This window comes from Drosophila navojoa, chromosome X (assembly GCF_054131105.1).
Source record: "Drosophila navojoa isolate 15081-1374.11 chromosome X, UAZ_NAV_1.0, whole genome shotgun sequence".
NCBI classification, from domain to species: Eukaryota; Metazoa; Arthropoda; class Insecta; order Diptera; family Drosophilidae; genus Drosophila; species Drosophila navojoa.
The window spans coordinates 16,228,046-16,300,134 of NC_142895.1; the positions used below are offsets into that span (position 1 = coordinate 16,228,046).

Genomic DNA, 72,089 nt, shown 5'->3' on the forward strand with positions numbered 1-72,089 from the left:
CTGTGTGTGTGTGTGTGTGTGTGTGCAAATAGTTTTTACTGTCGTCACATCCGCATGGCCCAAACGCTGCCAAATGGCAATAAAAGCAAAGCGCCAACTTTATTATTACGTTTTTATAACACCAACACCAACACACACACACACACACACACACACATATGGAGAGCATTTCTTTGAATAGATTTTACTTGATGGCACACCTGTTCGGCTTTCTCGCTGGCCCACACTCTGCTCGATCAGCAGCAGCCCCCACACTTGGCTTGGCCAAATTCCAGGCTGTTCATATGCATACCTTTGTATACATCAGCATATACATATACATATACATACTGTAGATATATGAATGTATGTGTATGTGTGTTGCTCGGCAGGGCGCAGGGGGCAGCGGCTGCGATTTGGGACTTTTGGCAGGAAATTGAATTGGATAATAAGACAAAAGAGCGCTGTTCATGCAAGCAGAACAAAAGCGAAAGCATTTTCCAAAGAATTTAATTAAATTGTCATTTTTTGGATAAAGCTAAACACAAAGCAGAAAAGCTGGCTACATTAGGCCAGTGAACGACTAGCTGATACACTGAGAGAGAGAGAGAGAGAGAGAGAGAGAGAGAGCTCCCTCTCACAAATGCTAATCGAAATGCTCAAAGCAAGCACAGATCTCTTCTCTGCACGAACTGTGACTCATGGGCTCCAGGAATCAATCAGCAAATTGGATTCGAATGCATATAGGCAGGAGGCCTTAAGCACATAGAAATACGCTAAGCTCACGCTAGTTTACATATCTAATATTTAGTTGGTTTCATTTCGTAAAAAAATAAATATTTTGTAAATATTTTAAAGGACTGCTCAAAAATGAGAGAATGGGAGTTGAAAAAAAAAATTAAATAATTACAAAAATTTCAAATATTTTAATAATAATTCTTTTTTTTTTAATGAAAAAAAAATGAATTAAGCTTAAATATATATGTAAAAATATTAAAATTATTATTACTGTTATTATAATTATTATTGATATATAAATAATATCTGTGTGTGTGAAAATATTACATGTAAACCGTAAAAATGATGAAATTATTATAATTAATATTAAATCATTTTTTATTTAACAAAAATTATTTTATATTAAAAAAATAATTTAAATAACAAAATCCATAGAATTTTGTAATTTTTATATATATGTATATTCATATATGTGTAAATTTTACATAGAAATTGTATAAAATTATTATTATTATTAAATAATTTTCTTTTTATAAAATTCTAATACAAAATATTTAAAAGAAAAAATAAACAAGATTCCTTATACTTTTGTGATTTTTTTTGTATACTCTATATATGAAAATATTACATATAAACTGTAAATTAATTATAAATTATTATTATTATTATTGAATAATTTGTTTTTATAAATACAAATATGTATGTACGTTAGAATAAGTAAATATTATATATGAACTGTAAAAAAAATATAAGAAATTATTATTATTTTAATTTTTTTATTTACAAAAATAAATAATACAAAAAAAAAATAATAAAAAAAAGAATTATATTACATATAAACTGTAAAAAAAAAACTTTTTTTTTAATAATTATTATTATTATTATTTTATTTTTTTTATATAAAAAAAATCGTAAAATAACAACAAAAATTTTTTATGATACAAAATAGGAAACCAACAATAATTCCATAGCTGCTTGTTATCGTCTATATGCAAGCTGCAATGAAAATGTATTTAATATTCATTAAAGACAATGAAATATTCTCTTTTCATCCAGTTTCACGTTCAGCAATCAAATGGCCATGTCTATACATCCGATATATGTGAGAAAATCTTATATTGCTCAGGCAAAAAAAAAAAAAAACTCACTTATAAAGTTAATTTCATCCGATTTAAACGATTGTTAGAGGAAACAAATATAAATTACTGCGAGCAAAGTTTGTTAACAAGAATGTGTGATTGATATATTGATGTACATGCTAACACTAAGCTAAGCTCTATTGAAGATGTGTTTTTATTTCTTTTCAGGCATTTATTGAGAATCGTTCACGTAGCTGTTGAAATAATATGAGGACAATAGAGATTGCTAAAAATACAGGAATTTGCCCCCATCTCTCTCCCTCTCTTTCTCTCCCTCTCGGGCCTCTTCGTTTACCGCTAATGTTTGTTGGCCAGCATTCAGTTATTGTTGGCCCAGCCACGCCCCCGTTGGGTGCGTCAAACAAAATGTGTCACTTAGGTGTCAAATGAGAAAATAAATAAATAAGCTGCAGGAGGCTCTGTGTGCTGTTAGGCAACTAACGATGCTGCCTGCTGTCGGCTGCTGCTGCTGTTGTTATCCTTGCTGATGTTATTATCATTGTTATTATTATTTTCTTAGTCGTGCCCGTCCACATCCACATCCTCATTCTGGTTGTTGTTGTTGTTGTCACGCGACTGCAGTGGCGCGTTTTCAATAATAATCTCTTGTCTTGGGCATAAATGTCGCATTAAAATGTCACGCACTTGTGGCTTAATCACGCCTAAAGGATAACGCCCGGGCCCCAGCTCAGGCCGGCTCAGGGTCTAGGCGCTGCAAGACAGACAGGCGACATCACTTCACAGTCCGTTTGGACCACAGCCATGAAGTCCATGTGAAGGTTACCTCAGCCTCAGCCTCAGCCTCAGCCTCAGCCCCAGAAACCCCGCCCGCAGTCCGATTCAGTTGAATGGGCGCTCTGGGCGGGTTGACATCACTTGTTTGCGGTTTTTATTATATTATGCTCGTGTCAAATGGGCTCAGCACTGTCACATCCTTGACTGCTGCCAGCTCAGCGTCCTGTCAGCCAACTCTCAGGCTCAACTACGGCTTTAGCACCGCCCAGTTATTACGCACTGCCGGCATCTTAATGTCGAGTGCTTCTGCTGCTTCGGCTGCGGCTGCGGTTAGCGAACGCTTGAGGAAAATCCGTCGGTTGCGGCCTTTGCTGCCTCACCCAGTTCTCGCCAACAGGTGGCGCCCCTTGACACCCCCCCTCATTCAGCCTGCGTCCCGGCAAATTCGTAGATCCAAACAGCAACCACTTGGCCAACAACAAGTGCCAACTCCTGCTGCTGCTGCTCGTACTTCAGTTCCTTCACTTGCTGCCTAAGCTCCAGTTCTCATTACTATGTCATGGGAATTGTAACGCAGCTACTGAGAGATGAAAGTGACTTAAACGGAGCTCTACATTAACAGTTATTGCGTAATACATATGTATATAAATATCCAATGTAGAGAAATGCCAAATTTCATTATATGTGAATTCTCATTTATTTATCAAATATTTAACTAATATTTAAAAAACTTGATTCATAATTTTTTAAATAATCGCTTTTGCAGTTAATAAAAATATTTAAAAATATATAAAATATTTCTAGGGATTCTTTATCATTGCATACTTCAAATAATTGCATTCTTAATATTCATATTATGAATTTTCATTATCATTATCTTAAGGTAGACTGAAGAAAGCACCGTCCTGGCACAAACTATTGTCAATGTTAAGGTAGTGACTATAGTATAAGAAGTCTGGCAGACAAAGATGCTTGAAAAACTGTCTGAAGTGGGTACTGTAGGCAGGAATACTTGGGACAAAGGTCAGCTAGAGCACTTCACTTTATAAGCTTCACTTTGTAGGCTCTTGTGGGTTTAAAATCTGATAGAGTGAGTTTCTCAATCGTTGAGCAGCTAAGAGTGAAGAACTGACTAACGCTACTTAAAGTAATTTTACCCACCTCCAAAAAAGAAATAATTTTCATCATTATTAGCATTAGCAATCGCAATTTTATTACCACTGATCATTATTATGTATGTTATCTCGTCAATATGTCAAAGTCAATATCATTGACAGATGATCATTAGCATAAGCATTATTATTATTAATATTGACATTTTCATTATCATTATCATTATCATTATCATTATCATTATCATTGTTATTATCATTATCATTATCATTATCATTATCATTATCATTATCATTATCATTATCATTATCATTATCATTATTATTATCATTATCATTATAATTATAATTATCATTATCATTAGCATTGGCATCATTCATTCATTATCATCGTCATAATTATTGTCATTATTATACTTATCCTATTATCATTATTATCCTTCATTATTATTATCATTATTGTCCTTATTTCCATACGCATTAGCGTATCATTGTCATGTTTATTATCACTTTCATAAATTATTAATACATTAACATTAGCATTAGCATTGGCATCTTCATTCTTTTAAATTGAACAATGCTCATTATTATTCTTATTATTCTTCTTTTTCTTCTTTTCATTTACATTAGCATAGCATTGGTATTTTCATTAACAATATTATTAGCACTGCCATTCGCATTGGCTTTCTCATTAGCAGCATCACTAATCAATATCATAATTCAGTAAGATTTTTCATAGACTTTCTCTATGCATATATTATCATATATTTTCACTCAAATACCTAGTTATACAATAATAGATCGACTTTTAATGAAGGACTGTAGGACGTAGAGTATTTCGGCTTCAGCCAAGAGGCAAATTGTTAGCATTGCGGTCCAGTGCAATTGGCAGCTGGCACTTGCCATATTTTATAAGTTAAGGCACGTTTCAGTGGTCAGGCCGCTCGTCGGGCAAGTGGTAATCCTGCTCCACTCATCCAATGACTGGTCCTCAGTTATTCTGTTCTGCAGTCAACTGCTTGGCCGCAATGAAATCGCAAAATTTATTTGCTGAGTGTTGCCAAAAAACAAAAAACAAAAAAAGGTAGAAGACGGAAGAACAAAAGGAAAATAATACAGAGAAAGCCAGAACTAAAGATATGAATGCGACTAGCTAATACCCTGTAAATAGTTAATTGACTCTACTTGTCTTTAATCCCAGATATTGAGAGCAGAAATCTCAGTTTAGAATTCACTTTAACTACTTTAATGCTTGCCAAGTTGTTGGCCAAGTCTGGAGCTAGCCTAGGGTATGCAATTGAACACATGGCCCGCAAATTGCCAGCTCCAAATTGAGAAGCTGCCAAACCTTTCAATCCGTAAGCCAAGCGCAAAATGAAGACTCAATCCTTGGCTGCTGCACAGACGCTAAGAAGCCTTTGTGGCCGGCAACAATTTAATTATAAGCCCAGTGACATCGTTGCTCCAGCACCAGCTCTGGCTTCCATTGGCCTAACCCGATTACAAGTTGCAAATGTTTATTCAATTTCCATTCTCAATTAAATGCGGACTCATTTTGTGAGTCATAATTGCATTTGCCTCACATTCATCCACAACTATTTGTCGCATGTGGATCAATTTACTAGACTCTGTGTGTCTGTGTGTGTGTGACCCTTTCATTTGTCCAAGACTTGCCGCAACGCCCACTTTCTCAACTCTCGGCATAATTTGTAATTTTGTTAGAGATTTCAGCCGAAATGGCCGCAAATGCGAATCGGAACTGTGTGTTGGGCTTTGCGGCTTTTGGCCATGGCTCTGGCTGATTGGCCGGCAAAAGTTTTAGTCGCCAAGGAGACGCCATCTGTGTGTGTGTGTGTGTGTGTGTGTGGCTGAACATTCGCTGAAAGGACACGTCACATGCTCGGCTGATTACATTGGCTAACCACCGGCCGCTCTCCTCTTGGAGAGACTCTCACAAAACTTTACGTATAATTTGCTTGGCCAAATTGCATTTTGCGGCCGTCTAGCCCCAACAAGAAGAGCAGAGCAGAACGAAGAAAAGAAAACGAAAACGAAACAGAATCAAAAATCAAATTCAACCCAAGTGCATTGCTCCCCAGCCCCACTCCCACAGCTGAGAGCTGAGCATTATTAGCTCCAAAATCAACATCCGCTTCAGCTTCAGCTTTTTGCTGTTGCTCCAACAATTTTCCATTTTCCATTTGCATTGCAATATCAATTAAATGGACCACAAATCTTGTTTGAAAAGGAAAACGAAAGTCAAGCGCTGTCTAAACAAAACCAAGCCACGGCCCACAATTTCCGAGCCAAGCCCAGCCTGAAGGCCTGCTCAACCCAGGCTGGGCTAAGACTTGCCAACGACTCGATTTGCTATAACTCATTGTAAAATGCATCTCAATAATTGTTGTTAAGCCTAAATAACAAACTGTAGAGCTATAGCTGGCTTGATAATATCCTTTACCATATGCAGAACTGCTAGAAGGATGTGGAAAACCATTGGGAATTCAAATAGTCCAAGAACTTGAATTTATTTTACAGCAGGCTTGAAGCTGGTTGATTTACATTCATGGAATCATATTATTCTTGATTTGCAAAAGTGATACATTAAGATTTGAACTGTGAAGAAGATCATCTAACTACTTTTGCGGACACTCTGAGAAAAGAGTCAGAGATTGAGAGAGAGATTATGCCGGCTCTTCAACGAGTTTGTTCTCCATCGGACAGAAATTTATTTCTTGGGTTCTTGGTACAGACTCTTCAGATGTTGATCTATATATACTGCAGAGTTGCCCATATTCGACGGACCCATCTGGCAGCCCTATAAAGTTGCCCATATTCGACAGACCCTTGCTTTTTTTTATCAAAACAAAAAATTTCTTTTTTATGTTGATTATAGTTACTTCACATGGATTTATTGACCTAAATTTTGAATATGATATCTCTCCAATGGTCGCCTACAGCCTGTACGGCGTATTGTGCGTGCCTCTGTGGAAAGATATAAGGCTACCAGATGGGTTCCTCGAATATGAACAGCCCTGTAACTCTTATTGAGCGAGCGTCAATCGCATCGCTGCCTAAGCTATGTTCGTTAAGAGGTCGTCACACGAATAGTCCAGCTCAAGGCGCTCAATGGATTACAGCTATAAAAGACCTGAAGTCTGATAAGATGTTTTCGATAGATCTCAAGTAAGGTATAAAACGTTTAACAATTAACTCAACGACTTCTGTTCCTTTATATTAAAAAAAAACTACAGAATATGCATATAAATAAACTCATACATATATGCACAAGTAAAAACAACCTCTTAATTTTATATTTATTCTCGAAATACTTTTCAGATTTATTAAAATATCAAACAAATGTTCTTTTGACATTCAAAAAAAAAAAAAAGAGAAAAACATAATAACATTTACAATGTTTAATTTTAGTATATACGACATATATATGTATATCATATATATACACATACACAACTAACTCATTTGTGAACTCAAAAAAAAAAAGCGAAAAAAAATAAGACATGACATTTATGATAAATACATATATCTTGATATATCGCTAAAGAATATTATGCATAGATAATGCCTAGAGTATGCTGCTTATCATTTGGCCACGTTCACAAGGCCAAATTCTATTACATATATATTAAAAAAAAAAAAAAAATGTATTAAAAAAAAATGATGTAGTATCTATAACATACATGCGTATGTATATGTATGTATCTGTGAGTTCTTGTTACATACATAATTAGCCATAGTTAGCGTTCACTGTACTACTAGTTCCACTTAGTCTACTGTCTTTTTGGTAAGTATTTCGCGTGTGTTTGCTCAATTCGACTACATGAAATGTTTGCTTGGGGTTCAAACACTTTGTTTTTAACAATAAATAAACATTAGGGGAAGGGGAGAAGGGGAGAGGAGAGGAGAATGTTAAAGCACAAATTGGGATGCGACTAAATCCAGCAATTGCAGGCAAATGTAAGAACAAGACAAGCATTATAATGATAATAATCATAATCATAATCATAATGATAATATTAATATTAATAATAATCGTAATCATAATTATTACAAAAAATGATGGAAAATTGTGATAAATTTCGGCATCTCTCGCACCACTAGCAAAGGCCACAAAATTTCTGTGATGTTGTTGTCCTCCTTTGTTGTTCTCCCTCCGCCTACGGCTCCTCTATATAAATATATATATGTATGTATCTGTGTATATGTGAATAAGCACATGCATACAACTATGTATGTGTGTATGTGTGTATGCATTTCTAGCACACAAGACGCTCATTTGCCGGACGAAAGATGCGTTCGTAGTTCTCAATGAGCACCTTGGCCAACATGTTCATGCGGCCAATATTGAAATTGATATTGTTGGCAGCCAGCAGACAGGGCCCCCAGACAATGGCCAGATTTGAGGCAGGCATGCGATTGTCGCTGCTGAATGCCGCAACGCTGCAAAGATAACAACAAAATGATTTCCATAAGTTAATACACATATTACTGACTTGGACTAATACCCATTGCATTTGCCAGCTCTTGGCTGCATGCAAAGCCTGTTTGAGCTCAACTGAGCTATTATCGTATTTAGATTTGCTAAAATAATACCAGTTGTTAAACTTGTTGACACGTTAAAGCTACGAGCGAAACTCCTCCTAGTTGTCCATGCCTAAATTTCGACTTGATATGTGGCTTAGCATTAGCTTTAATTATAGCATTTTATTGCTCCGAGTGCGAACTATTCATCAAACTAGCATTGACTATTCATTGCTTATCCCAGCAATTCACCAAGGTTTACCTTAGCAGAATAATACCTAATAGACCCACTCTCAATGAGCAGGCCTATTAAGCTACAGTGCCTACAGCTCGATTACTTAATTATTCAAATTTCACCTTGGACTGATTTAAGGCTTTATATAGCTAGTGCAACGTCAGCTAATTGCTAATGCGTGAGCAAATATAGTTTCTATTTAACATGCTCATGTAATTTAACATTGGCTTTACATAACAAATTTTATGCCATCAACTTGATGAATTCATTGGAAGGTGCATTAATATTTCTATGTGAACTATATATGGTCTATACATATATATATTAATTTATAGCACAACAACTATGTGAACTCTTAACAGTCAGATATCCGAATTATTGTTGGATCTCACAATTCATTGAGACTATCCTTAAAATGTAAACTAGATCTAAACTGTATAGCCACGCCTATTAAGCTATATCTATTACAGTTTGATAGCTTCAAAACTACACCAAAGATATGCAATGCATTTGCTACCACAATTCGTATTTAACATGAAACTTAACATTCGCTTTACATATCAAATCTTATATCAATTGTCAGCTATATGAATTGTTGCCTGATCTCACAATTCATTTCAACTATCATTAATATGTAAGCTAAAACTATATATAATCAATATTTTATAGCCACGCCCATCAGCTTCATAACTACACTTCAACATGAGTTTTAACATTGGCTCTACATATATCATTTGATATTCTATAATGCAAACTATTAGCCGACACTAGCTATTTCTATTAATGTCTTTCCTTACTATATAAGGCAGCGTGATGGCTTAAATTTCACTCCAGACTGACTTAGTTGTATGTGCGGCATGACTACTTTCTATATATACCATTTCTATAGCTCGAAAACTAATTTAACAAAGCTTTGGAGTCAAATCACAATTCTAGGCGACTCAAGAGATGCTTGTCTATAAATTATATTCTAATATCTATCTCTATAACAATTCTATTTCCCTCTGGAAATACAGGTCTATAAATTATACTCTGATATCCATAAAATGTATGCTTATATGCCAACATCTGACAACGAATAGGCTGTAGATAGTTGACTACATGTTACATGTCCATTCAACTATGGATGGCTACATATTTCAACAAATACTATATAATATATATAAAGTATAAAATTCTTGAAGACTAGCCTAACACAATATGTACTACATAATACTTATACAGGCTAAAATTCTTTATATCTAATGCTCTATAATCGAACTATCGACTAAGTTCATGACTAACCTAAGGCAATAGATACTATATAGAATATATAAAGTATAAAATTCTATGCTCTATAATCAAACTATCTAACATAGCTCCAGACATAGCCTAATAATCATAACATAATAATCTCAGCTGAACTGTTCTCTATAACTCAGCCTCCACATCTACACTCTACCGTAGATGATCCCAACTGATCTATTCTCAGCTCTCTGTGCTCTTTAAGCTCCCATCTCTCGTTGCAGTCCACTCACTTGGTCAGATGCTTGATTAGGAAACGCAGTGTCGAGCGATTCGGCTCGGGCATCTCATCGAATGACAAATGCATTAGCTCGATCGCCGCATCGTCGGTCAGGCAGGATCCCAGACGATCGTACGCCTCCTGGGTGATCAGCGGAGCTGGCAGCTCGCGAAAGAATTGCTTGTGCAGGCTGGTGAGCGTGTGGATGTCGTCCGTCTGCAGCAAGCGCGGATCATAGACATGGGTCAGCTTGCGCTTCAGCTCGTCGACGAGCAGCTTGTTGCCGCTGGCGCGATAGAGGCCATCCTGTTTGATGCAATCGGGCTGCTCGATGTGGGCGCAGACGTCGACGACAAAGCGCGGCACATACGGATGATCGGACATGTTCAGCTCCAGCAGATTCAGTCGCGCCCCAAACAGCGGATACTTGGACTGCTCATCCAGACAGAGGCTGTTCACCTGGCTGCGACGTGTACGCGATTTCTTCTCACTCTTGGGCGATCGATTGCTGCAAGGGCCCCGAGTTTCGGTTAATCAAGTGAATACAGAGACATGGGCATATTCTCTACTTACATATGAACTGTAGCACGGCGTCATCAGGTGGCGAGGGCATCATTCGAATCATGAAAAGAAAATCAAAGAATGTCATTTGAGTTAGTGCAAAGCTCATGCGCAGCTCTTCAAGCATTGGCCTACTCTCAGCTAGCAGTCTGTCCATGGAATTAGCTCGGTATTTCGATTTGTTATCCCACACCCAGTCAATCATCTGGCCGACCACCCGCTGCGACAACTAATTTAGCAACAACAACTCAGCTAGCTAAACGATTCTCTACTGAGCCTCGCGATGCGACTGCGTTTCGGCTCTCAACTTTATTGCCTGCAATCGATGGATGTGCCTTGTTTGGGCATGCGGGCGTTTTGCATGCGAAATCTCTGAGAAAAGCCGCTGACTGGAATAGTAAAGCTTACGCCATACAGCAACAACAACAACAGCAACAATAACGTATGCTAAGTGCCTTCCAAGATTCCCCACAGTGAATCATTTGTGATACTCACAATGAGACAAAAAAAAAAAAAAAAAGTGAAATCCCCTGCGACGTTCATTAACTAAAACTGAGCGTCAGACAGAGAGAGAAAGAGAGAGAGGGAGACCAATTGTAAAGAGAGAGACAGACACAGAGAGAGTATCCGAGTGTGAGAGCGCTCTCTGCACGATTGAAACCGCATTCCATGATTCGAATTCGCATTCGCATTTCCAAATTCCAATTCCATTCATAGCTGACTCTATATATATACATACATGTGTGGGCGTGTCAGTGTGTGGGCGCGTGTGAGGCCTTTTACGGCCAAGCCAAGTCAGGCAGCTATTTACCAGTTTTCTGAAGACCCAGCAGCTGGCCTATCGCCAACGGCACAGACATCAGGGCGTCCGGCCACATAGCGAACGAGCAGATCAGGGCGAGCCGGCTCGCCCAATCAAAGATAAATTTTCCAAAATTAATATAGACTAATGCATATAAATGTCTCACTAGATATTCTAAAATGTATCACTAAACTGACCTACTTTGACTAAAATAAAAGCTCAGTGACAGAACTGGGAGGGCGACTATGTTTTTTTCATTGCCAAAATGTCTTCAGTGGAATCCCGCATATGATATCTTATCGGACGAAATCTGAACACGGTTATTCCCCTTGGCCGAGAACAGTTTAGACGATGCGTAATCCGATTATCTTAAGATCATTTCTGTTGCCTCCTTTCAACTGTTGTTTTGTTCCTCTCTCTCTCTCTCTCCATATCTCTATCTCTGGATAGTTCCTCTACAGTACTTAGAGTATGTTTTCTTTTTTTTTAATTGGGGGCGTATAGGGCATGGTATCAAAAATCTTTAATTAACAAAATCTTCGTATTCATAAAATATCTATACACAGTAAATCTGAGGTCTCTGGGTCTAGTAGCATTCAAATTACGCTTAAAAACAAAATTAATTTATCGTTTATTCTCAATAAAAAAATAAATGGGATGAGTTATCGAAAAAAGGATATAAAGTCGTACTGAGTATTGTATACACGGGTATACATGTAAAATTGCAAGTCTCTAGCTCTTATATCTTCTGAGATCTCGGCGTTCAAACGGACAGGCCTATATCGATTCAGCTCGTCGTCCTGTTCGAAAAGGTGATGCCATCTGCCCATTGCCTATATTCTCACGGAAACACGAAATCCCCTTATTAATTGGCTCGGGGTATAATAAAAATCCCCCCCATAGTTGACCCATGTAAAAGTCCCATCAGAGGAGAGCCAACCCCCGGTGCGTATACTTAATGCGATTTGAATATTCACTTACATTTCATACGCATGCGATTCCTAATCGACTTCTTGTCCTCCTCGCCGGGCAGATCGTCGAGATTGGCAATGGAGGCGCTCTTGAAGCGCTGCAGGATGGTCGACTGCTGCGTCTGCTGCACCTCGTTGTCCTCCTTGATTTGCTGGGCGCGCAGAATATCGCTCACTGGCACAATCTGTGGAGCAAGCAGACAAAGCACGCAGCGCGCGCATAAATATCGTTGCAGATGCAGGCCAAACGTGAGAGATAGACATTATCAATGAGATTATGGCAATGTGGGGGGTAGAGGGACAGAGCAAGAGAGAGAGAGAGAGAGAGCTATGCTGGGAGTGATTGAGATACAATTTGTGAGCAGCGAGTGCAAATTAATTGCAGCATTTCGTGCTGATGTCGATGCGGCGATTTCCCTGATTTTTCACTAGTTTTACTATTTTTGCACAGAATTCGAGCGAACGCCTCACCGTTGTCAGTCTACGCTTGGGCTTGCCCTTCCCCGACATCTCTTATCTGCTGCTGCCGGCCCGGAGAAACGAGAGACGAGAAACGAACAACGAAAAACACAAAAATGAAAACGAAAGCGAAAAACGTAAAATCAAAAAAAAAAAATAATAATAATAATGGAAAAAAAAAAACAATAAATAATAAAAAGTACAAGAAATGAATTCAAAATGAAAATACAAACACAAATGAAGCACAGAAACAGAAAAATTGATAAGAAATTGAATTTCGATTTGCTGGGAAAGCAAGAGCGACGCGTGCAATGCCAAACGCGAACGGTTAATGCGCCCCAAGATAACGGAACGCTCCAGTAGAAAATAAGTGTTGCTCGATTCTAGCTTGTATTTATCGCCGTATCGTATCTATCGCAGCGCTGTTCCGTTACTGTCGTTCCGGCGTCGTCGACGTCGTCAGCGTCGTCGGCGTCGTCGTCCATCGGCTGGCCTCGAGTATTATATACGATTTCCCTTGTACACCTAGCCACCTAGCCATATGTATGCACTAATTCAGATATTTTCTTTCGGCTCTCGGCCACACATAAACAGAAAGGCGAGCGCCACGGGCTCGCACCCACCCCGCCACAGTCCGGGCCGGCTGGCTAGAAGCGAAACCAATAGGATAGCAGCTGTAAACACGCGCCGTGGCCAGCTTAGGTTACATATCCCAGGCGCTGTGGCGTCTGTGCCAGTCGCACATACACACACACACATATATATATATATATAGATCGCTCTTGCTCTCTTTCTATCCCCTCTCTCTCTCTCTCCCACTCATACTCTCTCATTCGCTCCCTCTGGTGTTGCCATAAGTTGCGCATTCCAGGAACTTGGCCAAACAGCTGCTGTTCCGCCAACAAATGTAAATAATTTCCATAGCGCAACTGTCACGAAATCAGTCGAAATCATAAAAAATAATTCACCAAAAAATACACAAAAAAATAAAATTAAAAAAAAAAAAAAACAAATACAAATACAAATTAAAATGAAAACGAAATTCAAACTCCAAGAAATACCCTAGGAAAATGCATTTGTTGCACCTGAAAAAGGTAACGCAAATATATATGCACATATATATATTTGTAATGCCTCCCCCCGATAAGGCTCTCAGATATCTCAGGCGGGCGTGCCACTCTTCAAATACCCATTAAGGTATTGTAATATCGCTATGTGAGTCATTCCATGTAAATGGAACTCTTTTGCTCTTACAGTTACAATAGCTATTGTCTTCTAATTGGAATCACAGCAATGCAATGAGTAGTTTGTGGCAGACCCAACTCTTGATGCTGATCGTTCATTAATAGGTATATCTTAGATACAATTGCAAAATTTATTCAATGACTATCGCCTATTGACTGTATCGAGTCTCCAGTAAGGGATACCTAAGTAGAGTGCTAATTATTTGTTCTTGTTTTCTTTCATTCACAAAAACTTTGCTTGCTTAGTCTTAACCAACATATAAAAACTCATTACTGAGCAATAATCAACTTGGAGATACCCAGTACTTGAGTGAAATGAAGTCAGAGTGCGAGCAAAATAAAGTGTTTTTTTTTTTAAATATTAAATGAATGGATTTATGGATGAGCTATAAATAATGAATTCCGGTAAATTTTTCTTGCTTGATACAAATTCTGTTAAAGTTCTATTCATCTAGGTAAATATTTATTTCAAGGTCACAGAGCTGATGAAATAAATCTATATACATATATATATATATTTATTTTTAATATACCTTTTTGTTGTTTTGTTTTTTAATATTTTTTTATTTTTGTATATTTTTTTATTATTTGTTTATGTTTTAATATTTTATATATTTTTTATTCGTTATATTTTTTTATTTTTTTTTTTTACATATTTTTGAATAATTTTTTAATATAAATATATTTTTTTAATTTATTTGTTTTGTGTTTTTATATTATATTTGTTTTTTATTCGTTATATATTTTTCTTTTTTTTACATATTTTTGAATAATTTTTTAATATTGTATTTATTAATATTTTGTTAAATTTATTTGTTTTATGTTTTTATATTATATATATTTTTTATTCGTTACATTTTTTCATTTTTCACATACTTTGTAATAATTTTTTAATAATTTTTTCAAATTTTTTTTGTTACATTTTTAAATATTTATTATCTATCAACACATAAAGGTCTTTATATTTATATTTATTTTTTTGTTATATATAGCTTTAATTTTTAAGTATCTATACTCCATCTACACAAAAAGGTTTTTACATACAGATTTATATTCACCTATCCTTACAACATACACCCATTCAAAATAAATTAGTTTGCGGGGTAGAAAAATGAAAAATATTTTTGATCATAATTGAATAAAAATTGCTATTAATTATAATTATAATCTAATTTTATTTATATATAAAAAATAGCATATTCATCAACGTATATAGACACGTGCAATATACCCCATTCAAGCAAGTCATGTTTACAGGGTGTAAGAAGCGGTAGATTAAACTCTAATTTTATTTAGCTTAATTTGTTATTGTTGCTTTTGTTTGTTGGAGCATAAACAAAAAGGCAAATATTGCGTAGTCGCTGCTGCTGCTGCTGCTGCTGCTGGCATTGTTGTTGCAATTAGCGTGGCAGCAGTCGCTGAGCACGGTTTTGGGCATGTTTAGAATATGCCTCGCATTAGTTGTTGCCATTGCTGGCCATCAGCGAATTTGCATACCCGCACAAATGTATCTATGGCTGCACTTGTATCTGTATCTGTAGCTGTAGCTGTAGCTGTAGCTGTCTATGTTGCTGTTGCTGTGCCGAAATTAAAATTGAATTTTTATATGCGCTGCACGAGCGACTTTGCACCGAGCCTCTGGCTGCCTTTGTTGTTTAATTTGTTTTTTTTTTTTTCTATTGCCTTTTCTTTGTTGATATATAAAAAATATATATACACATATAATATAATATATATGCATTTATAAAAAATTTAATTGATATCGCCTCGACATGTGGCAACACATGTTCGACTGTGCCTCAGCTTACTAGTTCATGTATCTGTATCCGTATCCGTATCCGTATCAGTAGCTGTACCTGTAAATGTAACTATCGCTATTTTTCATTGTATCTGCATCTGGAGATCTATATCTAGAACTAGAATTGTAAATGTATCTGTTGCTATATATGTATGTATTTGTATCTGGAGATCTATGTATGTAACTAGAATTGTAAATGTATCTGTAGTTGCATCTGGATCTATATAACTGTAACTAGAAATGTAAATGTATCTGTGTGTATATATGTGTTTGTATCGGGATCTCTAAATCTGTAACTATATAACTGTATGTTGAGCTCTATAGGTGTAACTAGAAATGTAAATGTATTTGTATCTGCACATCTGTATCTACATCTACATTTGTATCTGTGTATCTATGTATCTATGTATCTCTGTATCTATGTATCTCTGTATCTATGTATATCTGTATCTATATATCTATGTATCTATGTATCTTTGTATCTATGTACCTACATATCTATGTATCTTTGTATCTTTGTATCTATGTATCTTTGTATCTATGCATCTATGTATCTATGTATCTTTGTATCTATGTATCTTTGTATCTATGCATCTATGTATCTATGTATCTTTGTATCTATGTATCTTTATATCTATGTACCTACATATCTATGTATCTTTGTATCTTTGTATCTATGTATCTTTGTATCTATGTACCTACATATCTATGTATCTTTGTATCTTTGTATCTATGTATCTTTGTATCTATGTACCTACATATCTATGTATCTTTGTATCTATGTACCTACATATCTATGTATCTATATATCTATATATCTATGTATCTATGCATCCTGTACCTCTGTATTTATGTACCTATGTATCTGTGTACATAGATACAGTATCTATTTCGTATCTGTATCTTTGTATGTTACCGCGTCTAGCTATCTCTCGTTCATTGATTCACAGACAAAAACAAAAAAAAAAAACAAGAAAGAAAGCTCTAGTCGAGACTGCTCGACTACGAGATCCCCTGAACCCTACAAGCAACTGATATTTCAAACTGATATTTCAAACAAACACGCACACACACACACACACACACACGAATACAAACAAACAAACGCACACACATACACATAAAAATAAACACACGCATACACACACACTCACATATACAGGTGATTGCGCTTGGGTTGCGCTGCAGTGTTGGCAATAAATGAAAACTTATTTGTTCAATAATTTAATTTCTAGACGTACGATCGTAATGAAACTTTCAGAACGTAATCATAATGTTAAAATGTATGTGTATACCGAAGCACAAGTCTCTAGTATTTGATATACGACTTTTACAAAGATGAGGGTGAGGGGGTGGATTTAGGGGTGGGGGGTAAATTTCAACAAAAACCGAAATTGTATAAAATACAGCTTAATATACATTTTAAATTTGGAGACTCTAGCTTGAAAGATGTAGGAGATATAATTATTTAAGTGATCTTCGATAAGGTTTTTTATCGATAAAAAAGTATCGGAATGAGTTATCGTTTTTTAGTGATAAACTCGATATCCGCGTGATATATACGGACATTTTAAAAAAAAGTTGAAGTCTCTAGCTCTTATATCTTCTGAAATCGACGCGTTCATACATACGGACGGACGGACGGACGGACGGACGGACGGACGGACGGACGGACGGACGGACGGACGGACGGACGGACGGACAGACAGACGGACAGGGCCAAATCGACTCAGCTCGTCGCCCTGATCAAGAATATATATACTTTGTGGGGTCTGCCACGCCTCCTTCTGCCTGTTACATACATTTTAACAAAACCATTATACCCTGATTTCCCATTTTCAATGGGTTCAGGGTATAAAAAACCCGAAACAGACCAAACAAAGGCGGCACATTTGACCCGTTGAAATTGTGTTTTGACTGTTCACATACTGCTGAAGAGTTGTTTGCACTCTGTCGATGCCTGTACAGGCAATGCTATCGGCTTTCGGCTCTCCACCGTCCACCATGCAGTGGACCCCTATGCGCTGCCTCACGGACGCTCTGCCCATGGAACAGGCCACGAGACTGTCTGTAAGACACATATTCACACTTGTCTTGGCAAGTGTCGGGCGAGTGCTCTGTTGACTTGGCATTGCGTAGGCAAAGTCAATGCTACAATAGCCAAACATCCGTTCGACTCAATGATATTTTGCGCTAACCTTAGCCATATCCAAGCTTACATACATGCATATATGTATACAATGTATTGTATAAGATGACTTCAAAACACACATTCCAGCATTCAAATTGAGTACTCGCAGCCAACGCTCTCAGGGCCACAGCTATCAGCAGCAGCAGCAGCAGCTGTGTGTGTGACATAGTCTCAAATTAGGTTTATAGACTTGCAAAGCGATAAATATGTAATATATCGTAGTCCAGCGATAATGGGCTAAGTTTCAATTGTTGCTCGATTTCTTAATATATGCATATAGCAAATTATTCAAAATAATTTAATAAACAATTTGTACAGCCTTGAGATTTGATCAACTCTTCTTTTGCCATCTTATGACAACATCTAGAGATTTTTTCTTTAAATTAAATCATATTCAATTTGCATAACCATTATAATTCGTATCTGTCTGAAACTGCTGAAACTCTAGTTATATATATATAAATGTATATACTTTCTTATAGCCCTAAAAGCGCGTGACCAAATTTTAGATAGCTCTAGCTCAACTAACAAACTCAATTTCTATTTTCTATATATATATATATGGTTCCTAGAGCTACTTTTAGTTTGATTTTCGATTTTGATGTATTTATAGTTGGACATGAACAGAAAGCATTTGCCATAAAGAGCTAAGCCCAAGGTTGGCTACGTGACATTAGTTTTGCCATAAAAAAAAAAAAATAAGTCGAACTTTCATGCAATCTGCGATAAGTAATTTTTGTATTTTTTATTTTTGTAACAATTCTCCAAATGCTGCTCGTAATATCCGGCACTTTATTTGTATATGAGGCCCAAGCCCCGACTATTTTTTTTTTTTTGTATTTTTTTTTTTTTTGTATTTTTTGGTGCGATAAAAGCAAATTTAGAAAATGAGGGAAAAAGAAGGCGCTGGGCGCTTGGTGCTCAGCCGTTGGCTTTCAAGAGGCGCAGCCCACCTATAATTATGTGAAAAGGTGAGCAGCGAGCAGAGAACCCAGCTCGAACTCGAACACGAACATGAAAATGAACGCCAACCCGGGCGAGTTTACAAAAATATTTGACTAATGATTAACCAATTAAATGCTGATAAATGCTGCGCGACGCCGATGACGAGGCCCCCTGCCGGCGGGAGGCGAGGTCTAGCGGGGACTCAGGAAATTAACGACAGCACAAAAATCAGAAACCGGTTCTCCTTAAAAAAAAATAAAAATAAAAATAAAAAAAAAAACTCTGCCAACTTGTTTGTATGCAAAAATAATTGTTTCTCTGTGGGGAGATACTGTAGAACGAGAGATGGTGGTGCGGGGTGGGGCTGTAACAATATGTGAATCAACTTTTTTTTGGGGGATGGGGGTTCCTGCCAAGTCGAGCTGCCCAAAAAATAAATTCCATAGAATTTCTCATGCAGCGACAAATGCAATAAATGCAAAGAGGGAAATATTCAACACAAACAACAACAACAACAAATATTTACAACAAATACAACATCAGAACGTGAGAGGCAAATAAATACAAATACATTATGCAAAAAAAAAAATAATAATAATAATAATAAAATGAAAAAAAAAAAAAACAACATATGAAATAAACAAAGCGCAATAAAAATTACGACTACACACACGAAAAAATTCCAGAAGAGTTGAAGCCGACGCAGCAAATACACTAACTAGATTCACATATAAGCTAAATAAGCTAACTATTATTTTTTGGTCTCTTTTCTGCAACAGCCAAGAAAAAACAAAAAATCCAATTGGAAAACTTTTACAAATTCATTTCAATTGAAGGGAATTTATTGAAATATGAATCAAATCATTTTCCTTTCCTTCTGAAGAAAACTTCAACATTCAACTGAATGCCAAATAAATTATTACAATTAGAGCAATTATCAAGTTTTTATAGCTCGAACGCGTTCGAGCTTCGCGGTCTGCCAAATGGAATTCTTTTAAGATTTTATTAATGCGTTTCAAATTGAAATAAAGTAAAATTTTGAATACGCGAATGGAGGAATCTAGTTCTAAAATAAAAATAATTTAGCTATGTTTAATATACATGCATAGGTTAACATTTGATATATAAACGAATGGTTTAGTTTTTAGAAAAATAATTTTAAATATATGTATATTAAACAATCAATAAAACAAGTAAAAAAAAAGTCAAATTAGAATTAATAATTCCTAAACACGAAATAAAATTAAGCTTAAAAAATATAATAACAAAAAATTGTTAAATAAAATTTAAAAAAATATAAATTAAATATTAATTGTCTATTTTAAAATTAATTTATAAATATATAATAAACAATAATAAAAAAAAATTTTTATTAAAACAAAAACATAAAATTAATTAGTAAATAAAAAATATTTAAAAAAATTAAATAAAAAATATAAATAAATAATATTAAAATAAAAATGAAAAAATAAATGGAAATAAAAATATTATAAATACAAGGTTGAAGTTGAAGCTGAATAATATTAATAAATAAATATAATGTATTTATATATATTATCTAAGCTAGTTCTAAGCAGTAAAATAAGGCATAGAATTTACTTTTGCTTAAAAAATATATAAATAAATTGATAGAGAATATTAGATATTATTATATCGTAGTCATTTTCTATTATATAGAATAACCTGAGTTGTAAATTTACATCATAGTCGAGTAACACTGTAAAGAGCGGCAATTGGAGTTACAGATGTGAGAGCGGAGCTTTAGAGTATCGCTCTCCCTATGCTCGCTCTCTCTACGCTCGTTCTCAGGTGCGCTAGGTGCGCCCAATGATCGAAGTTGTCAAATTAAACAGTAGAAATTGGAACCTAATTGAGTGAACAAGCAGTTGCAGTTAAGATCCCAAGTTACACCATATTCTGAGCCCAGTCTGGACTGGAGTGGACAGATCATATAATTACTGCATAGATAAATGTAAATATAATTAACTATATTTATTATATATTTAGATAACATTTAAAAACGATCAAGAAGGCATTTTTGATAACGTTAGAGCATTGCCAAACGCTCATAGATCCATTTTTCGATTTGTCACACCCCATATAAATATACATATATATATATACGTATATATAGAGGATCTCCAGCCGAGATTTTGTGGTTAGATTTTAAGCTTCCCGCTTTTAAACTATAGAGAATATAGACAAACATTGTCCAAAATCCATATACACTTTTGGATTTTGTGAATGAGTATAGTTAAATTAGAAATATATATAAAAAAAATACAATAAATACATATACATATATATACATAAACAATATATATAATAAATATATATAAATATATACATATGTATATAATTTTAAAAATTATTTAAAAATTATTTAACACTGCATTTTCATACTCGAAAATTTGTGTATGTAAGTATTTAATTTAATAATCGCTTCGAGACAACAAAATGCATCAAATAATCAGAAATTCCCATTTTCTCTATATATTCGTTCCAGCTGATGGAGAGCATTTGAAATGCATTCGGCCCCCTTTTGGCGTTCGCTGCTGTTCGTAAAATTTTATGCAAACACAAAAACTGTAAAGTACCCGAGGCCTGCGGCTCAGACGTGCCATGGCAAACGGCGCAAAGTCAAAGCAAACAAAACAATCGGAACAACCGTTGCATACAGACACACACACACACATACGCATGCTCTCTTCGCCTCACTCTCTCGCTCTCTCGCTCACTCGCTCTTGCAATTTGCAGGGCTTAATTGATGAGGCCACGGCGAAAAACAATGCAATTGTAGTTCCCACTGAAATGCGGGCACTGTAATGGGCGAATGGGTGGGGGCGTGGGGCGTGGGGCGATGGTGCAACTGCCAGCTTACACTTACCATATCCTCCTCATCCTCACAGTAGTTGACATCTTGTAGCTGCTCGCGCCACGCCAGCACCGAGGTGGGTATGAGCAGACGTCCGCTGGAGCGTACGCGCAGCTTGCGGCCGGCGCGGGCAGCGACGCCGCGTTTGCTGCTCGCCGAGGCAGCGAGCAAGGCCAGGGCCCAATCCTCTTTGAGTGGATGCGGTATGTGATCGGGCAGCTCGTCGGCGTCCGCTTCGCAGCTGCAGCCGCTGTCATCGTTGCTGTTTAGATTTCCAATGGCCGGCGACGTCGTCGTCAGCTGCGCTGCCCACTTCGCTGGCGGCGGCGGCGGAGGCGGACATCGCCTGCGGGTCATAAAATGCTGATGTAGCTGCGCCCGCTCGTAGTCGTAGAAGATAACGTTATATTTCTGCGGCTCCTTGAGGCTGTAGCAAATGCATATGTTGCGCAGCAGCGGATGCGTCAGTGTTTGCGGCGCAGTCGCAGCGCTGCTGTCGAGGCTGCTGCTGCCAGCGCTACCCCTGCTGCTGATGGAGCCAAGCGTTGCCGTGCTGTTGGTCACCGTGCTGCCCACGCTAAGCGTCTCAGCGTTCTGTTGCTCTCGCAGTTGCTGCCGCTGTCGCTGCTGCTGCTGCTGCTGCTGCAGCTCCCGCTGCTGCTGCTCGTCAGCCTTGGCGAACATAAACTCGTCATCCGTCTCCCAGGCGCCTTGATCCATGGACGCCGTTGGCGACGGCAGCGGCGACAGCGGCGCCGGCGTCGTTTGCTTAGTCAGCCTGTGACGTGCGCCAGCCGCAAACGCTGCCGCCGCTTGCAGCGCCAATTCCTCAGCCTGAACATCATCGGCGTCGACGTAGACGTCTGCGTCGGTCTCGGCATCCGCATAAAATTCAGTGTCTGCATCGTCATCGCTGGCCGTCGCATCGGTCGCTGCGATGATCTCAAAGTCTTCCTCTTCTTCTTCATTGTCGACTGGCACTGGCTCCACGGTTTTAAACTGCCAGATGGTCTGATAAATGGATTCCTCTTCCTCCTCCTGCTGCTGTTGTTGTTGTTGCTCTTTCTCCTTCTCCTTCTCCTCCTGCTGCTGCTGCTGCTGCTGCTCTGTCGCTGTCTTAGCCGCTGCTTCCATCTCTGCCTCTGCTCGCAGCTCTTTCACTTGATTAATCGCAACGTTTGCTTCGCTGCTTTTGTTTTCGTTCTGTTTATTATTGTTGTTGTTGCTGTTGTTGCTTTTCTCATTTTGGTTCTTAGTAAGCGCCGTGGTTGGATTACGCACGGGCACCTGAGGCGCCGGTCGACGCACTTTTATCACACAATTCTACAATTAGTTAGAAAAGAAAACAAAAACAAAACAAAAACGAAAAAAAAAAACTTTTTGTTGTCATAATCACATTCCACAGAGACCGATTTTTGTGGAACAACAACAATTCGAACTAATTCTTGCACTGCTGCTTCTAATTGGAACGTTTGCCCAACTGCCAATTGGAATTCTTATGAAATAATTTGTTTATTATTTAATTTTTCAATTAATATACAAAGTTTTCAATTTTTATAGATTTTTTTTTTTTAATATATTAAAAATTTGAAAAACAAAATATTTACATTATTTTTTAGAAAAAACTCGCCGATTTCCAAATCCTATATTCCGTAACTGACTAATATTTTAGTTCTATCAATCGATTACTAATACTTATTTATTGTATATTGATTTAAAATTATCTCCACAGAAATCATAAAATGTTTGATAACCAATTTGCTACGATCGATCGTTAACTGTAATTTGCCATACAAAATCAAATGGGAATCAATTCAGCTATCTCGCTCTCTTTCTCTCCCTCTGTTTATACATATGTACATTCGCAAGAATCGATCGTTAAATTTTATTTGCATATGGAAAACGAATTGGTTATCGCTAATTGTCTCGTAATCGTTAAGAGTATTATTATGCTCGATCAGTCCCTACATGTGTTATGCATATTATTCGCATATATGTACATGTACATGTACATATGTATGTACATATATGTACATAGGTATTTTCTACAATACTTAAGTAATTAAATTATTCTTTAATCTGATTTATGCATATTTTTTATTGAACTATTTTACTGAGATCTGTTTTTATGCATACATATTATATAAATTTTTTTTATAATTTATTATATATTTCTATATACTAATGCCAATTATATAACATTCATTCCATACAATATTTGTATTATTATTCATTTACAAATATAATAATTTGCACACATGCCAAAGCAAGTCAAAACTCTCAAAGAAGCTTTCAATATAATATAAATACAACTGTTTTACGTTGTCTTTCCCCTCGCTCTCTCTCTCGCCATCACTCATTCCCTTTTGTTGTTTGTTCCTTTTCGCTACACATTTTGCAGCTCTGCTGCCCGCTAACTTGCTCTCTTTACGCTCACCTTTTGCTCTGCTCACACACACAGCGCTCTGCGCCCTCTATCTATACCCTTCTCTGTCACCCTCTCGCTCTCTCTCACTTGAGCGCGCTCATTTAGCGCAACTACCGTTGTATTGCTATATTAATTTACGCCTCAATTGCAGCTGGCAGTGAGCCCAAATTGTTGTTGTTCGTTATTTTAATTTATTTTTATAATTTGTAATTTGTTGTAAATCTGTTTGCTTGGAATGGCTATTGACCTGTGTTATTGTTGTTTGTTGCTGTTGTTGTTGTTGTTGCTGTTGGTTAACATTGTCACACTCCTTATTATTACTGTCGCTATTGTTACTGCTGTTGCTGCTGCTGTTGTTGTTGTTATTATTATTATTGCTATTGTTTTCACTGTCGTCACTGCTGGAGCGCTCAGTCACGGCGCTCTGCTTGGGTGCCGCCATCAGCGCTCTGCCAACAACGACGCCGTCGTCGCTGCTGGCGCACTCCGATCGCGTCTCTTGCTCGCTCTCACACACGCTTACGCTCACGATCGCGCTCACGCTCTCTCGCCCGCACGATTCTAGCGTATTGCTAATGCTGCCGACATGCCATGTGACCGCAGCAACGTCGTCACTCGGTGGCGTCGCTAACACAACTGCCAGCTCCAATGTCGGCGGCTCCAATAGGCGTCGCCGCTGTCGACGCCGTTGCTGTTGTCTCGACGCTGACTCACACTCAGCGATATTGTTGTTGTCGCTCTCACAGTAGCGGCGATAGCGACGTAGCCAACGCTCAATGCTATCGCTGCGCAGTCGCTGTCGTCGCTGCAAAAAGGCGCTCAGCAATTTGTCATAGCTGCAGTAGAAAATGACGCTGCGATGCAAGCTGGCCGCAAGTGCAGTCGTCTGCCACAGCTGAGGCAGCGACAAGCATCCAGTGAGCAGCGCTGCTGCTGCCGCTGCCACTGCATTGCACGTTGTCTGCGTTGTTGTAACACTTATTTCGAGCTCTGCCGCTGGCTTGGCGCTCTCAGTGACCGCCAAACCGCTGAGAAATTCACTAACAAAGGCCGCATCGTGCCGTTCATTGATGCCGCAGCGACGCCGACGTCGATCGTCTAGCTGCGCATCGTCATTCACCTGCCCGTTTTGCGCTAATTGGCTTCCCAATTGGGCGTCTAATTGGAAATATGGCTTTGCCAACAGTTTTCGCTTAAAATCGTTCACCAAACGCTGCTGCGCCGCCGGCTCTGCCTCGGCCTCTGCGGCTGCCGCTGCCTCGCTGCGCCGCAGCGTCACAAGCTCAGCCACTTGTTCGCGCTCTCGCTCTCTCTCATAGGCCGGCGGCACGCTTTTGGGCTGCTGGCAGCCAACGCCGCCGTTGGCATCCTCGTAGCTGTGCAGCTCGCGTCGCAGCGCGTTCATCCACTGGCAAATGCTTTCATTCAAAAATAGAGCTGCTGACGTCGACGGCGCTGCTGCTGCTGCTGCCTGGCAGTTTAACTGCTGCTGGTCTTGACGCAGCAGACGCATGCGCGATATGCGCGGCTTTTTGCGCGTCACCTCCGCTGCGCTTGCGCCCTCTGTCTGTCGTTCATGCTCTGGTTCCGGCTCCGGTTCCGGCTGCGACTGCGACGGCGACTGCGACTGCGATTGCGATTGAGGCAACGGCTCTGGTTCAGGCTCCCGGTCGCTGCGCAGCCTGCCGTAGATGTGCTGATCACTGCGACTGCACTGCAGCTGACGCTTCAGCTCACAGATGCGCTGCATATCGAACGTCTCCTGCGTGCGGAACACTTCGCCCACGTTGTGAATGATTTCCAATGAGCCGCCGGCGCCGCCACCGACTTTGCCACCGCCCACCGCCTCCTTTTGGAAGAGGCGTCGCTGCATGGAGCCCGATCGATTTAGCTGCTTCAGCGAGCCGAAGAGGCGCGTCAGCGTCGCTGCGCTGGACTTGGAGTAGCCGAGCAGAGTGCGTGATTTGCCGGCCTTGGCAGTCGCTGGCGTCGCAGCTGGCGGCGTCTTTTCAATCGGTGCTGCAGTTGCGCCAGTGGGCGTGGCACTTCTTAGACACGCGCATGGTTCGCTGTCGCTGTAGATGCCCCGACAGAGCTCGCAAATGTTCTCATAAATGTTGCATTCGCTGCCGCTCGACGCTGACTGCGACTGCGGCTGCGGCTGATGCTGGGGCTGTTGTTGCTGCAGCGCTGCGACGACGCTGCCGCTCACAATGCACTGGCAGAAGTGGCAATAGCGACCTTGTGCTGCAAAGACGCCGTAGCCGCAGCCGTGGCACAGATTTTCGTAGATCACCTCGCGGCGAAAGTATTTGCGCAGCTGCTGCGTCGACGCCGACGCTGGCAGATTCTCATAGATATGCTGCTGGGGCTGCAGTTGGCGATTGCGCTTGCTGCGCAGCTGCGACTGTGTCGCCTCGTTCTGATTGGAAATGTGCTGTTTATTATTGTTGTCGTTGATTTCGCTGCTGCTTCGCTTGCTGCTTTTCATATCCACTTGTTGCGGCATTTCTTTTGCTTTGTCAGTTCGCTGGTCGCTGTCTCTCTCTCTCTCTCTCTCTGTCTGTCACACACACTTTCGTCGCTGTAGTGTACTCCCATTCACTATCACACGCTTTTATCGCGTTGTTTGTTATTATTACTATATTGCTGCATCATCATTTATTTTAACGTTCTTTTTTTGTGTTTTCAACTACGTCGACAGAATCAAAGACACGAAAAATACACATAAACACGAGAAAGAAAAAAAAACAGTTTTCATTTCATTTCATTTCATTTTATCTGTTATGCACATTTAATTGATGCGAGTCAACTGTCAAATAGTCGCCCGTTCGTTTGCTCTCTTTCAATTGCTCTCTCTCACACACACACACATGCGCGCACGCGCTATTATCTGTGCAACCCCTTACTCCCGCGCACTTGCACACACACACGCAACAGAGACAGCGATCGTGTTTAGTGACGCTGCACTCGGCGGGCATACACACATACATACATGTGTAACTGTTGTTGTCGCTTGCGCTGCTTTACATTTCTAACTTCGGCTCTCAGCACTTAACCCTTAAGCTGTCGCAAAGAGTTCAAGCGACCCCGACGCGCACTCACATTGTGTGTGTTATCATTCTATTGTTTAAACAATATTTATTATAAAGATAATGTCAACTGGTAGGTAGGGCACACAAGAAAATATGTGTACATACGTTCATATATATATATATATATATATATATATATATGTATGCAAGTATGTAACAAGAATAATAAATAAAAGAAAACAAATATTCTTTTGGCAGCGAGCTCTTTTTGCTTCTGGCTTGCTTATTAAATAATTTTACAATTGATTTAACTGCAAGTTAAACAATTCAAGTTCCACTTGAGGTTACGCCAACCGCGCAACAGCCATTAATTTCACATACTCAAATGCGACTCGAGTGGCCCACATAAGTGTTAAGGGGTTAAGTTAAGCATGAGCAACTGCTTCTCGAGACTCTTGACGTTCGCTTCACAGGCAACGCCATGGATGAGTCAGACTCACAGTCGCAGCCGCAGCCAGAGTCAGAGTCAGAGTCGTCGTGGCGGCAGCAAAGCATGTCGAGATGTCGCCCCCGATGGCTCGGCCAACGGGTCCCTCGGTCAGGGGCCTGTCGAGGCGTCACTCAAATTAAATGCCCCGCCAGTGCGCAACAGTGCTGCGGCCCTTTTACACAAGCGGGAGAGAATGAGCAACTGACGAATTGATCAACTGAGCGACTGAGCAAATGCGAAGCTGTTTAGCTAGTGCTGCTGTTGCGTAAGCAGCTAATGGATTCTCACAGGTGGCGCTGCTCTTGGCCTTTGGAATGCCGTCTACCTGTTGTCAAAGCCTTTGATCAAGCGATGCAACTTCAACAATTGTTGCACACTGCTAAATAGTGTTGCACACGGCTAAATGAGTTGTATGAACTGTATTGCCATCTATTGAAGATTCTCCTAAACTAATCTAATCTAATATAGAGTTGAAGTGAAGATGAAAGTAGATGAAGACGAGATATGTAAAGCCAAAGACCTTGGCAGACAGTCCTTTATTATTTCTATCTACTTGAAAATAAATTCTACATACATATTCGAGTAAATTACTTTTTTTCCTGTTCAAGATTTATCTTAATCATATTTTCTGTTTTTATAGTATTTCAATTTTAACTGAATTCCCTCTATTTATCCTTGAGTTTACCAAGAAAACCTATAGAGTTAATTCCACTGAATACAGTTAACCAGATAAGTCCAACTTATTGATAGCTATATACATACATACATATATAATTTATATATGTATATCGACTTTGGCTGAGCTAATCGTCTCGCTCTTGGGCTTTCGATAAGAGAAGGAGTATGCATATACATATATTTTCACAGAACTTCGGTACGTGGAACGATTTTACAATCTGCAGCTGAGTTTGACTTTCTGCTTTGTGGGTTTGTGGTATACCCCATAAATAACAATTGCTGTGAGCGATATAAGAACTAAAAGGATTATAATTATATATTAATTTGATATAATGAAAGTAAAAATTTGAGGTAATACTATAACTCACAGCTCTAATATTTGAATGTATAAAGGAAGAAAGAGTAAGAGAAATTTGGGATTATAGGAAATGTGCTGGTTATGTTCTAAATGGCTTGTGATGGCTTGTTACTAGATTTCTCTTTGTCCATCTTTCTCTCGCTCTCTATCTAACTCTCTTTTTGGCTCTCTCTCTTCCTCTATCTCTGTCCCTTCCCCTCTCTGCTTCATACTCTAACACTATTCCTCCTGTTGGACACCTTATCTGTCACTCGCCCTATTTTAGTTTTTCTTTCTTCTCTTCTCTTTTCCTCTATGACTTTCCTCAAGCTTTCTTTCTCTTTCTCTAACTCTGTTCTTCAAAATGTCTGACTAACTCTCACAGACTTATTCTCTTTCTCCTCTCCTCTTCTCTCTCTCACTCTCTCTCTCTCAACCATTTTCCCTAATAACTTTCCTTCTATAACTCGGTTCCTGGCGGACTCTTCTCTCTGTCTCTCCGTCTCTCTCTCTCTATTGCTATCTCCTACACTGCCTATCTGCTCTCTCTCTCATTCTTTTGCTTTCTTTCGATTTCAGATTATCTTGTTATTTCCTAAGTGGTTCTTCTTGCAACCATCTCAAGTCTTGCATACTTTTAGGCATCAGCAGGTCAAGCGGGACTTGAACCTTTGAAAACCGAAAGTGGCTCAATGCAAGATGAGTATTAAATATATGTGTATATATAATATGTATATATGCATATATATACACATTTTTATATTAGATATCCCAGTCAAGGAGCTGGCAGGCAATCGCTTATCGCACAGAAGCCGCGCTCCAATTGACCTCGGCTGCTGGCTAAGTGGCTCGGCTCTGCGACGCTGGGGCAGACGCTCTATCGTGGCATGGAAATGGAAACAATTGAATTGACTATAACTGTGAATCATCCAGATGGCAAATATGAGTACGTGTTACAATGTGTTCACAATGTAATAAGCAGGGCTTGGCTTCGACTTATATGTATATACGCGCGTGTATATCTTTATATATAGTATAATCGCTTCCATGTTTGCAAATATTCTATATGCAAATAATGCACTTCAAACTATTGCGGCATAAGGCAGCGACTGCAACAGATTAATATTCATCATATCATGTGCATATATATATATATATGTATATACATATGTACATATATATATACGATTTACAGCAATTGAAAATGAAATGAAGACGCGCGCGTTTCATTCAGCGTGTCATTCATAAAATATTCACATATATATATACTTTTTATATCACATATAATTATTATTTATATACATTTGTTTCATTTCTTAGCACAAAACCTTATTCAGTTTAAAACAAAATGCACAATAGAACAGAAAAAAAAAAATACAAATTTTATAAATATAACAAAAACTTTGTTTTCGTTTTCGTTTTCGTCTGATAAGCCGCGTTTGCCCCCATGAAACCGAAACGGAATTCCAATTCGAGTAGGAGCGCTTCCAATTAGAATTTTCCCGTTTGCCGCGCGTCAAGTCGAGCTGGGAGCGCTGGGATCGACGCGTTCGCGAATTTAAAGCAATATCAACTGAAATGGAACTCAAGATGCCGCAGCGTATTTTCTTATGGGTGGCGCTCGCTGCCGCTGCCGCTGCCGCTGCCAACGCGAACGGCGCGTCGTCGACGTCGGCGTCGACATCAACGCCATAGCCGACCCGGTCACCCAGCGGACGACGCGGACGCTGCAAAAACAGTGCACAACAAAACAGAGAGCAAGAAACACAACAAAAAAAAAAAAAGAGTAGAAAAATAAATAGTAAAAAAAAATATATATAGAAATTTAAAAGTATTTAGAAACAAAAACAGGTGCAAAAACTAATTTATAAATTCGACTGCATTGTAAAATAAATATTTTAATCTTTTGTAGTATTTAAGAAAAAAAAAAACTTTTAATTAGTTTTTTTTTTAAAATTAATTTTTCTTGGGTTCAAATACAGTGGTATAAAAACAATTATTAATATCTATATATTTTTTATTTATTTATTTTTCTTTTCTTTTCATAAAAAAATATGTAACTAAATTATATTACGTGGTGCAATACTCGTACTATTCTCATGTTGATATAATATTAATAATTTTATATAAGACATTTAAAAATTAATTTCTTTAAATATTATTTATGAATCGTACTATTCTCATGTTGATATAATATTAATAATTTTTTATAAGACACTTAAGAATTAATTTTTTATTCTTATTTCTTAATATTATTTATGAATATTTCTTATTATTAATTTTATTAATAAAATGCCAAACTTGGCTGGAGCTTAAATTTGTTATACACTTTCCTCAAATAATATGAAAATCAAATTTAGCTTTAAGAACTAGAACTGAAGAAGAAGAAGAAGAAGAAGAAGAAGAAGAAGAAGAAGAAGAAGAAGAAGAAGAAGAAGAGAAAGTCTTTTATATACAGTTTTTATCTTATATACATATATAAATATCAGTATAGTGTAATAGAATATATGTCTATACATATCTACATCCATAACACAATATATAACAACAACAACAACAACAACAACAACAACACTTTCACGACCTCAACTCTTTGCTGCACAGTGTAAGAGCAACAGATCCACATGGGGAGGCGCAACTCGAAAGCCAAATGTGTGTAATGAACATGGACAACATGTGTCTGTTGGCATCTATGTATGCGTGTGCGTGTGTGTGTGTGTTTCTGTATATGACTGTGTGTGTGTGGGGGGTGGGGGCGTATATGGGGTGTGGCAGCGACAAAAAGACGCTTTTTATGCTCGACGCCCGTTTGCCTAATTAAGCATATCGCAACTGCGGGCATTTTGGGCGTGGACAGCAATTGATTAGGGGCGAGAGGGGGCGAAAGGTTGGCAGTCGATAGTTGGTTGGCAGCAGTAGCTGTTGTGGCATGCGGCATGCCACCCAGCCGCAGAATGGAGCACCTGCACGCTGCAATGAAATTGTGGATCGTAGGTCAACATCTGGAGATCGGGACAGCCAGAAATTGTTGAAAGTCTATAACTGGAACGCTGCACAAATAAACAACAGACGTTGCACATCAAAATGCAGCTGCAATTGCAACCACAGCAACAACAACAACATGCAACATATATGTATATGTAGGTATGTGAAGTTGGGTGCATGAAACGCATGAGGCATCGCGACGGCATCGCGAACGCTTGATCTTTGAACTAAATTAATTAAGCACAATGAACGCAATTGTTGTTGTTGCTATTGGCCGCAGCAGCAGCAGCAGCAGCAGCGACGGCGGCAGCAGCAACAGCAGCAACCCTCAGCTAAATGTATCCAGCAGATAGAGCAACAGCAGAAGAGTTGCTGCCATGCCCTGACTAAAGGGGTAGCATGAATAGTGGAGAGGCTATGTAACACATTTTGACAGCTTATTATATATACTCTATTATTTTTATGTCAAGAAATATATGTCAATAATGTCAATGAATATATAATATATGAATAAAATGTTTATAGAAAAACTCCTACAGTTCTTTCTCCTTCTCCTTCTAGGCAGAAACACCGACAATCTCTGATAATAATAATAATAATAATGATATAGGGAATACATATAACTATAGCTATCAACTGGTAACTAGGGCTACCAGGCTACGCCTCCTTAAGTGTAGCTCAATAACTTAAGGTAGAGTGCCTATACATATAAGAGTATTTCAAATTCGTAGACATTTTCAGTACAGCCATATAAAATATAGAACAGCTCTATAGTTCGGGTGTAGCTCATATTGGGGCACATCTATAAGTAAATGCTAGCTAGAGTAGCTTCCATTCGGCTATGCCTGACTATAATACTCCAACTTGTGGCTCTCACTTCGATGCTGGGATTCTGTCTCCAGATGTGAAATGCATTTCATCTCTGATGCTCGCTTGCAAAGTGAAAAAAGTATACTGGTTCTGGTCCATGCCTGCCTTTGTTCATTCATTCAGTTTGTTGGCTCTTTCGTTCTTTTGTTCGTTTAGTCATCCGTCCGTCAGTCCGTCTGTACGTCTCTTCGCCCAATTGTTGTCCGTCCGTTTGTTAGTCTAGCCGTCTGTTTGGACTGCTCAAGAATATTTCTAATGAGAAGTGCCATTACCCAAGCTGAGGATTTGGACTTGGGGGGGGGCTATATAGTATAAAGGTAAAATCACCATAAACTCCATAAAATATTTTTAGTCTGTAAACAAAACGTCTTTACCCATGGTAAAAATAATTGATCAGGTCCACAGGTAAGCCTATAAATAATATGATCCAGCACGCCCCATTAGCAAATAATTGTACGCATTACAAGTACATTTTCATTTTTTCATTTAATCAATCATTTCATTAACAATAATAGCTCCAATAGTGTTAAAAACTAAAAATTTTGCTTAATATTCGATGTTACATACACATAACCTTACAAATTTTAAGTATCTCTAATCGAAATGCACAAGAAGACCTACTTATATGACTAACAAACCAAAAATATTGTTCACACTGCTTAATTTGGATGTGATGATGTATAATTTGTAGAGATTTGTGAATACATATATATATATATGTAGATATATGTATTCAAGAAGTCGAAATCGTGTATAGCCGGATTTGAGAATTTGAGTTATTCGAGTTCGAGTTCGAGTTGGGAAAGTGTGAGTTTCGTTTTGATTAACCTAGAATATTTGGGCTACAATTGAGGTAAATGTAAATTATGTATATAACATGTATAGGAACATACCTATCTATCTGTATATATAGATATATCTAAATATATGTACACCTATATATACGATCTATATGTGCTAAGACTATATATTTTGGATATGCCGAAGATATGAGGTTAGGTTTGTTGCTGTACTTGCTAAGTAGGGTTTGAGTGTGTTCAGTCTATAATCAGTAACCGGAGACCTTTCAGCATATCCAACATGTGTGGGTGTATGTGTGTGGGTATGTGTGGGTGTATTTGTATTACTGTACCTTAGATTATTGCTTGCCCCATTTGGGATTTGCATTTGCCCCTAATTTAGCCGAAATATTCTAAATTACGTATACATATATATATAGGCATATACATACTTATAGATGTGCATGTATGTTCTGAGATTATGTATCGATCCGTGAATATATAATTGTATATATATATAGCTCTATATATATATGTAACGCCCACAGTTGCGCAGCTGCCGTTCTTGTTGGTAGTGTATGTTTTCTTCGTTGTAATGCGCTCCGCATTCGATCTGTTCGATGTGTGTATACTCTGTATTCTGAATTTGTATTATGTCGTGTCTGCATTATTATCATCTGAGTCTTCCACTTTCAACATCGATTTGGTTTTTTCATGTCAAAGCCCATCCTCATCCTTGTCAATTTTCAGGTTGTGAGTCTTACATCTTGTTTTGATGCTCTGCTACTTATATAGCGTTTCTTTTAGTGGTTCAGTGTCTTTTCTTCTTGGTTCGTCATAGTAAGTATCTATGGGGTATATCAGAGGGTATATCCCAGTTGTTATATATGAAGTAAGGTCCAAAATTGCTTCGGTAATCACTTTTGGAAGGAGCTCCCTAACGTTCTCAAGTTATAGAAAGACTGGAACGACCACAGAAGAGAGAGAGAGAGAGGGAGAGAGAGAGAGGGAGAGAGAGAGAGAGAGAGAGAGAGAAAGAGAGAGAAAGAGACACAGATAGGGGAGAATGAGAGTAAAAAGAGAAAGAGAGAAGTGGAAGGAGAAAGTGACAGCAAGGAGAGAGAGATAGAAGTGAGTAGAGGCAGAGAGGATGGATAGGGAGATTGAGAATAGGGAGAGAGAGAAAGAGATAAAGGAGAGTAGATATAGAGCAGAGAGGGAAGAGAGCTAGAGAATAAAGAGATAGACGTGGGTAAAGGGAATGAGAAGAGAATGAGAGGAAAGAAAGAAAGAAGATTGAGAGGGGGGAAGACACAAAGAAAGAGAGAGAGAGAGAGCGAGAGAGAGAGAGAGAGAGAGAAATAGTAGTAAGAGAGAGATAAGTACGATTCTAGTAAACGAGGGAGAGAGAGAGAGAGAGAATAGGCAGGGAAAGGAGAGGATAAATTGAGAAACAGAATGAAAATCGATAGAGAGAGAGAGAGAGAGAGAGTATTTGTATACCCACTAAATTGAAAGTTTGAATGGAAGGGAAGGGAAACATTCGTACCAAGTCTATGGACATAGATGTAGCTATAGCGAATTACTGAAGCAATTGTTAGGCCGTTAGGCAAATCGAATCATATAAATGATAGTTACAGATATGATATGTGCTCTTCGCTTGATTAGGATGAGCGCCAGCTGCTGCTGTTGGCCCCATCGAACTCCCAGGATGTCTGCTGTTGTATCGATGTTTGTGAATTGGATGGTTGCGGTTCCTGGTAATAGTTCTGGGGCCAGACGGCCGGCACATTGACCGGCACACTATAGTATTGATAGATCGGCTGGTACTGCACACCGCCCGGTGCCTGCTGATAGAGGGTCGGCATTGGGGCGCCCGTATAGTCGGTGATCGGTCCGGCCGGGCCATAGCCGGCCGCGGCATACTGATCGATCGGAATTGGGTTCATCGACGGCTGCTGATGATGCTGTTGATGCTGCTGATGCTGCTGATGGTGATGCGGCGCCGGCTGAGTGGTGAAGTAGACAGTGCCGTTGGGCTCGATGACCGGCTGGAATTTGGGACGGATCTGGTGCTTCTTGAATGCGGGCGCAATGTTCAGGCGACGATTGCGCAAGATGACACACTTGCCAATGCTCTGGAGGCGCTGGGCCTCCTCCTCGGTCTCGAATGTCACGAAGCCATAGCCCTTGTTGAAGCCATCCTGGTCGACGATGATCTTGGTGCTACGCACCGTGCCATAGGCACTGAACGCAACCATCAGATCCGTTTCAGTTGTGTCGCGACTGATGCCGCCCACAAATACACGATTCGGAATCATTGTGCCATAGATCGGCTCCGCCGGTGGCGGCCCCTCCACGGCGACAGTCGGCATGGGGACGGTGCCCATTGGTGGGCCGCCGGCCGGAACCATTGACATCTTGTTTCCAGTTGGGGACTGTTGCAATTGTGTGGATGCCATTTCGATCCGGTGATAGCTTAGTCCAAAAAGTCGATGATTGAGGCTGCACTTACACACGCACACATAAACACACACACACACATATATATATATATATATATATTAGGATATTGCCGGATAGTGGATTATGTTTTCACGCTCAATTTGTTTTGTACTCTTACCGTTATAATCAACAAGATCCTCGTATAGTCTATACGAAAAGTTTTGCAACGACCGCTCGAGGAATTCAGGAACAATGACTAGCCGGGAGATGAAGAGAAATATGGGCTTCAATTAAGAGAACGGGACGGAAGACAAAGTCTGTGCTTTGCTTTGCCGCTGCGTCTGATTCCAACTCCTCGCGTACTGCTCTCGATAACTTCGTAATGGGGCCTTGAACCTTCTTCTACTTATAACAACGTATAGTTTTGGTAACTATTGCTCAAACGAGTATCAAAAAAAATCGAGAATTTCAAAAAAAAATAAAGAATTTCCAAAATACCTCATTTGTTAAAATACAAATTTGAAATGAATTCATAACACCTGACCCTAAAGGAAATGCGACAATGATATACAAATAAATTTTTTTTTTCATATACAAAAATGTTCGTTTGACGTTTGACGTTCAAATGTAAAGTCAAATTCACAAAAGGCCAGAAAATCGAAAGTTAAATAAAACGGAGTATGGACAAAGTGGCGAAAATCCTAATATAATATTTATATCGATTGGGAGAGTATATTGTATAAACATTTAAGCGTGAATTATTCCATATATAAATTTAAAGTCTGTAACATCGATAACAACAAAGATGGCAATAGCGAGTGATAAAAATCGATAACATATGGCTCCTGCCAAAGTAATTGAAATCGATAGCGCTATCGATAATTGTTAATTGAAAACGACTGTTTAGCAGACTATCAATACATTTCAATCGATAATCTTATCGATACATATTAAATGAGAGTCGAATCAATAGAAACTGAAGGCGATAGACCTATAAAAATTGTTTAAACAGTGGTCAGATATAGTTGATATCGATAACTATTAAATTGCGATCGTATGGATGCAACTTGAAGCCGATAATGTTATCGATAAATACTTTCGATCTTAGCTGAAATGTATATTTCATATTTCGATACATATCGATACTACAATCGATCGATTATGATTGGTATCTATATACATTTGACTATCGATAACCCATGTACACTCATCGATAACACCACATGATTACTTGTACATACATGTCTTTGCCATCATGCAAAGGGTATTCCTCATTCGATTTAGCTAAGCTATCAAAATCTCAAGAAATATAATCTATATATATGTATATATTTATTTTTTTTCATTTCGCTTTCAATTTCCGCTTTTCGTGCGGGTCAGAAGGGGTGTCTCGCGGGCCCAGTTAATTCGTCTGTAATAAGTTGGCTGCGACGCGACGTCGCTGTCGCTGTCGCTGCAAGAGTCCAATAAGAATGTCGCTTGCCATATGATGATTATGGTTATTGTGCTGCGTCTCGCCTCTCATTTTCGTTAGCTCTTAATGAAGTTTATTGAGCGCAGCGCAACAGCAGCCGAAAGAGATCCACAGCCAGCGATATAAGGCAGTTGAAAAGATGTCTGATTCGATTTGCGTGTGCAAGCGAGAGAGCAACACATCCGAAGCGAGAAGAGAGAGAGAGAGAGAGAGTGACGATGACTCATTATGAATTGTGAAGCAAACAAATGTCTGATAAGAAAGTGCGATAAAGATATGGATGCATAGATAGATAGATGGATGGATGGATGGTTCTCTCACTCCCTCAATGGTTCTTCTCTAGTTCAAGTCGAATCTTTGAATCGAATCATATAATTGAGTTATTATATTCAAATTTATGTATGAGCCAGGGGAAGCTCTATGGTCATGGATTATGATTATGTATGTATATATGTGATGATGATTAAATTGAAATTAAGATTATGTCATATATTATAAATAGTACTAACGCCATTTCTTAGATTCAAGCTGTTTAAGTAGAAGTTAATGTGATTTTTTTTTATTATTATAAAAAAAAAAAATTAAATGGAACAAAAAAAAAAAAAACAATCGCAATAATTATACTCCTCTGCTATAGAGTGAATAAGTTCAGATGCCCATATCGGCTCTTTCAAACTGTTACAAGAGGCTTTGAGACACACACACGCACACACATATACATACACATGTATGTATGTATATTAATAGTTTTGCATGTGTAATGGCAACTCAAGTGTCAATCAAGCAGCTACTTGTGTTGCATTAACAAAGAAAATAAATGAATACAACAACAACAAGAAAGAAGAAGAAGAAGCAGAAGCAGAGAAATTTCCATAGCTGCTAAAAGTGTCAAACAAATCAGAGCGAGAAAATGAGCGGCATAAATAAAGCCAATTGGAAATGGAAGTAATGCATAATGCATATGTATAAGTATGCATATGTGTGCATATATATATATGTGTGTGTGTGTGTGCTTGTAACTGTGCCAGTGCTCGCTTGCAGCAAAGTACATACATACATATGCAAACTGATGACAAAATTGTTTTACGCGCGCGACTCTTCAAATTGCATTAAAGTCGACGTCGGCAGCGACGTCAACGTCGACGCGTCGCCTGATAAAGCAACTGCTGCGTGCTGCTTAGATTTGCAATGCACTCTTCTATCTCTTTAAATGCAATTTGCTGTACAGCAGCAAGCATAGCGTGCATCAGGTTGCGCCTCGTGAGTGCGACATTGCGATAGTTTACGCTTGCGAGCGACAAAAAACGCGCGCAAAACGCGTGCGCAGCACGTCGACAGCCAAACGCGATTAGTCACACAGCTGTCCCAAAAGCCCCAAAGTCAGCTAACCAAAGAGCAGCAGCAGCAGACACATACACACACATACACACACACAGACACACACACCCACACACACATGCATATATATATATATATATATATATATATGTACATATATAGACAGAGCCTCAACACTTGCTGCAATGCGCCGCAAAGCAAAAGCACGCAATGCACAACATTCGCAATGCATTTGCTTCATGTTGCATCAGTGCCCCCAGACCCATGGACCCCTCGAGGCCCCAGCCCCGCCCCAGCATATGTGCATGGAAGGGGGCGGCACAATGCAAGCCACTGTGTGCGGTTGGGCGCCTCTTTGCAATCAATTTGATTTAAATGGTTTTTTTTCTGTTTATTTTTTTTTTTCTTGTTTTTTACATTTTACTTTTAGCTGTTGCTGTTGCATTTGGCTTTGCTTTTGCCACTGCTACACATTTCCGAAATATTCTGTTAATTTATTTGATTTAATTGCACGCGAGCGTCGTTTATGACATTACGTATTACAACACTCATTTGCAGTGTTGACAACGGCCGTTTACATAATAATAATAGGCCAGGCCAACTTGGGACTTGGGGAGTGAAAAGCCAATTTTCCGCATGTATGTATGTATGTGTGTGTGAGAAGGAAGAAGATACGATATACAAAAATCGATTATTTTGTTCCCATTGAATTGAATGGATTGCGATTAATCGAAGCCATAATAGAGATTATTAAGAATCTTAGGATTATGATAAATAATAGGGCTATGATTAGAGGTTTGAAAAGGAAAGCAATAAAGATGTTCAGTAGAATTATGATAATGATAGACTGACTATTATGATTATAGCAATTATAATGATCATGATTATATTGATGATTATGATCTGCAAGGATAGCAAAAATGATGTTCAGTATAATGATGAAGATAAATAAGATAATGAAAGAAAAATGGCCACTGTTATGGTTAGGAGAACGATTATCATCGAGAGCATAATTATGATTATAATGAGGCTTAAAGGCTTGAAAAGGATTGCATTAATGATGTTCTGTATAATGTGGATAATGAAATAATGACTATTGTTATGATTATAAGAATGATTATGATCATAAATATAATGATTAATGTAATTATAATTATGGTTATGACAATGGTCATAATTATTACTAATGATTAAGCTAATAAATGTTTATGGTAATGCTAATGAAAGTGCGAATGAGAATCGGATTAAGAATGCGAAAGACAATTATAATGAAATTCACATTACTGATGCTAATACTAAAATTATGCTAATGCTAATAATAATGCTATTGCTAATTTAAGTGCTTAAACTAATTCTAAACTCATGCTTATTTCAATAAGAATGATTAAAGCTATCTAATAATAAGATTTATATATAATATCAGTCATAATCATAGTCATAGGAATATTTCTGAGAAACATAAAAATAATAGTCATTATGATGAATGTATATACATATATGTATATAAAATAAAGTCATTAATATATAAATATATAATAATAAACGCATTAAAAATGACGATAGTCAATAATACAATCATAATATTATTTATATTCGAAATAAAAGTATTTATAGAAAATATATGTATTTTAATAATATGGCCCCTGGGCTACAAGGGTCTACTTCATTACGCTCATTAGGAATACAGAAGATGCCCTACAGAGAGCGACAAAACCAAATAGAAGAAAAAAAAAGATTCAATTTGGATATGATTTGCTTTTAATGAAGTTGTTTAAAGCTGTGACAGATCCATTGAGATCGTTTGGAAAACACTTCTATTTTGGGAACAATAGCTCGCATAAGCACGGAAACGTGTTTCGGTTTCACTTTCTCTCACAACGGCTATGCAAATTTGTCGAGCCCAATAACACGATAGCACGACTTATAGAGAGACAATCAAAACGACTCGGAAAAGGCATGCAGTGAAATTTTCAATGGCCCTCGATTATGGTCGACTAATATGATTATCATCCACCTCAACATCATCATCGTCATTGCTAACAACAATTCCAAGTTCAAGAATTCGCAGGCCTAAAACCTTTTCATTGTGTTAGAATAAGGCGAAATAAATACGTGAGAAAAATGATTTTTTTTTTTATGTAGACAGTTCTATAGGGAAGCCAAAGAATGGAACTAGATATATATAGTAATATTCTAGTATAAAATATTATATGTATATATCTAGTTCATTTGAGGTAAGGAACTCTTATGAGTGGTGTATATGACACAGAGTTTTAGGTACATCAGTTAAGAGCAGCATAAGGGAATGATTATAAATATTGTATTGCAATATTTTTATTTATATATAATTTTCTAGAATTCTTCATAGCCCAACCGCAAAATGCTGAAGAAAATGGGTTAAATTTCCAGCCACAATAAACGTCAGTGAATTTCTTTATAGTATTCAATGATTAGTAAATATAAATATAGAGCAGGCGTTCCCTAAACTTTTTGTATATTTATTAAGAAAGAACAGAATAAATAAATATGTTTCATTCGATGATGGAATTTCAATAGACGAATCAACGTCAATCAAAGAATTTTCTAGATTAATATAAAGAAATGATCGATCATAAAATGCACTCATTAATATCTGGTGCGTAATACAGATCTATCATACATATAACATAATAATATCAGAATAGAATCATTATACCGAAACTTTACATATTCAGTGGGTTCAATGGGCATGGTCGGGGGAATATGCAGAGATATTATATGTATGCATGTACACATGGTATCATCTATTTATCTTGCACTTACCGTATTACGCCTGAAGTCGTACATGGAACTGACTCTCACATTGAGGTCCATTGGTTTGTTAATGTTCTGGCAATCGCTGAAGATATCGGGTGTTGTTCCGATGCGGATCATGGGCAGGACGGGCTCATAGTTATTGTTGTTGTTGTTGTTATTGTTGGTATTTTGGCTACTGCTACTCAGGTTGCTGTTGCTGTTGCTCTTGTGTTTGCTAACGGTTTGTAGTTGCTGTTGCTGTTGTTGCTGTTGTTGCTGTTGGTTGCTCTTGCTGTTCGCGGTAAACACCTGCGAAATGCTGCGCAGAAAGGCGCGATAGTCTCTCCTGTGCTCGATATCGCCAGCCATGACTAGTCCCAGTGTCTTTGGTCCTGCACTCATAGCAGAACTTTGATCAGCTTTATGGATATATGTATGTATGTAGCTGCTGCTCTTATTACTGTTGTTATTTCAAAAAGCTAACACACACATATATGTACATATACATATGCATATACACACACACACACACAGAGATAGATAGACGCGTGAGATTCTCGTTTGCCCGTGATCAACAGCTGCCAACAGAATATCTTGGCCTTTGTTTTCGGCTGTCGAGCTGCCAACACCAAAGCAAAAAAAACAACAACAACGCGAGCGACACCTTCAAGACTGTGACTGCGACTGCGGCGACGGCGACAGCGACTGCAGCGACGACGACGACGATAGCGAATATAGCTCACAATTCTTATCGGCAAACGGCTGATAAGCTGTACGCAGCTTTAACGGTAGTTTCTGTGGCACTTACAGCAAAATCAATAAAAGAAAAATAAATAATAATAAAAAAAAAAAATAGTAGTAGATGAAAGATGTAGAGTGGGCAGAAGAAGAGCACAAGTGCACGCCACTGTAGGCCCAAAGGTGGACGGAATCTGATTCGGACTGCTCGGACTTGTTCCAGACGACCAACTAAAGAGCACAGAACTAGCGAACGCATGGGCGCCAGCCGCAGTCGACGCTGGCAGCGACGGCAGCAGCGGGCACGTCACCGTTGTTGTAATCGTCGTTGTTGTTTGTTTTGTTTTTTATTTATTTATTTTTATTTTTGTTGAATTCTTGTTTTTTTTTTTTTTATTTTGTTTTGTGTAGTGTGTGCTTTATACCATTATTATTATTGTTGTTGTTGTTGTTGTGGAAGTACTTCTAGGTGACACAGTGGTGCGATATCAATTTGTTTGTCAAGCTGCATCAGATGTTTAGCTATGACTCATACATATATGGATCAGTTTATTAAAAGTCGAATTAGATTAGATTAACTTGCGTAGATTTTCGACTGCAATTGTGTTTTGCTAGATAGGTAAATAGATAAGTCTAGCACATCGATCAAGCCTGAATCATTTATTATATATTAAATTAATTTCTATTAATTATTATTTTTGTTATTTATATTGTTTAATAAAGACATCTTCGGAATGAATAAATATATACTTTTAAACATTTATTTATTTATTTATTTTTTTTTTTTTGTAATTTTGCTTTAGAGCCTTGATAAATATTATTATATTAATATATTTATTTTTTAAATAAAAAATTTAATTTATATGAGCACATACATATATTGTTTTATTATTATTATTTTTTCCCATTATTCTTTTTTTGTATTATATTATAATTGTATTTTATTTTTATTTTTATTTTGTTATATTTTTATTTATTTTATCATACATTTTATATCATATTTGTATCATATTATATTTTTATTTTTATTTTAAAATTCAGCATTCTTAAAATATTTTTTATCTTTACAGCTTTTACTCATTATTTTAATTTCTAGCTTTTTATTCACAGCTTCTCTAATATAATATCCGAGGAATTTCGTTTTCACATATTATCATGCATTAAAAATCATTCAAGATATTATATCACCCACACGGACTGAACAAGCACCAATAAAAAAATAGGGAAAAAAAAACATGCTTTCATTATTAATAGAAATTTGCAAATATTTAATTTGTATTGTCTAGCTATGAAATTCCAGTTTAAATTTGGCTTCGATCAGGCCTCGCATTGTTTGTTATGCTAAATTCTGCGCCGAGCATTGGAAACTTGTTTGACAAAAGGCTAAATGAATAAAGGGAATGAGTTGAAAACGCTTTCGCCGCGATATGTGTGACAGCTGCGACAGCTTAAAGCTTAACTGATTGAATGCTATACTTAAGCTTTCACCGCAAAATTCTTGTATAACAAATGGCATGTCGACCACTGTGCCGTGGCGCCGTTAATGCTTTTTTACACTTTGCTGGTGTTTATCAATGCCTACGGTTATTGCCGTCTATCGTCGTGTACCCTTACGTCATGTGCGAGTGTGTGTGTGTGTGTATTTATACATCTCTCTCCCTCACACACTCTCTGTGTGGGTGAGCATTTGATCTCTCTGTGTGTGTGTGTGTGTGTGTGTGTGTGTGTGTGTGTGTGTGTGTGTGTGTGTGTTTTGTTAGATTTAAATTGATGTTGGACACTTGATTTGTTTTAGTGTTAGCCAACCGCATTAGCCTGCATCGCTTACTCATTTGGCACTCAAGATACTAACGGCATGGCCGTTGTTAACGGTTAGCTGCGCGAATTGACAATTGCAATTTCCAATTGCAGTTCACAGTTCACAGTTCACAATTGTCGCGCGCGTCACGTACGCGTTTTAATTAAATGCCACTGAAGTTAGCTCTGCTGGAAATGTTTAAAACGCGCGCTCTGCATCTGAAAACGAAATCAAAGCAGCGACATTAACAGTTAAACAGCGACGCGGACGGTGGCGGCAACGGTGACGATGGGGGCCCACTTGGCGGCTTCCCGGTTGACACACGACTAACCGACTAAGGCTAGCCCAAATGGCAGTCGCACGAAATCCAAAATCCAAAATCAAAATGAAAACCAAAACACAAACAATAAGCACAAAATAGATGTAACCAAAGCTAAAGAAACTGACAAACTGAAAAATAAAAGAAAACAAAAACAACAAAAAACGCCGGCAGAGACAGCGGTAGAACGGTCGCACCCCTCAACAAGCGAAGCCCCCGCAAAAACAGACGACGACGACGACGACGACGACCACACGATGACTTTTGAATAATATTTACATTTAGTTTGTGTGCATGCGTGTGTGTTTGTGTGTGTGTGTGTGTGTGTGCGTGCTTAACGCAGGCAGCGAGCCGCGCTGTTAACGTGCGCAAAACAAAAGCTACAGCTGCAGCGTCTTAGGCAGCGAAGGCGAAGAGCGAACGAAACAAGGCACAGACACAAAATATAAATGACGAAATTAAAGCAACAGTAGCAACAATAACAACAACAGCAGCAACAACTGCTTAGTGTATAAGCAATGCACATTAAAATGTGTGTGGCAGAAGCGCAAAGCGAAAACGACTAGCAAAAAGCAGGCTGCGATAAACAGCAACAACAACAACAGAAGTAAATAGCAGAAGCTAAGAAAAACGCAGGCAAAACGCGCGCGACTTATGCACGTGCTACGCGCAAGCGTATGTGTGTGTGTGTGTGTGAGTGTGCAAGTGGGCATGCGTTCGTCAATTGAGCGCGTTTCAGTGCCAAAAGTACAAAGGAGAGAGTGAGAGAAAGAGAGAGCCGCAGCGCAAGTGTGCAGCTTGCCTGGCATTTGAGTTGATTGCTGTTGTTGCTACTAACTGGAATCTTTACTGCAATAAGAATATACAAATTTGTTGTATAAATTGTGAATAAATTTGTTATATTATTGATAATTGTAATTGTATTGTTTAATTGTATATTAGAACGAAAATGTAGATTAAAATGTAAATTATATACATATGTATGTATTATATTGTAAATGAATTTATGTATGTATGTACATACATACATATGTATGTATGTAAATACATGTAATTTTTTTAATTTTCCTATTTATTAAATCTTCTGCAATCAATCGAAGAGCTTTTTGATCGTACGACCAAACCGAATTATATTTAATATATGTATGTATGTATAGCTGCTCTAAGCTTATATTACGATGTACATACATACATACATATGCAGTCGTACATGTAGATCAAGTATTTTTTTTTTTTTTTTGTAAACTATAATTTAAAATCAGCGCAAATATTGTTTTACTGCAGAAACCCTTAGGTGTTAATTCAATTATGATCTATTTTTATTCCTAGCTCTTCTAGGTTTTGTAATTGTGGGTTCCATAGCTCTTAACATTAGGCTAAAATCTTTCGGGCAAGAGCATCTCGTGCTTCCCACTCAACCGCGCAATAGAGAGACTCCCTCTCATCTTACCTGTAGGTTTTAGTAATCTTCCCGAAACTTGCCACGCTAATAGATCGATAAATATCGATAAATCTGCCAACTGAAAGTCAAAGGATCAATAATTTTAATAGAATATGAAATATATATGTATGTACATATGTTAATATAGATATGTATATATATTTGCGCATACCACTCATTCGATCTATACTCTGTAACAACTATATATGTATATACTATGTATACACACATACATATATGTATACGCTTCATACATAAAGAAACTAGGCACAGCGGGTTTGGTGGTCAACAATTGAGGATTGCTGGAATCTGAAAGAATTTAATACAAGTACGTCTCTATGTATGTATGTATGTAGGCATGTATGTATGTTTGTTTGTTTGTTTGTAGTTGAGCAGGCGACAGCGACTAGACGGGACACTCGAGCAGCGTGAGGGATGAGCAGGAGCTGTGAATGGTGCGCAGCTCGCACAGCTCGTCGATGAGATCGCGAAAGAGCATCGGATTGACATTGACGCTGACCTTCATCAGGAGGAACCAATCGCCGATGGTCAGATCCCGGAAGACGTGCTGCACATGCTGTTTGGTCATGTAGCGCAATTGGCTGCGTATCATCAGCTCGCGCAGCGTCCGGCTGAGCATCATGGCCAGGCGACAGAGCAGATTCAGGCCGGACATGAAGGCCATCAGCAGGAACCAGCACCAGAGGCAGACGAAGATCTTCTCGTTCAATATGTTCAGCGGCAGTATGCATAGATTGTCCATGATGCTGGCCGTGCCGCTGGCCCCATACTTGAGCACCTCGCACTTGGCGATCTTGGGGAAGACCCGCGACGAGATGTGATTCCAGCGATCCCAGTCGTACAGCGGTATCGTGGCCAGCGCATGCAGATACTTGCTCCAGAAGCCATTGAGGAACACCTCCAGCGCCAGGATGTTGAGTATCTGGAATGGGAGAGCGCAAAAGTGAGAGTCGACTGACTGACAATGCCGATGCCGATGACCCACCCCGCGGGACTACTCACGCTGATCAGAAAGTTGAGGAGCTCGCAGAAGACGTACTTGGCCATGTAGCAGTAGTGCATGTCCTCGTAGTCGGTGGTAAAGTACTTGACCAGCAGTCGGAGGCGCGTGTTGTACGTCTGCTCCGAGAGCAGCGCCTCGCCCACCTCCGAGCAGAGCTGCTTCAGCCGCTGGCCCTCCCACACCTTCCAGAGGCACGACGGAAAGTAGAAGACGAACGATTGGAAGAGGAGCAGTATGATGACCCACTGATAGTAGCGCAAGTAGACGCGCTGCGTCTGGCCGCGCACCTCGGGGCCGACGCCCTCGGCTATCGATATCGCCCGCGCGTACTCCTCGTTGTAGTCGGCCAGCCGCCGCAGGCTGACCCGGCCGTGTCCGGCACGGCTAGTCGGCGGCGGCGGCGTCGGCAGCAGCTGACGGAGATCGGTGGAGTTGTCCACCTTGATGATGTAGGTGCCCATCGTCCAGCAATAGGACTGCACATAGTTGATGTTCTTCTCCTCGCTGATGCACTGTATCGGATCGCCGAAGTACTGGCGCGCCGACAGCAGCAGCGAGCACGTCAGCAGGATGACCACCGTGCACTTGGAGTGAATGGTGAAGACGGCATCGTAGATGCGTATCGATTTGAATTGCAAGTACTTGGACAATGGCTTCACAGCCGAATACATTTCCTCCGCCTCGGGAAAGAGTACCTCGACGACTGTGTCCAATTCTCAAACTCCTGCTCGGTCTCAGTTCGGCTGCAGGCAGCGTGAGTGGCCTCTCGCTCGCACCAGTGCCCAAGCACCATACACTGCTAATGTTGTTCTCTCTCACTCGCACCTCAGCAGTGCTGCTGGCGGTGCTGCTGCTGCTGCTGCTTCTTCTTCTTCTCCTGTGGCTCCTGCTTCTTCTTGTTGCTATGCTTCTACAGTTCGTATTCTATTCTCCTTTTATTAAAATATAGTTTTCTTTCTATTTGGTTTTGTATATCTATATCTATATATATTTTTTCGGTTTTTTCTGGATTCCTGTTACTGTTGCTCTTGTTTAGGGTCTCTGCAGCTGACTTGCACCCGCACACGCGCTCGCCGGCCTAAGGGTAGCGACATAAACAAAATGTTGATTGTCGCTCGGCTTTACATATTTGTTTGTGCTGCCCCTCATCATTATATACGTTTACGTTTTCACATTTCAATTTACACACAACTCTATAATAAATAAGTATAAATAATGCCATATATATGTATATGTAGATATGTATGTGCATATGTCAGTGTGTTGACATTGTTTTTAAATATGTATTTGTTGTTGTTGTTGGCCCAGCTTCGATAGGTCGCATCGCTGTGTATCGATAAACGAAAGCACATATTCAAAATTTAATTCCTGTGGCATTCAGCGCCTGAAGTCAAGCAACAAAAAACTGTTGCATACTTTTAGGCGCTGCTCGAAAATCGTCCCAGCCCAGCACAGTTTGACAGCCACTGCGCTGGCAACTTCATTTGGGCTTTGTCATGAATAATAAAACGCAAATAATTGTTTAATTAATTTATTACATTTATTCTACACAAAAAGTATCAGTGTGCGTGTTTGTGTGTGTGTGTGTGTGTGTACTGCGCCCATATTCAGCCTTAATTAATTGATTTACTTTGCGTTGAGGCACGTCCTTGTCCTTGCTGGCCCAAAATAAAAATAAAGAGAGCAAAAAAAAAAAAGAAAATCATCCAAAACTTCAATTGCCAATTAGTCCAAGTTCAAGAATCCAATTATTGAAGGTATCTGCAATTAGCAGCAGCATCATGAAAAGAGAAACAACAACAAACATATTAAAACATATTAACAAAGCACACGCACAAGCAAACTAATTAGCATAAATCAAATTAATTTATTTGCCGTTGCGGCCCTGGCCAACGAGCGACATCTCGCACCGCTCACAGTCGATAAAACGAAAATAAATAATAATAAATAATAATAGAAAATATATATATATATATAGCCGAAATATGTCACTGTGTGAGCATATGCCAGCAATAAATGGAGCATTTAGCTTCTTTTTTTTTTTCTTCTTTTTTATTGCAAATAATTTAAAGTTTAATGATTGTGGCAAGTCCATGGAAATGCTGCTAAAGAGCTTAAGGTTAGGCTGTCCCTAGCGGACTGTGAAGGACTGGAGAATGATGAATGTGATGAGATATGCATGAAATATGGATTGCCTGCACATCTATAAGAATAACTTATAGTATTTTCTAAATTATTCATATCTAGCCTTTATAGAGCTAAAGAAATTCGGCAAAAATCAAGTTGAAAGGGATGATAAATATATGATATGGATATGATAATGATATATATATATATACGTAACTCTAGAGAGAACATAAAAAATAGATGATATGGATAGAGGATAAACGGTAGAGCATAGATGAATGAGAATAGAGAGTAGAGGATAGATGATAGAGGAAGAGAGTGGAGGAAGGATAGGGAATCGAGAATGGAGAATTGAAAATTGATAATAAAACAGAGAAGAGAAATGAGAGAAGATAGAAAACAGAAGAGAGTGGAGAGAGGGTAGAGAATTGAGAATGAAGAATTGAGAATAGATGAAAGATGAAAGAAGAGAAAAGTCGAGAAGTGAGAAGATAGAAGAAAGAGGAGAATGAAGAGAGGATAGAGGATGGAAAATAGAAGAAAAGAGAGAGTGGAGAGAGGATAGTAGAGAGAAAAGGAGGGCGGAGGGCATATAGAGGATAGAGAATAGAATATTACGATATGAATTATTTAAAGTAGTTCTTTATTAATATCAATAGCTTCTTTTGTTACATCTGTCATTATCTATATATGCCTGAAGGCCTTTGTCGCTCTGGCTTAACAAATTGTTATTTAGAATTAATTCTCGATAACAACAAATAAATAAATAAATAAATAAATTTATATATATTTATATTATATATACTCATATATAAGAACCCTTTCTTAATATATAAATAAAGTAATCATGAAGCTGGATAAAAATGAAGTTATTCATTATAAGAATTGCAATTACTCGCCTCAGATGGAATCTTTAATTGAAATTACTTTAAAATTAACCCAACAAAACAAATTATAGCCAGAGTTACAGCTCGTGAGTGTAATTAGTAACTTAATTAAGTCTCAGCCTTATGATATATTTCACATATAAAATATACGGACTTCCAAGTCATAAAGAAACGAAAATCGTTAAAAATACATAAAGTACTCGCTGAGGCAGTGCGGTATTCCCTGAACTTGACCTCCAATGCCGCTCAATCAGACCAACAGCAGCAACAACAACAACAACAACAACAACAACAGCAACAAGCAACAAGCAACAGACAAAAGCAACAGCAATAAAATGTTGTTTAAACACGTCTCGAATCGCAGCTCTGCGCTCGCCCGAGATGCTGCCTATGCTCTCGGCTCCTCATGCGCAGAGCTCCGCATGAGTTACACAGAAGACAGATTCGAGTTTGGCTTATATTTGAATACCCTAGAGTTCGACTAGAAAAAGTCTACGGCGTATATACCCTGAGCGAAGATAATTTGGGCAACTTTGATGCTGCTCAAGTTATGGTAAGAGTCTGAAGCGAATATGGACTACGCCGGAATGAATATATGTGTATATTCCTGGGCATGATTAACAGCCAGGTGAAGCAGGCTCCATTCGTTTACCTTTCCGGCTAATCATCCGTTTGCCCGTCGGTCTGTCTAAAGTTATTTAACGGATAACAGATAAATGTGTCCATCCGTGCGTGTTTGTCTGTCCGTTAGCCTACTACTCGGACTGTCTGTCCATCCGTCTGTCGGTATTTCACTTATAGTGTCTATCCGTCCGTCTACAGATATTTAACAGATATTTAAAGACATTTAACAGATAACTAATAAATCTGACATTTGCCTTTCCGTCGGTCTATTATTCGGACTCTCCTTTCGTCCGTCTTTCTGTCACTATAGCTATGTGTCCTTTCGTTTGCCTACCACTCGGAGTGTCGGTCCGTCCGTCTATCTATCTATCACTCGGACTATGTGTCCTCCGTTTCCCTACCACTCGGTCTGTCCGTCCATCTGTCTACAGATATTTAACTGATAGTTAATAGATAACTGATTAATCTAACTATCTGTCTTTCCGTCTGTTTATTATTCTGGTCCGTCCGTCTTTCTGCCTCTCTGACGGTCTATCCGTCCATTTGACTACCACTCTTACTGCCTGTCCGTCCGTCTGTCTATAAACAAATAAGTGATAAATCTGTCTTTCGTCTTTCGTCTATTTACCACTCTGACTGTCTGTCAGAGATGACAGATACATCTGACTATCTGCCTGTGCGTCTGTCTATCCGTCTTACTTCCACCCCGTCTGAGCCACAAAAAGCGCAAAATCTAGTCAGAAATTAAATCCAGTTATAGTTAAATATCAAGTCCCTTAAATAGCTCATCATCTAAAAATCAATTTAGCTAGGGATAGCTGCTCCGATTTGACAACATGAATAAATATCTAAGGCCTTTAAGTTATACCCAGGCACTTCGGCTCTTCTAGTTAACTAAGACTCTCATCTGTCACTGAACAAATTAGAATTATCTGAAAATTATTTAATTACTGTTAAGTCTTAATGGTTTTAGCTCTAGCCATAAACACTCAATTGCCGAGTTCCCATAGCTTTTATAGACATATTTGACGTCATTTCGAGTTTTGCAACTACAGATCATAAATCGAGCTAAAGAGAATTACTTCCAACTGTCAACTATAGCATAAACAATTGTCACACTCTTCCAGATATAGTAATTGATCTGAATATTCTGCTAAAATGAAGTTCAATTTCTATAACTAGAAATTGGTTTATATGTGATGAATTGAAATCTTATCTATATGGAATTATTATACCAGGCACCTCATATATCATGGATTCATTCTTTATTCAGTGTAGAAACTTTTCGTTTTTCCTGAATTTTTCTTAGCTGTCTATCTACAAAGCCATACAGAAACAGGTATATAACATATATGACATATGTATATAACATATATAGCATATATTATATAGAATATATATGTCATATCAGTGCGCTATTACGATATATACATGTGTATTACAAAAGAAACAAATAAATCGTAATTCAAGGGGTATTCCCATGAAGACTCTACCTCGTTTTTTCTCGACTGCCATTCAATTATTCATATTGTTTTAATTTGTATTTTTGTTTGGGTTTCTGGGGCCATTGATCGGCGGGCTTATTAGTATTTCTGGTTGTATTGTAAAACGATTTCGGGCCCCTCATCAAGTCGAACGCGGAAGCGGAGAAACATAAATAAATACAAGAAGAACAAGCGCTGCCACGCACACGGCATAAGAACTAAGCAAAATATAAGATAAAAAAAAAAAGAATGGAGGAAAATCCCACCAAAAGTAAATCTAGAAGAACTCCAATTTGTATCTTTCGGTGTTTTTTGGTGCTGTCGTTTGTAAAGTAATTGTGACTTGCGATTTTTAACGATTTACGTGTTGAGTCTGTTCCGCAACGCTGAGCGCAATTATAATTTAGATACTAGAGCGTAGAGCCAGAGATACAGATGCACGAAGGCAACAGATACTGGCCAAGACAAACAGGGCTTAAATATATTCTCCACATGTATCACAGCTTAGTCTGGAAGAGAGACAGAGAGGGAGGGAGAGAGATGGATACAAAGGGATAGCTAATTGGAGATACAGATAAATGGTTAAGGTTTTGCAACAAACACTTCAAAATTAAGACTTTGATCTATTTGTGAGATACGAAAGACTGGCTAAGCTTAGCTGAGAGTAAGCGCAAGAGAGAGGGAGAAAAAGAAATATGAACAGAACGAATTGCAGTTAGAGATCTGAATAGGGCTGAAATCTTGTAAGTGACGCAAGGGAGAGAGAGGGATAAAGAGGGCATATAAAAAGAGCGAGAGGGGGCTGAGAGACAGAGAGAGAGAGAGAGAGAGAGAGAGAGAGAGAGAGAAAAGGAGCGATAGAGAGAGAAGGAGAGATAGAATGAGATAGAGAGAGAGAGAGAAAGAGACATAGAGAGAAAGAGAGAGAGAGAGAGCATGTATATACATGTCTTCTCCCTCAATTCCCTTGAGAGAGCTCAGCCAAGGCCAATAATATAAGAATCCATTTGTTTTAGGTATTTTAGAGGGAGGAAGAGGGAGAAGGGAGAGCTACTAGAGTAAGTTACGATCAGAGCTATAAATAGATCAAGATACCTGGCCAGATATATTTGCTGTCTTGTTAAGAATGTTTTAGAACTAGAACTACGAACCAGAGACTTGGCAGAGTCAAGACTGGTAGAGAGAGAGAGATTAGGAGAGAGAGGGAGATAGAGAGAAAGAGAGATTAGGAGAGAGAGGGAGATAGAGAGAAAGAGAGATTAGGAGAGAGAGGGAGATAGATAAAGAGAGGGATACAGAGATAATTTACACAAATCTCATTTGAGGCAGCGCACATAGCAATTATATATTAGATATTTAGTTAGTAACGCCCATTGGCCACAGCATTTTGGCCAGATAAGTAAGCCAAAAACTACCAAATTTAAATAAATGCTTTGCCATTTGTATTTCGTGCTCCTTTCAAATCTCTTCACTTGAGCTCAAATCTTTCCATTTTAAATAACCAACAGCTAAAGTTCATGTCAAAAGCAATTCATTAAATTGCTTGCTTTATTTTCATTTTTAATGAAAAGTCTGACAAGAGTTTAATAAGCTATTTGGCATTAAGTCTAAAACTCGTATTCTATATATACATATTTTTTATTCAAGTCAATTTTTGGTTGTCATTTATAATTAAAAAGTTTTTTTTATACATTTTTATTTGTCTATATATTTTTTAATTTATTTTGTTTTCTTTTTTATACCTGTCTCTTTTTATATTTAACAAGCAATTTATTTGGCAGGTTTTTAGACTGTGAGCATATGCACATATGTAGATATATCCAGAGTTTCCTATCAAGCACATTTTTGGCATTATTTTGAATTTATACTTATATGGAGACCTTCAGCTATAGCAGGCTATAAAAAATGCTGTCATTAAAAAAAAAAAATCCCTCTAGGTATACACAAAGAATTTTGTAAACAAGTCTTAATCGATATATTCAATATGTATTTGTGAATGCCTCTATAAGGAAATACATCTACGTCAATCTTAAGCATTTCGTCATCATCGTCTCGAGCTAGATTCTGCTCTGTTTTTAAAACGATTAGAATGGCATCAATTTAGCCAAATTTGCATACTAGCCTATGTTATATGCATGTACATATATAATATAAATATAATATATCGGGTATATAATATACGGAAGAACTCGCATCAATTGCCAAATGAGGAAGAACTGTATAGAGCAGCTCTTGAACGGAACCAGGAAAAAGGCAGATCTTGAACTTATAAATAAATATATGAGCACATATAACACCAAGATACATATATTCACATGTGCATATGATCCGTGTATGTGGGAAAGTACGGCTCAATTAGCGATCAGCTGATAAAAACTCGTGCAGCTGCACAGCTGAATTCAAATCGCAAGTCTATAACATAAATCTATAGTAAATGCATTAAACAATAAACAATAAATACAATATAACTAATACACGCGGAAGAAGAAGAAGCAAAGCAATACGCAAAATATTTCCGGTACAATTTATTGTGTTTTTTTTTTTTCCCCCTCCTCTTCGCATTTATCTCAAGTCAAGCCCATCGATCATATTATGTTAATTTAGCCTCTGATAGAAAACAATATAAATCAAAATTTTTGTTATTTTTGTCTATATATATAGACATTTTTGTTTTTTTTTAGTTTTGTGCGTGTTTTTTTTTAGCCACCTTGACCGTGTGCCACGGACAAGGCTGCTAATTGGCCACGATCCACAAATTTGTGGTTAACAGCTCGACGTTAATTGCTGCGCGGGCTGCGCAGTTTGCACCTGAAACGGAATTAAATGCTACAAATCCTTTGCACACTTACCTTGGTGGCAAAATCATCATCCGGCTGCTCAGCGGGCGGCGCCATTCTATGACAGTTACGTTGCTTCACGTTACGTTTCGCTGCGTTGCGTTGTGTTACGCTTGCTTCAGTTACAGTTAGATTTGCAGTTACCGTTGCATTTGCTGTATGCTAATTGCAGATGATTATGATTTGCACCAACAGGCCATAAATTGTCATGCTTTTGACTTAGAGCACACCAAACAAACGCACAAGAAACGAAAGAAAACAACAACAGCAAAACTAAAAAAAAAAAAAATGCAAAAACAAAGATGCAACAAGTGTTCTTTAACAGAGCTCTTGCACTTGCTTAGCGACAGCTCAATTGACGAACCGTTTCGTCTTGCGTTTAGTTTATAACTGACAACAAAGCCGATCGCTAACAAGTTCAATGCGTTCGCCTTTTCCTCTGCCGCCGTCGCCGTTGCCAACGACTTTGCTCTCCTCGGTCGCTTTCGTCTCTGCCGTTGCCGACGCTCTCCTTCCACATCTTCGCCGTCTTAATAGACGGTCACTTCGCCGTCGCTCTCTTCGTCAAACTCGCCGTGCAGCTTCAGCTTCAGCTTCAACTTCGGCTTCAACTTCGGTTTCGGCTTCGGCTTCGGCTTCGGCTCTCGCCGTGTCGCTTTCGTTGTAACTGAGGCTTGACTCATTTGTTCTGTTGCCATGGCTTGCGGCTTAGGTGAAACTGGTTCTAGTTCTGTTTAAGTTTTGGATTTTGTTTAGACTTCGTGTTTCAGCGACAGTTTCCAGTTAATGTTAATGTTTTATTTATGTTTATGTCTATAATTATTATTGTTTTTGTTACCTGGCTTACGACATCAATTGAACTTGTTGCTTGAACTTTGTCTGCCCCCAGCACCAGCCTTGCGCCAAGCTAAGAGAGAGAGAGAGAGAGAGAGAGAGAGAGAGAGAGAGAGATCATTTGAATGTGCAAACGGCAAATGGCAAAGCCGGCGCTACTGCAACAGCAAACGTATTGACATTGACCACAAATGGCTAAAGCACGATGCATGCAACACTTGACTGTATGCGGCTCTCTCTCTCTCTCTTTCTTTCTCTCTCTCTCTGCCGCTCTGTAGGCCCCTCGGCTAGACTTGCCGAGCTGCCTCCGAGCTGCCCTTGAAACTCGCAACGCTGCGTTGCACACAGCTGAGCAAAGCACATCGTGCGCGCTTGCGCATTTCTCACACTTGTTTCTCACTGTTGTCGCTATACCCTGTACAATTCATCATTGTAATTGTGTCAATCATTATTAATTCTTTCTCAAGTTGCCGTGGACTAGAAGGTTCAGTCGAGAACAGAATTTTTCTGTTAGGTATTTGCTATGGAAAGTGTAAGTATTTCTAGAGATCAATGTGCGAGATCAGCACGAGAATACTCTAAGATCTCTTAGAGAGATCTTAGACAATACACCTGCACATACTATTGATCTGTATATCTAAGCACATTTACATCTATAAATCTCTACATGTCTGCTTCTATACATCCAGCCATCTTGACATCCATTTATACATCGCTACACCTATACATCTCTATATCTCTATATCTGTTCATCTATTTATCAATACTTCTATCCATCTTAACATCTCTACGCCCATACACCTAAACATCTATTCATCTATATATCTATACATCTCTATTTATACATACTTCTATTGATCTCTTCATCTTTACACCTATACATCTATATATCTGTATATCTATAAATCTCTACTCTAATACATCTATCTTTACATCGATTCGCCTAGCTTTCAGCTTTATTCTTGGTACAGAGCACCTTCTAGTCTGTCACGCCCAATTCAATCCATTTTAGTAACGGCCAATGCTCATATGCTCTGCTGCTCACCTAAGCGAGTTCGCTATATCATTAACAATACCAGTTTGCCACTTAAGTTCGTTCTGAGAGTAGATCCCTATCTAAAGCTATAATAGCATTCTTCTTTAGCAGGCCAAAGTTCTGCATAATACACATTGTCTTTTCAAGCTCTAGGTTCTCATAGTTAGTTGCATTATTTATCGCCTTTGTGATGCACTTGCATATGCACTTTAGTGCATTTGCAATTCGTTGCATTAGATTTGCGACTGTCATAATTATGGCTTTATGATTGAATGTGCAACGCGGTGACACGTTGCCTGACGGCCACCGGATTTTTAATTTTGATTTTGATTTTGATTTGAAGCCATAGCAAAGTTGAGGCGTATCTAACAGCGGCCACATTTTAGCTGCATACCCTGTAATTAGATAGGCAAAACTAGTGCGCTGTATTAGACTGTACAAAGGTGATTACAAAGCGTATTTGAATTGGTTTTACTTTATTTTCTTTGACTGATCCTTAATTATCGATATGTTATACATTTTTACAATCGATAATTATGGGTATAAAACCAAGGTAGTATATAGTATCCATAAAAGTCTCAAGACTCAAATATATGCCATATACAATGTATCTGTCTCTCATGCATATCCATAATCGATACATATCGATAACAGTTATCGGAACTTAGGGTATCTCTAGCGTGAGCACTACCGTCCTGAAGCCGCTGTCGATTGATTGTTCAGTTTTCTAGTTCGAGTTCGCCATTTAGTTGGGCTTAATATGGAGTTTCGGTTGCATTTTAAGTTCAATGCAAACTAGAGAATTGGCCAAAGCCCCGAGCCAAAAGCAGAAACTTAAGAAAAACGAGGCTTTTCGATACCCACTGCCATTCATAGTCCAATAATTAACGAAATTAAGTAAGTTGTGCGTAATTAAAAGCGCGGCATGCCAAGGCTGAACACTGAGAGCCACAAGCCAAAGAGGCGAGAGGCGCAAGGCGAGAAACAAGAAGCGAGAAGTGAGAAGTGAGAAGCGAGAAGCGAGAAACGAGAGTCAAAAACTGAAAGTCAAATGCCGCCCGCTCAGCAAATTAATTATGCATTTGGATTTTGATTAAAAACTTTAGCAGTCGCGCAATGGCGCTTGTATTCGATTATAAATAATAAATCTAAGAGCACGACAAGCCCCACAACAAATGCCCCAAATACCCCAAATGGCCCCTGTCAGTCGCTCAGCTTTCGCGAATTCGGATTACACGCATCCGCGCATCTGACATCAGCTTGATGGCTCTGGGACTTTGCTCTGACGCTGTGCAAGTGCCGAGGATTACTACTCTGGGTGCTTGACAAGAAAAGAAATTGATAATTAGATTAGAGATATATCTTAAGGGGAGCAATTACATTCATATATTTTAGTATAATGTTGAATCTGTTCTTATATAAAAAGTCTATACAAATAAGATGAATTCATAGACTCTTAAGAGCTCCACCACAGCCATGAACTCACTCGACCTTTACTTGACTGTAACTGGGCATTTTTCGGTCGATTTCCAAATGTTAAAAAATATATTTTGAGTCACTTTCTATGGGTACAATCGTTTGGCCTTGAAACTCTTTTCAAACATATACATAAGTATAAAGTATACATTTTTGATCTCGTGCTCACACAAAGCTTCAAGATCTGGGCTAAAACAGCTTTACGTTAGCTCTATTTGATATACAATCACGCCCACTGAAGCGTAAGCTAGAGTGGCACAGTTACTAAGTTTTGTTAAACTCCTCTACTGAGCGTTTTCATGCAAGCTTATCTATTATACAGCTATCCAATGTATTATACAACAAACTGTGCATTATATAGCGGTGCTTTGTGTTAAATACCCGATTGGTGTGTGTAATATTTTGAGCGGAACAATTTTTTGAACCATGAACTGAATTAGAGATTATATTGTGTCCCCTGTCATTTCGTCTTTGCCCAATTTTTATAGTTTCATGAAACAAATCTGAATAAATTCAGCATTGATTTTTAGCTAATAAAAAAAACAATTAAAAATCGATAATTATCGATAATATGCACACCCTCTCATTGAAATCACTACTCACATGCAAATTGATACTATCGATTACCTACAGGTTATCTACATCATTGACTTCGTCTATATCGAAATCGATATTTGCCAACACTCCAAATATAAATAAATAAATATTTTCAATATAAACTTCATTCATATCCAAATGGACACATATACATATATATATGTATATGTATATAGCGATATCTATGGATACCCTAAACGGTAACTCTAAACGGTAACTCTATTCACATTCAAATTAATATTTATCAACAATCCAAACTTCATCTCAACTATAGCTCTATTAATAATCAAATCGATATTTATCGATTATCTAGTTAGTGTCCCAACGTTAGCTTCATTCATATCTAAATCTGTATTTATCGATATTAAATCAATATTTGTTGACAATCTAAACATAATCTCAACGATAACTCCATTCACATTCACATCGATATTTATCGATACGCTAAACATCATCACAATGAAAACTCCAATTCCATTCAAAATAAACCCGTTTTTATTGCAGAAATGAACCAATCGAATCAACGACGACCTGCCTTGGCAATGCAGATGTCGATGTCAGCAGTGAGCGCCTCCAGGGCCTCGACCGCCTTGCCGGAGGCGCTGTGGGTGCAGGAGTTGCTGTGGGTGAAGACGGCCGGGATGCGTTCGTTGGTGCTCTGCGCGATGGTCTTCAGGGAGGAGCGAGCGCTGACCAGATAGACGGTGGCCTGCACATAGAACTTGGCCATGCAGGACTGGCGCAGCACCGCGTTCTTGTAGCCCTGGCACTTGTTGTAGGTGCGGCCCAGCGAGTAGCCGCCGAAGACCAGCTGCTGCGTGGCCTCGTTCACATCGCTGACAATCTCGGCGGACTCGTGGGCGGCGCTCAGGCCGCACTCGTGCAGCTCCTGATGCGCGGCATCCAGCACGCTGCCAATCTGTGCATCCTGCTCGGCCACACACTCGGGACTCTCGACGCGACGCGACTCCACCTGCTCGACGGCCTGATCCAGCTGCTCGTGCGGCTCGACGACAATCTCCTCGTACTGGTGGATCAAGGCCTTGGCCGCATTCTCACCAATCTGCGTCATCTCGTCCACGATCGTCTGCAGCTGGCCGTCCAGTGCCGCCGGCATCGACGCGGGCTGGGCGTGGCCAACGCTGGCCAGGCACAGCCAGAGGCACACAACACTCGAAATGACGAACTTCATATTGATTTTCAGCTTTAACTTGCCCACTGCCCGGCTCTGCCTTGCTATTTATACCAAATCCTTATCGAGACTCTGATACCGTTTGATTGTAAATCGTCAGCTATTGATCATAAATCAAATACTTTTACGAGCCCCGTCGTATAATCGACTAGTTCATTGATCGCCATGATTGCGGGCTACTGCGAATATACAAATTATGCATTTCTTATATTATTTAACTATTTATGAGCTCACTATTCTAATCGGAAGATTCCAAACTCCAATTGATTTCGAATGTACATAGTGTATCTCAGAATACTCAAAATTGACAAATTTTACATTTGAAAATTGGCGTTAGAACATCGAAAATGTAAAATTGGAATGGTTCAAAATGTTGTACATAGGTGTCGGGAGACTCTAGTGAATGAAATCAATTCTTTATATACAAAAACTATTCCAACTCTATGCTCTCCAGTTCTGGCAAGATTTTCTTTCAACTGAAACTGAAGAAGTCAACTCTAGAGCATATCGCAGGAAAAGCTGAATAAGATTTTTGTACTTTGTGCATTTATGGGGATTACTTTGGGGAACACAAAATAGATATCCACGAAAAATGTATTTTTACTTTATGGAAAGAATTAAAGAATCCAAAATATACATTCATGTTAAATTTATTTTTGAAAAACTTACAAAATTAGTGAAAAAATTAATAAAAGTAATACTAATAGATTTAAAAAAAAAAAAAAAAAAAAAAAAAAACAAATAATACTTTCAAACAATATCTAAATCCAACGAGGAGCAGAGGATTAATATAAGCAATACGATAATGCTAAACTTAGTGATATGTAACGTATCTATTTAGGCATGAATATATTAATCTATTGATCTCTAAGACAATATTCAAATCATATTGGACTAATATGTATATAAACACGAAGCTATAACTCTATATGCTCATATATGTATATAAATAATAGAAGATTACTGTATGTTTAGAAGTTAAAATGAATTATATTGAAAATATTCATCTAACGCTATTTAAGACAATATGTAAATCCCATTGGACTCACATATATACACGAAACTGTATGCAAGTCCATATGGCTATATAAATCCCATATAATAAAGATCATCTTCATATGCATAAGTATATTGTCATCCACATATGTACATACATATGTACATACATACATGTAGTGCACAACAATTGATTGTTATTGAATGGGGCTTTAAATAATTATTTACTAATTGAAATTGACCGTTCATATTTGGCGTTATCAGAGGCCCTCGAGAGCTTTACGATCCGTAATTGGCGCTGAAATTAGATTCGATTATACGATCGGTTTTAGCTTTGACTTTTAATCGATGTCTGCAAAATTTTTGACGGATTACCAACAAACAAATTGCGATTAGATATTTTTACCGTTGAGAAATGCGAAAGGAAGCCTAAATATAGGCAGACTTATAGACTCAATCAATATAATATATGTATAATAAATAGTCCATGATAGGGACAAGGAATAGTCCAAGAAAAAACGCAAATCTCAATTTTTTGTTGTTGTTTTTATTTTTATTGAATTATTTCTTTTTGTTCAAATACAATAAATAAACATTTAAACTATGTAGTGGTATATATATATATATGCATATATATATAAGTATTTTATATAAATATATGTATACATATATAGATTTACATGTATATATATGTACATATAAATCCTTTTACTTTTATTTTATATATTTTGTATTAAATATTTAAATAAGTGTATATATATTGTTTTTGTTTTGGTTTTTTTTGTTGTTTTTGTAATTTTCCTTGTTTTCTTGCTCGTTTCTTGGTTTAGCTTTTCTTTTGTTTTCCTGCTTTGCTTTTGCAATTGCGAATTATTTGAAAGAAACATTTTCATTTAAGTAAATTGCTGTTGTTTTTTTTTTTTTGTGGGGGGTTTTGCTTGTTTTCAGTTTTTTTTCTTTTATATATTTTTTTTTTTGCTTTCATCAAATATTCAAGTATATATATATATATGTATGTATTAATAAAAGTTGTTGTTGTTGCATAATGCTAATGTATATAAACTGTTCCTACTAGTATACACATGTATATATGTGTGTGTGTATATATATATATATATGTATGTATGTATATAGCCTCTATATAGCCTCAATATATGTGTATTTGTATATGTACACAAAATTTGTTAAATATGCATGTGTGTGTATGTAATGTATGTGAACTGTGTGTGTGTGTGTGTGTGTGTGCTGGCTATGGGCCTTGTTTTAGCTCAGTGTACATATGTAGAATGTATGTACCGTTATTTAACTATTCCATTTTTGCTGTCTGTGTGTGTGTGTGTGTGTGTGTCTTTGTATATATAGTTTCTAGCCATTTTTTTAATTATTTATTTTTGTTGTTTTGGCCTAAGTTAAATCTTGCAATTATCGCAAAGTTTTTTTAAAAGTTAAATTTTAGTTGTCTTTTCATTTTTTGTGTATAGATTTTTTTCTTTGCATAATAATTGTTTTTGGAGTTCTTCTCTTTTGGTTTGATGTTTGTTTTTGTTTTAAGTTTATATTAGTCACAGTTTTTTTTTTTTTATATTAATATTTTTTATTTTGGTAGGCGCAATTTTGCAAAACATTCAAATGAATTCAGCGTAGTTTTTTCCATTAAACATTTTTTTTTTATATATATTTAAATATATATGTATATCTTTTTTTAAGTAAGTAGTAAAAAATAAAATACAAGTAAAAGGCAATTTCGTAGTTGAAAAAATTTGTGCTTAATTTTGTAGAAATGTTTTTTTTTTTAATTTTTTTTGTTGACTGTTTTTTGCTTATATTAAAAAAAAATAAACAAAAATTGTAAAATCCTTGAATGCATTTTATTTTTTTTTTTAAGTATTTATATTAATGTATATTAAGTTCAATAAATTCGTTACGACACATGGACTAAGACACAGCAAAAAATATTTATGCTTAATTTTTAGGTTTCAGTTTTTCGTTTCGTTTGGATTTCTTTTTTTTTTTTTTTTTTTTTTTTTTTTTGATTTTTATAATTTTTGTTTTTAGTTTTAATTGCATGTTTTTCCTCACATCATGTTTTGCCATTGTAAATATTTTTGTTTTTTAATATTAAATGATGAAACAGCTAAAAAAAAACTTTCGAACTTCTTGTAGCATTATGCATATAGTATATATACATATACATATAGAATACATATGTATATATACATATATATATATTTTGTTTTTTTTTTTGTATAGGGGATTTTTTTTTTTACTCATATATAAGTACACACATATTTGCTATTGCTCGCTACTGTTTGATCAACTTCAAATTGTTTTTTTTTTTTATTATTATTATTTATTAATTTAATTTTTCAATTTTTTAAGTTCGTTCTAGTGCTAAACAATCAACTGTCAATTGTCATCAGTTTTTCTATGATACTGCAATTGAAATAGGTTTTTTTTATATATATTATTATTATTATTATTATTTTTTTTTTTTTTAATTTTCATTATGCTATAATTTTGTTTTGATATGTTCGCTTCAAATGCGGGTCATGAAAATACATTTGCTTTAGTATTGATCTTTTGTTTTATACTTTTCAAAATTGTTATCAATCGATTTATTTATTTTGTTTTTTAATACAACTCTCCATAAATATGAGTATAGTAAATAGCACATGTATGGTAACTACATATGAATATATATATAATATATATATATATATATATAAATCGGGTAATCGTACATACTGCAACTTCTTCTTCTTCATTTTTTTTTTTTTTTTTAACGCAAAAAATTGCTTGTAAAACGTCCTTAAGTTTTTGTTTTTATTTATATATTTGTTTTTATTATTAAACATTAGTGTGGCCAAAGCTTATTGTCGGAAGCGTTATGAATTTCATTTTCATAAATTACTTTTTAAATATTTTTAATTATATTAATAAAAGTTGTTGAACTTTGCCTTTCATTCAAAAATTCCTCTCTTTGTTTAAAAACTTCTCAAATTGTTGTAAAAATATTATTCGCACGCTTCTAATGTACTCAACACTTTGTTAATTGTATTTAAAAAAAAAAAAAAGTACTTTTATAATATTAGGAAAAACACATAATATTATTATATATGTATATATATATTGGCATGCATATATGTATGTATGTATGTATATGTTAGTTCCGCTCACAGCATACGTCAATTGAGTGGCTCACAGTGCTTGAGCGCGTGTTCGCTCTCACAAATTTCGCTCTCTTCCAGTTAAACGAGTGAGTGCCTAAATAATGCATAAAAGGGAATGCCAAGCCTTCAGCCCACGAGTCACTAAAAATTTTGCATACATACATACATAAGCTTCGCGCTACGCAGTGCATGTGTGTGCATGTGTGCGTGCATTGTTGCTGTTGTTCTTGAACGCACGACGCGTCGTGGCGACCTTGCGTCTCTTTCACACTCATGCGATCGTTCTCGTTGGAATATTGAGGGCTCGCGTCTTATGCGAGCACACTCTTCCACTCGTAAGCTGTTCGGCTTCGCCTTAACGGCACTCAACGCAGTTTGAGCATTGCTCATACGAACTGGATTTTTGTTGCCATTCCAGGAGTCATCTAGTATATACATACATACATACGTACATACATGCAAGATGCATTTTTTTTTTCATTAAATTGATTTGGTGTTCTTAAATTGTGTCTATATAAATTTGTTGCCATTCTATATATATTTGTTCATTTCGTAACTGTTTAATGGTTTTACTTCAAAAATTAGTTTCAGTATTTTTTTTCCGAACTTTTCTTTTACGTTTTGTGTTTCTTGCTTGGTCTTTGCTTACACTTTTAATTACTAATTTGTTTGTTGGTTTTTTTTTTTTTTTAAATATAAATTTTTGTTTGACCCTTGATAAATGTATATAAATGTTTTTGTTTTGGCGCAACTTGGTTTGTATTTATGCATATATGTACATATATGTTTTTTTTTTTTTATATATGCATACATGTGTATATATTTTGTTGTTGTTGTTTGTGTGAGCTTCTTGGAAAGGGAAAAAATGTTCAAAAAATGTAACAAACAATTTTGTTGGCTTATGCAAAAAATGATGTAGCATATGTCAATATAACCTATGATGTATACATATGTATATAAATAAATTGTAAAATATATATATGTATATGTAGTTGTATAATTAAATATTGCATTTGGTTTCGTTGAACGTCTGGACATTGTTTTTTGGTATTTATAAATATATATATATATGTATATATATTTGTTTTGTTTTGTTTTTTTTTTTCATTTTGCAGCTACCTAGCTTAATAGTTTTAAATATTTGTTATATATGTATGTGTGTATATATATTTGATGTACGTATATATATTATAAACGTTTATGTTCTGTGTATAGTGTAATATATGTATGTATATATATAGTGTTTTATATGTATGTATAGTATATGTAGTTGTAAGCATGTCGTATCACCATAAAGTCGGAAAAAATTAAATTTAAAAAATATCGTTTAATTGAATGTGATTTCGGGATTTGAGCTCCTTAAAGTGTGTTCTGCGCCATGTAACCGATCTATGTATGTATATGTATGTATATATATACATATATATGACATGCTCACATATTTGTTGTATTATTAGTGAGAAATTTATTTTTTTTATTATTATATTTTTGTCTTCAAATAGTTTTATATTTCGTCATTTCATTTCATTTAATTTGTTTTTTTTTTTTTTTTTTAACAAAAATAATACGTTTATTTCGTATATAATTTAACTTTTTTTTATAAGTTTTATTTCTATTAATCGTATAATTAAAATTTTGATTTCAGTACCTGATTGCAATGATTATATATATTTTGTTCTGGAAACACACATGTTCACTGTAATTGTTGCTGCCTTCAGTTATATATATATGTATATATATAGTATATAGACTTCTTTTTGGATCAGTTTTTATATTAATATTGAAAACACTTTAAAAATGCTACGGACAAACTCACATTGTTGTTGTTGTTGTTGTTGTAAACTGTAATATGTAAATACACACAATTGCTACACTTATTTTAAGACAAACAAAAATAAAAACGAAAAAAAAAACACACAATGAGCAAATCATCTAGGACATCTTCAAGTTTCGACATATTTCCTATGCTTAACCTACAATATGCATGGAGCTGGTCTCCCATCATGCATATATGTATATAAATGTTGTGTATATATATATCGATATATATCGATTAATAGATATATATATATTCTGTAGGATATCTTTAGGAGCCGCAGCACACATCTAAGTGTTGAATCACTCAACTAATTTCTACTATATTTCTGGAACATGTCAATATCTCAACTATATTGAGGGAGGGCACACGGCTGAGTATATGTATATGTATGTGTATATATATACATATATATATTTCTTGTTCTATCTGATTGCTGTTTGCAAGACCGGCCAACTTTGATTCATCCGTACTGCTTGACAAGTCATAGAAAGTTAGTTAGAAGGCTTCTATCATATCGAGAGATTTCTAAAATATTTTTTTAAAAAGAAAATCACTAGAAATATATCTTTTTAGTATTTGATTCTAGATCTTTGCATGAATTAACATTGTAGCGTAGAGAACTGCTAAATAGATTTGCTCAAAAGATCAGTTAATGGTTCATATATCAGAGATCATTGAAGACTCTGATTAATATATATGCCATAGATCATATCTCCATGTTAAACTGAGTGGACTTTTTAACAGTTTGCTTTGTTATTATTTGCTGTATTATCTGCATTTTAGAAAATATCTCAAAGGGTCTCTCTAGCGTCTCTCTCTCTCTCTCTCTCTCTCTCTCTCTCTCTCTCTCTCTCTCTCTCTCTCTCTCTACTTTCATTAGAGCTTCTAGGATATCTGGGCGCTACCAAACCGTATAGCCTTCTCTTTGTTTAGTTAATTCAACAAAGTTTGGTTGGCCTGTTGGCTCGTTTTATTTTCATTAGTTTTTACTCCTGCAATGAATATTATGAAGAATAAAAATCAAATCCTATATATACCATATTTTTAGATGACTTCAGTATTTTGGAAATTCCTAATAAAGAAATTGAAAAAATTGCAAGAATCTTGAATTGTGTTGGTATATAATTGCCAATGACATATGGAAGAGTTAGGAAGTAATATGTGTGTGTATGAGTATGTGTGTGTGTGTGTGTGTGTATGTGTGTGTGTGTGTGTAGAATCAATTGTTGGTCTGCTTTCTTGGTTTTTAGCTAAAAACGTATGCGAATTCGTTTCGCTTACGAAATTCACAACCATTTCAAAGAAGTGGGCTCTATAAAAAGCGTGGATCGAACGATGCGGTTATCGTTATCGTCAATTAGTTAGGAATAATCGTGTGTTAACTATGCTGATTGAATGAGTATAATTTGGTTATTGGATGTCACATACATGTATGAGTAAAGCAAACTTCTACATATGAATCGAGATTTATGTAGGTATATGTATAACTATGAGCTGCTGAACTATTTTGTTGGTTGTTACTTATCGATAAACGATAAACGTGTTATCGTGCAAGCATGTTTGCTGTTTGTTTGCTTTGTTTGTTTTGTTTGTTGTAAAGTAAAAGAAAACTCAAGCTTTGTTCTCAAGGTTCAGGTAATCAATTTCTAGTCTTATCTGTTGCACTGAGTAGTCTGCTTTTGAAGATATATGCACATATATACATGTATTACTTTCTTAGTTTGCATATGCATATATATATATATATATATGTATATATATATAACTGTTTTATATGTAAAGTACAATTTTCAGATAGTTCTTTTTGCTCGCATTCAAGATATTTTCTTTTCTTTCTTTTTTTTTGTCACTTGGTCAAACGAATTGTTAACTTTAAGAGATGCTGGAACAAGGCTAACTACATGTTAAAAATTTGTAATACATATACATATATATATATATATATATATATATGTGTGTGTGTTTGTGTGTAGATATTTCTATATCTTTTCTTGCGTTTGTTCTTCTAAATCTAGTCAAAGAGTACCCGCGAAACTATAGTAAAAGTCGTACTTAGGTATTTGTGGCTTTACTTGTTGCTTCTTCTTCCTCATCTTCTTCTTCTTCGGTTTTTCGTTTCTCTCTTTTTTATTGCATTGCGTGAACAGGATTCGAATTAGGAAATTTGATTTTTTAGGCTTTTGCGTATGTAGAAAATAGTTAGTTATTGCTTAGTATATGTATTAGCTTTGTTGCGTGCCTCCTCCCACTTGTAAAAAAAAAGGAAAATAAGAAAACGAATATACCCCTTTTACTTTCGCGAATGGGTATCAAAACAAAAATGGACTCTGTTGCTTCTTCTGATTGGTCAGTTTGGATTCCGTTAAATCGACTTTTGTTCAATTGTGTTTTATTGCTGTTCTTTGATGTATATAGACATATACATAGTTTTTTTTTTTATATATGTAAGCTTAATTGATTCAAAGGGAAGACATAACATTCTAGAAAAGGTTCGTAATGATTTGTATTACAATATTTGGTTTCATTTGCTGGATTTCGCATACACATATATACAGTATATGTATATGTATATTGTTGTATATTTGTTATTGGTATAATTATGTGTATGTATGTATATAGATTTTTCTGAATATATATAGTTAAAGCAATGTTTGTTATTATTATTCATTGGTAATATAACTAATCATGATGTGTAAATATCATTATATATCATTATATACTATAATATATGTATATATATGTATGTATATACATATATGTTGTTGTTGTTGTTGTTGCTTTTGCTTTTGTTTATTCATAAACTTTTTCCACTACTACAATAAGACAATATAGTTGGATTTTTTGGTGCCACTATATATACGTATATATAAATATTTGTTCACACAAAGTATGTGTGTGTGTGTGTGTGTGTGTGTGTGTGTGTGTGTGTGTGTGTGTGTGTGTGTGTGTGTGTGTGTGTGTGTGTGTGTGTGTGTGTTTTGTGTATTTCCTAAGCAAACTCTTTGAGAACTGTGCCAAAAACTGACTTAGGACGCACTCGAGTGCAAAAGCACAAGAAAATGTTGCTTTGTTATTATTGTTGTTTCTTTTGTTTATGTGTGTGTGTGTGTGTGTTTTTATTGTTGTTTGCTTCGTCTGTTGTAGGAATGACACTTTAAAGCCAACAGGCAAACAATCAAATTTTCGATTTTCGGCATTTGCGCCAAGTTCATACAATTACAATATTGAAATTTCATAAATACTTTAATATAATTTCTATATATTTGATGTATATATGTATATATACATGTATATATATATATATATATATATATATAATATTTTATTATTTAAAATATCAAAAGTGGATGGAATTATGTGATTCTAGTTATTACATACATAATAAATCATGTATCATATACATATGTACATATATATACATATATATGTATGTATATATATGCATGTATATTAGGTATATTTTTAAATGTTATTTGAGTTCTCTACAAATTTTCTTTTTTTTTTTTGTTTTTGTTTGTTTTTCATTAGCATTTTCCGCCTTGGCTTCGTTAATTAACAATTTTACACATTTCATCGAGTGATGTACAAAAATATGATTAGAGATGTTGTTGTTGTTGCTGCTGTAAATGGTATAGACACATACACATATATATATATATAGATATAGATATAGAAACATATATATGTATATAAATGAAACCATTTTGGAATAAAATGCTCTCAATAGCAAAAATACAAACCGAATTTGGAAATATTTCGATAATCATAATGCTCAATAGTAGATAGTTAGGCATATAGATATACATAGATGTATGTATGTATATGTAGATACCTTTACAATATTCAATAAAATATTGTCCTCTGACGGGTACAAGTAGAAGAACATAATTCAATTATAGCTGGGCAAATGGAAAATAATATTTTCAAATAGTTCTCGGAGAGTTTTTTGTTTATTTGACTTCATTTTATTTTATTTTTTTTTTTTACAGCAAAAAATTATTGATCCAAAAATGTTCTCTCTATGTAGGTTTTTTGTTTTTTTTTTTTAATACATATATTATTTTAAGGTACTTTTACCATTTAGAATGCTTTGTTGTGCTTTATTGTATACTTAATTGGTTCAAAGTTTTTGGTATATGTGATGTAATGTATGTCTGTGTGTGTGTGTGTGTGTGTACGATCTGGCAAATCATACAATTTAGTTAAATATTGAGACAAGTTGTAAAGTGAATACAAAATATCAGCAGCCGATCCTAAATAAACAAATCCTAACCAAGGCATTCAATATATGCGTTCCGTATAACTTTGCGTACCGGTTCGAATTCGTAATATTTATAAATTCATTAAGCCTACGCCGAACCCTAAACGAAATCTTAAGCCATAAGGCATTCACTTATATGCAATAGAAAATTATCTTAAATATAGGATGATCCATTAAGCCAAACCGAATCTTATAAGATTTTCCTCCAACATGTAAACCAGATATGTTGCTAGCAGAGTTCTCTAGAGTCCTCCTCTCTATGTAATATATTGTCATATTAAACGTTCGTTTTTCGTATATATGTATATATTATGTATGCATGTATGCATGTATGCATGTATGTATGTGTGTTGTCTATGACCGGATCTATAACATATAAAGAAATCTTAGGAAACGCATATCGTTTCTTTCAAAAATGGATTCAATTTTTTCATTCATATTTCTTTTGTATATCTGTATATGTTTATACATACAAACATACATAGGTATGTAAATTTGATTGGGTTTTTGTTGTTTTTTTTCTTTGTATATAAAAATTAATTACCTAAATAATGGTTCCAAAAGAACAAATTTTGAATCTAAAAAAGCTTGTTTGGAAAAATATTCATAAGTGTGCCGGGTAATGCCGGGTAACGTGTGCCGTAAAATTGGCAAAAAATGGCGCCGGCACTTGACCGTTAGTTATTACAATATTACATTAACACTATCACAGGCGGGGCGGGGCGGGGCAGGGCGTGGCGGGACATGGTGTGTGTGTGTGTGTGTGTGTGTGTGTGTGTAGAGGGGCTGAAGGAGGGGATCTATCGAAATAATCGTATATCATATGATATCATATGAGAGAAACACAAGTGTAAGGGATTTTCTTTAGGATTATCTGTGGCCAGAATTGTAAAATATATGTATAGATATATATATATATGTATGTATATGTATGTATATATGTATGTATGCATGTATATAATGTAGAGCTTACTTAATTGGTATGTATGTATATATCGTATGTCTATCATGTAGATTGATTAAAGAGTTAAGTCGCATGCAAAGTTCGGAATTATTCTGCCACTGCGCGAATAAAATGGTAAAAGGTGTAAAAAGCCTAAGGAGTACAGTCAGCAAAAATGGTATAAGTTGGTTGTTCTTCTTGTTGTTGTTGTTGTTCTTGTTGTTTTCTATCTATCTTTCTTTCTTGATTTTGTTTTAAGTAGTTTTTCGTTATGTATACATATATAGGTTTTTTATTTTGTATATATATATATATACGTAGCTTGTAAATAGTTGTATGCATATATATATATATGTATATATGTATATATATGATTCATACCCTAATACTCTCGCTTAGTTCGAAATTATGAGCTACGAATCAAATATCGAATGACATTGCGTGCGCCCAAGGGTTAAACTACGAAAGGAGCTGAAGTCGTGTGTGAGCGAGCGAGACAGCGCACGAGCTCCGTTGGTTTGAGGAACGCGAAATGTTAACCCTTGTGGCTGTCGAACTAAATGCTGCCCAAACATCGTTTAGCATTTTGAACGTTTTTAGCTCAAATATTTGCTGCTTGTTTGTTCAGTAAAATTTTTTGCTTTGTTTTTCTGTTAATTTTTTTTTTTAAATAAATTTTGTTGTTGTTTGCTTTAAGTTCACTTTAGTTTTGTTTTCGCTTTGTTTTTTGTTTTTTTCGTTAGTTGCCAAGTACCTAGTTACATATATATATATAGTATATATATATGTATATACATATATGTATAATTTTTGTATAAGAGATATATGTTTTAATTAATTAATTCATAATTTTTCTTTTCTTTTCTTTTCTTGTTTATTGAGGCAGCTTTTTGAGTTCTAAACGTTTTGTTGTTGTTGTTTTCGTCAGTGAAATCAATTGCATATGTATATATATAAAATATAATTGAAATAAATAAAGTAACCCAGATCTAGTCATACATTTGATATATATATTTGTGCCA

The 72,089-nt window shown here is 36.9% G+C and overlaps 6 protein-coding genes and 1 long non-coding RNA gene across 10 annotated transcripts in view; all 7 read right to left on the reverse strand.

Annotated features, from left to right (window-relative positions):
* Window positions 1-7,240: 7,240 nt before the first annotated feature.
* Window positions 7,241-27,208, reverse strand: RhoGAP18B (Rho GTPase activating protein at 18B). 2 transcript variants are annotated; one of them, XM_089263211.1, is made up of 6 exons: window positions 24,506-27,188; window positions 21,843-23,153; window positions 12,329-12,503; window positions 10,558-10,564; window positions 9,998-10,492; window positions 7,241-8,164 (listed from the first exon to the last, which is right to left on the reverse strand). In XM_089263211.1, exons 1-6 carry the CDS (start codon window positions 26,765-26,767, stop codon window positions 7,981-7,983), a joined length of 4,434 nt encoding a protein of 1,477 aa, XP_089119337.1. In that variant the 5' UTR covers window positions 26,768-27,188; the 3' UTR covers window positions 7,241-7,980. The 2 variants fall into 2 exon arrangements, with proteins under 2 accessions (XP_089119337.1, XP_089119336.1); XM_089263210.1 differs by lacking the exons at window positions 7,241-8,164; window positions 9,998-10,492; window positions 10,558-10,564 and adding an exon at window positions 12,790-12,841 and having other exon boundaries at window positions 24,506-27,208.
* A 6,785-nt stretch (window positions 27,209-33,993) lies between these two features.
* Window positions 33,994-36,447, reverse strand: LOC115565219 (protein boule). Its single transcript, XM_030390254.2, has 3 exons — window positions 36,056-36,447; window positions 35,071-35,937; window positions 33,994-34,280 (listed from the first exon to the last, which is right to left on the reverse strand). Exon 2 carries the CDS (start codon window positions 35,892-35,894, stop codon window positions 35,097-35,099), a length of 798 nt encoding a protein of 265 aa, XP_030246114.1. The 5' UTR covers window positions 35,895-35,937; window positions 36,056-36,447; the 3' UTR covers window positions 33,994-34,280; window positions 35,071-35,096.
* Window positions 36,448-46,008: 9,561 nt separating this feature from the next.
* Inx5 (Innexin 5) lies at window positions 46,009-47,979 on the reverse strand. The gene is made up of 2 exons (XM_030389961.2): window positions 46,784-47,979; window positions 46,009-46,703 (listed from the first exon to the last, which is right to left on the reverse strand). The coding sequence occupies exons 1-2, from the start codon at window positions 47,453-47,455 to the stop codon at window positions 46,167-46,169; spliced, it is 1,209 nt and encodes a 402-aa protein (XP_030245821.1). The 5' UTR covers window positions 47,456-47,979; the 3' UTR covers window positions 46,009-46,166.
* A 323-nt stretch (window positions 47,980-48,302) lies between these two features.
* Window positions 48,303-55,196, reverse strand: LOC149090647 (uncharacterized). Its single transcript, XR_016197530.1, has 2 exons — window positions 54,756-55,196; window positions 48,303-48,545 (listed from the first exon to the last, which is right to left on the reverse strand). It is a non-coding gene; the product is annotated as an uncharacterized LOC149090647 (long non-coding RNA).
* A 3,967-nt stretch (window positions 55,197-59,163) lies between these two features.
* Window positions 59,164-59,913, reverse strand: LOC115565023 (uncharacterized). Its single transcript, XM_030389960.2, has one exon. The coding sequence runs from the start codon at window positions 59,876-59,878 to the stop codon at window positions 59,207-59,209; it is 672 nt and encodes a 223-aa protein (XP_030245820.1). The 5' UTR covers window positions 59,879-59,913; the 3' UTR covers window positions 59,164-59,206.
* Window positions 59,914-61,637: 1,724 nt separating this feature from the next.
* The window catches only part of mei-P26 (E3 ubiquitin-protein ligase meiotic P26), a 31,438-nt gene continuing 20,986 nt past the window's right edge, over window positions 61,638-72,089 (reverse strand). For all 3 annotated transcript variants that reach the window (XM_089263214.1, XM_089263213.1, XM_089263212.1), the window contains exons 8-9: window positions 66,735-67,574; window positions 61,638-66,684 (exon numbers count right to left, since the gene is read on the reverse strand). The gene's annotated coding sequence lies outside the window, so the exon portion shown is untranslated. The remainder of the gene's footprint in view (window positions 66,685-66,734; window positions 67,575-72,089) is intronic.
* Window positions 70,926-72,089, reverse strand: part of LOC115565129 (uncharacterized) — a 31,488-nt gene continuing 30,324 nt past the window's right edge. The window contains exon 5 of the mRNA XM_089263218.1: window positions 70,926-72,089. This exon is cut by the window's right edge and continues 1,416 nt beyond it. The gene's annotated coding sequence lies outside the window, so the exon portion shown is untranslated.

Excerpts from the sequence above, each read along its gene's own strand:
- RhoGAP18B (XM_089263211.1), bottom strand. The coding sequence starts at position 26,767 with ATGCCGCAACAAGTGGATATGAAAAGCAGCAAGCGAAGCAGCAGCGAA. Across the intron at positions 23,154-24,505 it reads AACAAACAACAATAACACAG|AATTGTGTGATAAAAGTGCG; the intron begins GTCAATAGCCAT and ends AACTAATTGTAG. Across the intron at positions 8,165-9,997 it reads CTAATCAAGCATCTGACCAA|CGTTGCGGCATTCAGCAGCG; the intron begins GTGAGTGGACTG and ends TTATCTTTGCAG.
- LOC115565219 (XM_030390254.2), bottom strand. The coding sequence starts at position 35,894 with ATGGCATCCACACAATTGCAACAGTCCCCAACTGGAAACAAGATGTCA.
- Inx5 (XM_030389961.2), bottom strand. The coding sequence starts at position 47,455 with ATGTATTCGGCTGTGAAGCCATTGTCCAAGTACTTGCAATTCAAATCG. Across the intron at positions 46,704-46,783 it reads TCCTCAACTTTCTGATCAGC|ATACTCAACATCCTGGCGCT; the intron begins GTGAGTAGTCCC and ends CTCCCATTCCAG.
- LOC115565023 (XM_030389960.2), bottom strand. The coding sequence starts at position 59,878 with ATGAAGTTCGTCATTTCGAGTGTTGTGTGCCTCTGGCTGTGCCTGGCC.